The sequence below is a fragment of the Emys orbicularis genome, chromosome 23 (genome assembly GCF_028017835.1).
Source record: "Emys orbicularis isolate rEmyOrb1 chromosome 23, rEmyOrb1.hap1, whole genome shotgun sequence".
NCBI classification, from domain to species: Eukaryota; Metazoa; Chordata; order Testudines; family Emydidae; genus Emys; species Emys orbicularis.
Window position 1 is genome coordinate 2921244 of NC_088705.1, and position 64816 is coordinate 2986059.

A 64816-nucleotide genomic window follows, 5' to 3' on the forward strand; every position below is an offset into this window, starting at 1 on the left:
TAATAGAATCTAGTTGCAATATATACGTGCATTAATCTTACACACAGAGTGTCTTTCCCATGCTGAAGGTGGAGCGCAGGGAGAGGATCCAGCATGTAATCAGACAGCGACCTTTAGCTGTGTAATTTCCACACTGCTTTAACAGGAGTCGATGCATTTATGCGATGCAGCCGCAGAGGCACCTCCGTGTGCTTTCTGTGCTAATAGCGTAGCACCGGAAACACGATCTTGAGTTCAGATAGGAAGGGAGCTTAAACCTCAGAGCTGTGTCTCCCCACACACACGCCCCGCCCCATCTGCAGAGACAGAGCTTCAGCCCTGACCCTTGCGCAAGAACCAGGAGGCCCAGGGATGAGCTGGGATGGGCCATTTTTAAATAACAGGAGTATTTGTTAGTCTCTAAGGTGCCACAAGTACTCCTGTTATTTTTGCGGATACAGACTAACACGGCTGCTACTCTGAAACCTACCATTTTTAAATGGCACTCACAGGGGAACGAGGCGGGAGGGAGGGGAAGGGAAGCACTTTGGCTCCAGCTGCAGAGCACGTTGGGGCAGCAAAGGGTAGATGCTGCAGCTCGGATCCTCAGAGACCCTGCTGAAGCCACTTCCCTGGAATCCACCTCATCGGTTCTTCAGAGGGGACGGGAGAGAAGCTCCTCTCCCAAAGAGTCCCCACTCTCCTGCTCCCTTGAGGCCAATGCTGCTGGAGGAAGGCTGGAACCCTGCAGGGCTACAGCTTCCCTCCCCCGCGGAGAGGACCTCCAAACCCTCGCCACTTCCTCACCTCTGCCCCAGCTGGGTGTTGCCTCTCGTCCCAGCCCTGGGGAGATCCCAGCTTTATCCCTAGTGGCCCCAAATTGTTCTGCCTTCCTCCAGCAGCGAGTGCTAGTCCCTGACAGAGGCAGGGTCCTAGACTAGCTGGACCAGAAGTCAGATGCCTTCAGGAGGCTGGATGGTCACACTGTGCTGATCGCCAGCCCTCAAAACCAGGCCCCTGGGAGGTGGGTCAAGCTGGGGACCCAAAATGACTAGCCATGGCGGACACACACGGCCGCAGTACTGCCAGGACAGCTTTGAGGCAGGGTGGCTGGGCAGACGCTCTCCGTACATCCTACAGCCGCGGCCATCTCTCTTCACATCCCCACATCACTGCCGGTCCTCACCCTTTGCCACATGCAGCCAGATTTAGGCTCTTGGGAGGCGTGAATCTTGGCCCCAGTTCAGATCCATGACAAAACTCCCATTGACTTCGGTGGGGCCAGGGTCGCTCCCTTGGGATTTAAGACAAATGCCCCAGGGTTTGTTTTTTTTTGGGGGGGGGGGGGAGATGTTTGCCTTACATTGGTGGCTCACCATCTCCCATGCACCCAAATGTCCTTGAGCAGGAACTTCTCTGAGGAATCCCAGCCTCTCTGTCGGTTGTGAGGCAAACAGAATTCATAGGCAGGAAAACACTCCTGAGACTCTGCCATGGGATGGAAACGGCTCTTCCAACCACCGACCAGTTTAAGCGTAAACAATCCAGGTAGCTCTGGCAGTCAGTTGGCTGCAGCCACCTCCTTTGTGCGGTGGAAGAGGAAGAAATTGGATTCAGGGAAACCGAATACAGTTCCCTTGAGAAGATGTACATTTCCATTATACTTAGGTGCTGAGTAATTGGTGGTAATACAAGAGATATGGGCAGTATCATTATACTCCAGACTGTGCTGAAGATGTATTATCATCATCTGTCATTATCTGGGCTTCCTTGTGGCTGCTAAATTGTAGAACATGATTTTAATAACCCTGGCAGGCAAAAATCATTTTTCTTTTGTCACTTAACAACTCGTCCTCATTCAACAGTTCCTTTAAATAATAAGAGAGAGAGAGAGAGAGAGAGAATTAATTTCTGGTGGTATACGCACAGCCACAGTTTGCCTTTCTCTGCATTTGCAAAAATGCCCCAGTGCAGCCAGACAGCATTCAAGGACATTGCAGATAATGACGGGTGAACTTGAGAAAGGTCGGGAACTTGTACAAGCATCCAGATGTCTGGACAAGGATGATAATGACAGCAACAACACACTCGACAGGGCCGTGCTCCCCAAACTGTTTTGCAAATGAATGTCCACATTATATACACTAGGGAATCGCTACCTCTGCCGCTGAAATGCAGCCACCTCTAGTGTAGGATGGTAGCAGCTGTTGGGAAGGGCATATTGACGCCACACAAGCGTTTGGGGAAGTTTTCTGGAGTTTTAGCCAAAGATCCTCAGATCTGCTTGGCCTGGAAGTCTAGTGGCCAAGGGATGGCTAGACTCATTCCAGCAAAGGTGGCCCCATGTAGCTATGGGAAAGGCTAACCTGACAGCCCAGGAGTTGCTTCTGGATCAGACACAGACACCACCCTGCCCTTACAAACGCAGTGCTTCATAAAGCACCTTGGGTTACTCTGGGCTCAAAGACTGGCCCAGGGCAGGAAATCTGGCTGCAGGCCTCCAACACCACATTCAAGATGTAGGGTGTGTGGCTGTGACAGGGGCAGCAGAAAAACCAACCCCTTTGCAAAGCTGCAGAGAAGTTCTCCCACACCGTAGCCAGAAGACTGGTCTTGCCATGACCTGCAGCACTTCTCACCTACAGTGCTGAAATCGAGCCGCCTGGTGAAATTCCAGTTTGTTTGAATCACTTCAGATCAAATGACCTCAGAGGAGACAGGCTGGGGAAACTGATAAAAGGAAACAGGTTGGTGGGGAGACTGAGCGGAGATTGGCCCAGCATTGACTCTGACACCTTCAGCAGCAAACTCACAGAAGAGACTAGATTGAAGAGGAGAGTCCTTAATCTGTCTTGTCAGAAAAGCCTGGTGAAATTAATTGGAATTTGCAGACAACAAACCAGCCCAGGCATGTAACAATGGTAGCAGTGATAAGTGTTCTAAGCATTCTGTTACTGGGATAAGGCCTGCCACAGCTGTGTCTACAAAATGGATTAGGTGTCACTTTGGCTGATTTATAGCTTTCAGCTCTTTAAAGGAGCAGACTTGCCACCTGACACAACCCAGGGACTTTCACTCGGATACCAAGGTGGATGTGGGTTGGGAGGGGGGGTGTTCTTTTCCTTTTTAATTGTATTGCGGAATGGAAGGTCTGGCGATATTAAATGCATGGGCCTGTCTGGCTCCATACCTGTGAGGAGCAGGAAGGAGATTGGAAAGAGGCACTAACTTTTACCCTCCGGTGCATTCAGTCCTTTGATACAGGACACTCAAAGGAGCCTAGAGCTGTTAGGTGCCCAATTCCCACTGGAAATCAATGAGCCCCTAGCTCCCCTGAGCCCCTCTGAAGACCCTAGCCTCACGTTTCAGACCTCTCTGTTCTGAAGATCCATCCTGTCCAATGACTCCCACGGAGTGAAACTCACCCAGAACCAGGCAAGGCCCATGCGCTATTTAGGCTATCCCCACTGGACCCAGGGGAGGCTGAAATCCTTCCTCTGCCTCCTCGGTGCTGGGGTGAATCTCCTCCGGAGAGATCAGCCTGCAGGTGCTCTCCTTACCCTAATCAGTGTTGTGACGCTGCGCTCCATATTCTTCATAAAAATATGGTTATGACATGAATATGGCCTAACTAAGATATATTGTATGCAAGAGGGGTCACGTAAGGTATCATTGGAAAGGTTATGATTTACTGAATGTTATTATCCAATTTGTAAACATATATCATTTCTGTATCTGAAGTAAGGAATATTAACTATGTAACAATTACAACTGTGTGTACACTTGGGGGGACGCCCACCAGACAGTAGGCAACCAGCCAGAATGGGGCCATTTAAGAAGGACAATAGAACTTTGAAGATACTAATCTCCCACCTTCCTGAGCAGCTTCCTGGGATGTTGCTTTGACACTGCAGGGGCATCTGATGATGTCACCTGGTACAAAGTACCACCTTGGACATTGCTGGTATTTTTCCACTGGAAACAAAGGATTCCAGCTTTATGTAAATCCTGCTTAAGACTGGGAAGTGAGTCAATCAGGGCTCTTCTCCATTGCCTCCCTGCCTGAAAGCACCTGGAGAGACAAAGAAACTAAGTTGGGGAAAGTCAAGGGCTGAGTCCAGGCTAAGACAGGGGTCTAGTCTGTAAAGAGAAATAACTGGAACTTTAAGCTCCACATTGAGGGAGGGGAGATTTTTATGAGCTCACACTGTGCAGATCTCTCTATACAGCGCAAGACACGATAATTTGGGGTTTACACCCCAAAGGAGGTGTGCACGTGAGTGCTGGGTAAAGTCCCGAGCTGAACCCTCCCACACAGAGGTGATTTCAGTCAGTGTCTGCAGCTGGGTGTGGCCTTGCCTGGGTGTGTGTCAGAGGAGGCTTGAGGGCCGGGCACAGCAAGAACAGGGTGAGGAACCCCAGGCTGGTGGAACGGGCGGGCTCAGTGGAACCCCAGCACACCAAGTGCCATCCCGGATGGGGGGTCCAACCCATCACAAGTGTAATTCTGAGCTGCCGCGAATGAGCCACGCAGACCTCCCGCAGCTCCTGAGGGTCACTTTGGATTCTAATTCAAGCAGGGCTTCTCTTGAGATGTCTAGGACTGAGGTGGGATGACCACCCTAGACTCAGAGAAGTGTAGGCCCGGAAGGGACCACAGTAGGTGATCTCGTCCAGTCCCCTGCACTCAAGGCAGGACTAAGTAATAACTTTTACTAGACCATTCCTGGACAGGGGGTTGTCTAACCTGTTCTTAAAAACCTCCAATGGCTGAGATGCCACAACCTCCCTAAGCTTAACTACTCTGACAGGAAGTTTTTCCTAATGTCCAACCTAAACCGCTCTTGCTGCGATTTAAGCCCATTGCTTCTTGTCCTGTCCTCAGAGGTTAACGAGAACAATTTTTCACCCTCCACCTTGTAACAACCTTTTATGTACTTGAAAACTGTTATCATGTCCCCTCTCTGTCTTCTCTAAACAAACCCAGTTTTTTCAATCTTCCCTCACAGGTCATGTTTTCTAGACCTTGAATCAGTTTTGTTGCTCCCCTCTGGACCTTCTCCAATTTGTCCACATCTTTCCTGAAATGTGGTGCCCAGAACTGGACACAATACTTCAGCTGAGGCCTTATCAGTGTGGAGCAGAGCAGCAGAATTACTTCTTGTGTCTTGCTTACAACGCTTCTGCTAATACATCCCAGAATAATGTTTGGTTGTTTTGCAACAGTGTTACACAGTTGACTCACATTTAGCTTGTCATTCACTATGACCCCCAGCTCCTTTTCCGCAGTACTCCTTCCTAGGCAGTCATTTCCCATTCTGTGTGTGTGCAACTGATTATTCCTTCCTAAGTGGAGTACTTTGCATTTGTCCTTATTGAATTTCATCCTATTGACTTCAGACCATTTCTGCAGTTTGTCCAGATCATTTTGAATTTTCATCCTATCCTCCAAAGCACTTGCAACCCCTCCCAGCTTAGTATCGTCCGCAAACTTTATAAGTGTGCTCTCTATGCCATTATCTAAATCATTGATGAAGCTATGGAACAGAACCAGACCCAGAACTGATCCCTGCGGGACCCCACTCGTTAGGCCCTGACAGCACGACTGTGAACCACTGATAACGACTCTCTGGGAACGGTTTTCCAGGTAGCTCCACCTAGGACAACAGCTCATACCAGTTTGGGAGCTGGCCTGGCAGATGCAGCACCAAGCTCTGGAACAAGTGAACCCAGCTAGTCTGAACCGCAGAATGGGCCCAGATTCAATTCCCTGAGCTTGGGGGGAAGGTCCATGGCTCCTATTTTTCTAAACCCTTTTGCCCATCTCTAATGGCAGCTACTGCAGTTGCGGTGGCTGCACGGCTCTGTCATATTCCAGAGAAAAGACTGAAATATTAGGCTGTGCCCAGCGCTTCGGCAGACCCAGCTCGTGTGTTCTGCATGGGACTCCCTGCAGTGTCTCAGGAGCCTTCTACCTGGATGTTCCTGTCAAGGACAGCAGCACAGCCTTCTACCTGGACACACCCAGCCAGGCAGCAGCATGTTCTTAGGGCACTCGGCCCCAAACCAGGTGTGTTCTGTGACGTTCATCAGCACAGCTGGCGCTGTCCTCCGGAACACGTCCAGTCATTCGGCAGCACGGCTGGGGCCTTCGCTTGGCACGGACACTAGGATGTTCCAGCAACACAGCTGATGCATTTGACCGTAATGTGCCCCATATTGGTCCGTCCATGCTGCAGGGCTAGCATACATCACAGAGAAATGGGGCATTCAGAAGCACAGCAGATGTGTCCATCCACCCTGACGTGCCCCGAACAGGTGACAGGACAGTGCACGCCTTGTAGCTGACGGCACCTGCAGTGCTGGCAGGGGCCACAGGGTTAACAGCCTCGTGTTATTCTGCAAAGCAGTTGTGTGTTTTGCATTCTCATTATCCACTCCCTCCTGCGCAGCACGCCCTGTGCCACGATCTCTGCCTGACGTCTACCCACCAGCGAAAGCCCACGCGTTCCAGCAGAACAATATGGGCACCTGCGGTTACTGAGACGGGGAGGGGGAATGCACTCTGATTTACTCTCCCCACTCTCCGAGGCAGACGGAGCACTTATTAAAAGGGCCGCCCAGTGACACCCAGAGACGCTTGTACTTTTAAGAAATATGCCTCTTTCTTTTTTAAGCGGTTGCTTAGCCCTTTCTGCAGTTGCTACAGGCAACAATCTGCCCAGGCCCCGAAGAAGAGCCATATACAAGAAACACTTAACAGGTCAGATACCATCGGGTCAGTCAATCTGCGGAGCTCACACTCCCCTGACAGGAAATCAGTAACACCACAAGTGATAAGGGGTATTTATGTGGCAACAGCTTATGTGCCAGCGATGGCACCTCACCCTGGGATGCTGCTTTCCATAATCGACTGTCATAACCCAGCCTCATCTCTTCGCCGTCTCCGTCGCTCCTTCCTCCTGGGCTGGATGACTTTCATTCTACCCCAGCACGTTCATTGGGGTCAATTATAGACCATTTTATTATTATCTGAATTATTTCTGGGCAACGTCTTAAACAGAAAATTCATATCTGCCATTTAATGGCCCAGGTGTCGCCGCTGGAGTTCGCATGACAGCTCTGTTGGCAATGAACCTCTCCCCGGTGTCATCTTTTTTTGCCAGTCACAGTGGGAACGGTGTGAGGACAGTAACACTCGCTGCTGTGTGCCGCACTTCAGATCTTCACAGCACTTTGAAAGCATCGCCCCATCTTCCTGGGCAGAGCATCGGTGTTATCCCCGTGCTGCCGATGGGGAAACAGAGCCACAGAGGTTCAGTGACTTGCCCAAGGTCAGGGAGCGAGTCCGTGTCAGAGCTGGGATTAGAACACAGGGCTTGCTGTCTCCCTGGCCTGTGCTCAGAGCCCAGGCCTACGGGCGCTAGAGGAAGGTAAACCCTGCATGCTGTTAACGCAGCTCCTCCCCTTACAGAAAATGAGGCAAGGGAGGATTGCTGATGGGCATCGGAGCCTGTCGCCTCTAAGCCACCAATTCAGCTCTGCAGCCAGGTGGGGAGCGGGAGCTCCTGGGATCCCAGGAATAACAGTATTGTCAGACTAAGAAAAGGGTCGGCTGGGCAGGTCCTGCGGTGAAACCCTCCCGCCACGGAAGCTGCGCTGTGTCCCGTGTACAGAGAAGGGCACCAGCAGCTTCTTATCCGAGCTGCGTGTGGCAGACGCCTTCCAGGAAACAGGAACGTGCCTGTTGTGCCGGTCTGGACCCAGCAACCCCTCCCCCCAATGGGACCCTTCCAAGATGCTCTGCTGATGCAGTGGGCTGGGTCTCTCGTCGCCTTCAGCTGACGCAGCACCTGGTTAGAAAGCTCTGTGTTCGTGCAGCACGACAGGTGAACTCCCTCTTGTCTCCACAGGGCTCCGGGACCCCAATATAATGTCACCTCGTTGGGTTTTGTTTCCAGGGAGGATGCCTCACGCCATGTGCTGGCCGTGCACTGAAACGGGTCCTGTGGTCAGCGCCAGCCCACGGCCCTGCTCAGTGCACAGGAGGGACAGTGGGGCGGGCGGGCTGCGTGCTGCCAGCCCTCAGCTGAACTCTGGAGGGTTCTTACAGAAGCATTTCAGTTTCCTTTACCAGAGACACGTCCCTGCAGTGTTCCCGAGCATTATTGTCCGGCTCTGCCTTCTGGATTAGCTGTTGTATCTGCCCAGCTCTTTGCTTCTCACATCCCATGGCTCTTCAGTGAAACGATCCCCTTGAAAGCTGCTGGGTTTCACTCCTCAGATGCTAGAAGGAGTTTAAGGGATCATCCCAGACAGCAGCAGCAATTCACTGAGGACTCTGGGAACCTCCTGCTGCTTTGCAAGTCACCGTTTGCATAGGGTTTTTTTCTCCTCTCTCTGAAAAAACCCGTAAGAGCGTCAAGGCCGAGTCAAGCTCTGCCTCCAGCAGGGTTAGGCCAAGCAAGGGGTAGCTGGAGAAAGAGGTGTGAGAGTCCATCGCAAAGTCGCAAGTGCACCACACAAACACTCACATACATGTACACTAGCACAAATGCAGACACACACTCACCTAAACACGTGTGATCACACAAAGACACACTATGTCGTGTCAGGCACACACAGGTCTACACTCATACAAGCATACGGACACCTACTTGTAGGTACATACACACACACAATCACACACACACCTGCTCAGATCTATATCATCCAGTTGCTTGCTGCATCACTTTCCTTAATCCAAGTAGTTTTTCTGCTGATTGGCAATACGAATTCCCCCAATGTCCTGTATGGCACAGGCAGGGTCGCTGACGGGGACAGTTTTGAAGGGCAATAGGTGCCAGGTGCCCGCGCCGGCTGCTAGCTCTCTAGTTGAGACAAGTTATTGTTACAGAGCAATTGTGTCTCTGACACTAACCAAGCTGCCGGTCAGTTTCCAGCCCCCGTTCAATGCTTGTTCTGTGAGCAAAGACAGCACCAAGGAATCGAAAAGCAGCACTGAAGCCCACATACAGCTCCTGGAAACTGTTCTGCTCTCAGCGTGTGCGTGCGTGTGTGTGCGTGCGTGTGTGTGCGTACATGCACTTAGGCCTAGGCGAGTGTGCAGCACACACAGCATAATTCAGAGTCCTTCCCACAAAGTGCGGCTCGGTGCTGTGCAAAGGTGCAGATGCTGACACCGTGGCCTGACATGACCGTTCTCTGCCCTTGATGGAGGGGATGGACTAACCCTTCACTCAGCCAGACCGCTCTCATGGCAGACAGGCCACATCTTCTCCTGCACGCTCTAGCCCACGCCTCCCTGCAGGGCCGGCCGCCCAAACTGCCCCACATCCCTCCTGGCATTCACCGTTGGTGTTGTGCCACAGCCCATTACAGAGCTCTGTCGTCATGGGGGCAGGTCTGCAAACCCCCGGATGTGAACGGAACAGAGACAAGTACAAAGCCCTCCACTCGGGCACCTCGGCCCCCTGACTGAATGGAGAGAACCCCGGAAAATGCTCCAGGTAGCAGAGGCATAGCGAGCGCCCTCCGTACCCTCCGACCGGAGGGGGGCCCGCAAGGAAGGGGGCCCCTAAAAGTGGCAAAATAAATACCGCATTCCAGTTTCTGCATTGTAAGGGGCCCCGCCCGGACATACGTTCGGAGGGGGCCACCGTTCGGAGGGGGCCACGTTCTTTGTTGCTACGGCCCTGCCAGGTGGCAACACTGGATTCCCTGCAAACATCCCGCTCCCATGTGCCATCCTGTTCCCCCGGCACAATCCCCTTCTCACCGCACCCCAGGCTCTGTGGACATCCCTTGTGATGGTCTCTGCCCTGGGGACACAGCTAGAAAGAAAACAGCATGATCTGGAGGAGTGAGTGTAGGCCAGGGAGTCAGGACTCCTGGGTCCTATCCCAGCTCTGCCTTGAGTTCCCTCTGTGCAAAAGGGAGGGCAGGATCTGGCCCCAGAGGTTCATGGCAGGGCCCTGGCGTCATCCATAAACCCCTCAGTCTTTGCTGATGTCGTTCCCGTTGTCACCTGCACCCCTCGCTCTGCACCGCCGCAAGGGGCCGTTTATTCAGTCCCCTGCAGGTTCCCTTCCATTGTAAGGATCGCTGCCTGTGCTGTACTCCCTGCTGCGTTGCTTTCTCCCAGGAGAAATAGCACCAGGAATTCAATAAGCAGCATGAATTCTCCAGCTCCCCGCAGCTGGGGCTCTCTCTGCTACTGGGCATGTGGAGGAGAGATAAGGCCGGATCTTGGCTGGGATTCCTCCGCACTAGCTCTTAGCCCTGTGCAATCCCACCGCTGGCTGCTGGGCTGTGCAGGTCACCCTGGACACGGGGCAGCCCCAGCTCCCCGCTGCTCACAGCACAGCCCAGGACATGGCAGAGAAATGGCCCAGCTCGGTTGCTCACTGCCTAGGAACACAGGCCGCCCGGGATCCTTCCCTCACCTGGGCACAAACCAGAGGCTGATTGTAAACTCGGATCTGGCTGGCTGTTTGGGCAGCACGGAATGCGACTTTCCAGGGCAGCTGCGTGGGCCTGGAGGGGCCAGGTGGGCGCGGGCAGCTGGGGCGTGGGCAGAGGGGGGTGGGCTTTGCTCTGACATCCCGAATCCCTGGGCCTATTTAGCAGAAGATAATGCAGCTCACAGAGCACTAGAGAGGGAGTGGGGGGCAGGACACGCATTCCAGCTGGAAAGTGGCCGCAGGGACCGGCCTGCTTCCAAGGGAGAGAATCGCCACAAATAAATCCCCCACCTCGCACGCAGCCTTGGCCACTAGCAGCTGCTTTGACCGAGGAAGGGGATGTTGGCCAGGACGCCTGAGGGATCATTGGCAGAAGTGAGGCAAGGCGGAAGGAGCCTCACTTGAACGTCTCCTCTGAAAACCAGCAGCCTGGAAGGCCCCTTGCACGGCTCAGCCTGCAGGATCAGTATTAATTCTGAGCCCAAGGGCTGGGGTGAGCTTTGCCCCAACCTTGAGAGTTTACAGCTGGGCTGGGACAGTCACCAGCTGCTGCTGGAAGGGGCTAGACCAGAGCTGGTGTAATTTGGATAGAGACCTGCCGTTTCCTCTTTGCTGAAGGAAGACTGCCCCCTACAAGGGCAAGAAATCTGGGAACTCAACCCATTTGCACTATGCATGTGCCAGAAATTAGAGTCGCTCTGAGGTTCCGGCCCCAGCCTTGCCACTGGCCTGGGACAAGTCTCTGCCTTTCTCTCTGCCTCAGTTTACCCAGTTGTAGGGCTGTCAGGATGCACTGGGGCTCACCAAGCCTCATACTGAGAGACAAAGAAGCTAAATCCTGCCCCATCGCCTTTCGTGGCTGCCGAGAAATGGGGCACCCCCATTGACGCTTTCCCTTGGCCTCACCGTTCGGAAGGTCCAGCCGGGGCCAGTGCAGGCCCTGCTGCTTGCTCCGGCCCCAGCAGCGCTGATGCAGAATGGGGACAGATCACGACAAAGGAAAGACATGAACGCCTCCCCCCACCCTGTTCCCTCGCCCTCTCCGGCTCTAGGGGTACGACCCCATTGCACGGTGAAGCCACACTGCCCCCTGGGGGCCATGTGTGCGAGAACAAGCCCAGGCGAGGAAGCTAGAACATGCGAGGCAGGCACAGAGGTGGCCTCAAGACCGCAAGGGAGGAGCAGGGCTTTGGGTACGTTACTGGGGTGTCGGTACCCGAGGGGGGGCACCATTCCCTCCCTACCACCAGGATCCACGTAACTCCCCTGGGGAGACCAGAGCCCAGGGACCTGTCAGTTCCTGAGACATGCAGGTAGCAAGTGAGGGGATCTGTTAGCTTAAACCATCCCAGCAACTGGCCCCCTGGCCAAGCCAGGGCCTCCATCCTGGAACCCAGTGGAGGAAAGAGGCTGCCGGTTTCCTCCCAAGCAAAGGGCTTTTCAATCCCATTCGCTCCCTCCTCTCTCCCACGGCTGGTTTTAAAGCCGGCTCCTCTCCTTTGTCGAGCTGCAGTCGCCCTGTTTAGACAGAACCGTCTGCGGGAAAGCGCTGCGAAGGGACGACCATCCCCTTCCCTGGCTGGCCCCATCCCCCAGTGTCCGACGTGACTAAAAGCCCCCCAGAGCCAGCCAGCCGGCAATCTCTCCCTTCATTCCAAGGGTTTCTACAGCAGCCTGGAAATGTAACGGTGTGAATCAGTCCCCACTGTGAAAATCACAGCCGGGCCGCCCGCCCCGCTGTCAGGTGCAGCCACTGGTTTTGGTTTCGCCCCACTTCCATCAGAAACTCCCCCCCCCCTTCAGTCCTGGCTCATGACTATATTCACCCTGCCCTGGTCCTCTCCTGCACAGCACTCGGGATCATTCACAGCAGTCTATAATAACCTTTTCTTAGGCTCTGATCGAAGGCCCTTGAGCGGCTTTCCATTGGCTTCACTGGGCTTTGGCTTGCATGCCTGTGTGTGCAGCGGGAGCAAGCCCTCCAGCTGGGCAGACAGACTCACGCTAGCTCAGCTCAAGGTAGTGCACTAAAAATAGCCGTGCACGTTGCGGTTCGGGCTTGCCCATGTATCCTTGTACTTCCATGGGGAAAATCTAGCTCCGTTTTTCATTCACTCCTGCACCGGAATCCTAGTGCACGGAGAGGCCAGGGTCTCACCGCTTAGCATGGTATTCCGGACGGCTGGAGTCTCTCTACCCCCCTTGCGATGCTGTCTCCATGCGTCAGATGCTCTGGCACTACAGCGGATGCAGTTTGTTGGTTATATTGTAGCTTTGCAGGTCACGATCTCCCGGCTCCCAAAGCCAGTGTAATAAGTGTGGCTGCTTTTCACAACCGTCAGAAGGAATTGGGGGATCTGAGTCGTTTTGACCCACGTTGACATTTTCTGGTTTGTTAACCTGAGAATATCTCATTTGTCCCTCCCCTCCCCTTAGCACATGTCGGCATCAGGCAATGGACAAATCAAGTTACAGGGAGGCTAATAAAAATGATGGGGAATAATGTACTTTGGGAGGATACCAGGCTGCTGCGATGGGTTTCTAGCTCTATGTAGCATTTGATTTAAATCACTGACTCTTGAAACCACCAAATACCCATCATTTAATTGTCTTTTGTGATTATTTTCAACTCCATTGACTGAACGTGTTCATACATTTATGGCTCTGGACATTTCGCCAATAAAAGATGGCAGATCTGCCCAAGCTGCTTATTAGCAGAACAGTCTTGTGGCAGCATCAACCCCGTAAGCAACTGCAGGTATCTCCTTCCACATACAATATGCACTGACGCCAGGAAGTGAGGGATAACATGCAGTGAATCCAAGTTAAGCTGTGCGGAGGCAGCATGGTGGTGGCTTGGGCTAGTAGTCTGAGTGGTACCCAGGGATTCTGGACTAGCCGCCTGAGTCGTACCCAGGGCTCTGGGCAGCTCGTCTGAGTGGTACCCAGGGGCTCTGGGCAGCCCACCTGAGTGCGTACCCTGGGCCCTGACTCAGCAACACACCAGGAGAACAAGCAGCCAGCTGATGTGTGGAGGTCCCACAGGCTGTGTTACCTGCTGTCAGTCACAATGGGCAGGGTTTGATCCAAACCTCTCGAGAGGGATGGAAGTTCCCCAGGCACCTAACTGATTCCCAGCTCCTCCTAATCCTGTGCCAGTGCTTGTTAAACACAAGTCTCATAGCATGAAGGAGCTGTCAAAATATGGCAAGTCTCCTTCTGAACAAAAGGAAAAACCAGTGTTTGGTTGTTAGAGCAAAGTATTTTGACAAGAAACAGAAAGTGAACTTCACAGGGTGAATAGCATTAGATCCAATGTATCCAACGTCTAATTGGCGCTTGGCTCAGGCATGTTTTATTCATCCCCTTCTAAATGGTTTCCAGTGTTTTGTCAGGAGCGACTCTCCTGCTACACGTTACCCTGACTATTGATTACAGGGCCTTTGGGGCTTTCCGGCTAGTACTGTCGCCGTGAAATATTTCTAAAGATGTTTTAACCAAGGGGAGGAGCCACTGAGGTCAGGCAAAGGGTCTCTGCAGTTAATCCTGGATAGCATACAAGTCTCAGGAGAGCTAGGGTGCATTTTAACTCAGGCCGTTGGATGGGCTTGTGATTATGGCCCTGGCCTGGGGTGCAGGTAGGGTGACCAGACAGCAAGTGTGAAAAATCAGGACGGGGGATGGGGGGTAATAGGCGTCTGTATAAGAAAAAGACCCAAATATCGGGTCTGTCCCTATAAAATCGGGACATCTGGTCACCCCAGGTGCAGGAGACCTGAGCTCAAGCCACAGACTCTGTGAGCCTTGGAAAGGGCCCTGGTTTCCGATCTGCAAAATCAGGACAGTAGATGTGCTTTGACTCACAGAAGTGCCAGGAGGATAAATACATGAAGGGTTGTGAGGCCATCTAAGTCCTAGCACAGACGAGGTGCTGAGCGCCTGCAATGCACAGAGAAGCCAATGAGACTACCTGCCTGCTGAAAGTTAAGAAAGGGCTTTGCTAAATGAGTTTGGAGTGAGTCTGAGCCATTGGGGGTTTAATTAATGGCGGTGGCCCGCTCTGCTAGTTGGGCTAATGCAGAACCTGCGCTTGAAAGCTCCAGCGGCTGATTCTAGGGCCTATTCATCAGGAGCTTCCAGCAGCCAGTTTACAAAGTGAAGTATTCTCCACAGGATGGAAATATTGATAGCCCTGTGCAGAGAGCAATAGTGATTGTGTATATATAGCCCCGCTATTGTGAGATTTGTAAAGCGTTTCTACGAAATGGTTCTGTTCCTTCAAAAGAGAACCCCCGTCAGGCATTCGCTGGGGCTAACAACCTCGTTCGGCAGCTATTGACTAAGAGTAAATAATCTTCGGATACATTTTCCCCCCGATAAAAGCAGAATTTCTCTATGATGGTTGGGGGTGTTTATTAGAGCAGAAAAATAATAGCACTGCACTTTCAGCGTGATTGCCTGGAAATGTCAGAAATCAGACAAGCACCGACTGGCACTTTGGCATGAAATGTGCCTTTTTGTGCCTTAGTCAAAAGGGAAAAGGTTGGGGGGTGGGGATGGGGGAATTAGTCCAAAAATCGGTCTCCTCCAGTAGCTTCAAAGAGGTCAGACGGGACTGCGCTGACCTCCTGGGTGGAGGGAAAATCTGGCAGGTGGATTTTTCGAGCACACAGAATGCAAGGGGGAGGGGGACTTGCATGGAGCGGAAGTTTGTCTTGCTTGGCTATGGTGCTGCTGCAGCAGAGGGGAGCCCACTCCTTGAAGTCACTGTCAGCAGCCGAAAGGGGGGCATCCCAGCTCTTCCGGGGTCCGTGAGCACTAGCAATGGGACTGCTGCAAGGAACAAACCCCTAAAGGCCAGCCGGATTCTGCCAGACTCGCTTTGTCCCCGCAGAGGCTCAACAGCTGCGGGACCTTCCAACTGACTCGATTTTGAGCAGGGAGGGAAGCGTGAGGAAGGGTCTGAATGCCCCCGGATCTCCCTGCCCTGCTCCAGGGAGAGCTGCTCCCTCTGTCCCAGGCTCTGCCCAGCTCTGCTCCAGAGGCCTCCCTCAGGAACTGGGAGTTTTGCTTTAATCCTCGTGAGGCCGGCACTGCCCGTGTCATCCCAGATCCCGGCTCCGGGGAGTTAACAGCGCGGCACAAGTTGGAGCTGGACGACTGATCTCCTGCCTCCCACTGTACACTAGATGCAATTTCTCATTGGAGAGAACATCATAGAAGCAGCTAGCTCAGAAGCCTGCCCGCTTTCATGACCTGGCTAATAGCAGGTAGGAAAGATGGCCGGGGCATTTCTCTTTATACTGATGTCATAGAAATTCCTGTCCGTTCCAGCTGAGGAATAAGGAGAGACGGACACAGTTAATCAAGCAAGGAGCCCCGGGAGAGGCGATTCACTGATAACGGGAACACACCAGACATATTGTTACCTTTCCCCCAGTCTACACCAAGGGTAAGCCGTCGCTTGCACTGTCTAACGACGTGCTGTACTGGTCGACTGCTGCTGAAATGTCTCATGCTCAGTACCCTGCTTTTGAGGCAGTAGCGATGTGTCCACGAATATTCCTTCCAACTAAAAAGGGAATTTATATTTGACCCCATGAAAGGAAAGACTTTTTCCACACACTCATCCAGTGGAACTCACTGCCACAAGATGAGGCAATGAACTGGTAGCCATCCATAGAAACTTTCTGCGGCCTGGCAGCCCCTCCTTCTTCCCCCAAGGCTGGAGCAGCGGCCTGGGGCAGGGCACTGCTCCCTGCCATGGAAAAGGGGTCTCTGGTTGTGTCTGGGGGTTGGACTGCACTCAGCTTTCGCTCTGCTGAGGCTGGGGCACGGGGGAGGCAGATTCCCCACCCTCGTCACCTCTGAGGAAACAACCTACCCCTGCAATTCTCAGCAGAGGCTGGCAGCAGGGGCAAGGCAGAGGGCACCGTTCCCATAACAAGCTGCTGTTCCATTGTGTCCCTTTCACTGCTCAGGTTAGAGAAGAACAGTCCAACCCCAGGCAGCAACCAGCCCGCTGGCTCCCAGGAGGGATTCCCTGGATCCCAGTAACAAGGAAAATTAATATTCCTTCCTGGTTAATTACAGTACCGTGTCGGGAGCCTTGTTCAAGGTCAGCCTCTTCGACCCGTGTAATCAATTCATGGCTAATTTACATCTGCGTCGTTGGCCAGGCCTTTGGCAAGGGGAGTCTTGCTGCAGCTTGGAGGTGATTAACTCCTGTAACGTGGGGGGGCTGGGAAGAGTCCGGTGCCGCTAGCACACGGCACCTGTCAGGTCCGTGTTATTTGCATGGCAGTAGCACGCAGAGGCCTGGGTGAGACACTCCCTGCCCCCAACAAACTCACCGTCTCAATAGGCCAGACAGACAAAGGGGGAAGTGCCTTGCCCGAGGTGAGTCACTCAGCCAGTCAGGGCAGAGCTGGGAACAGCAGCCAGGTCCCCAGGCCACTACTGCCGGGCCCTACCCAGAGGGCCATGCTGCCAGGATTCGTACGTCCTCCTGAGAGCTGCTCCCTGCTCTAGCTGTTGGCTCCTATATTTTGTCCATTGGTTAGGCAGGGCCTTTTTCAAAGCCTCCCTCCAGGGGGGGGCCGGCACCTTCACCACGATACTAAAATCCAAACCCAGCAAGACAGGGGAGAATCAGCGCAGCAGGCTCCAGGCACGGCCAATGCAGCTGTTTCGCATCAGTCACTAATGTTCTGCTGGCGCCTGGGCTGAGGGCACGAGGTCTGGCCGTGGATATGCCGGAACCACCTTGTGACCAGGAGCCGCGAGGGCTGCAGGGCGGCTGACAGTGATGTATGGCTGCAGAAGCACCTTGGGTTTGAGGAGAAGGCAAATGTGTGTGTAAAAAGCTGTGGCAGGATAAATCGCTGTCGCGTGGCAGGCTCCAGGGCAGAGGCAGAGAGAGGAAGGGGGCAGGACACACTGGCAGGGTAGGCCCTTGGTACCCCCCTCACCCAGCAGAGTGAGCAGGAGAGGCCCACACCAGCACCAGGGACGCTGTACACCGAGAGAGAGAAAAATCCCAGCAGCAAACAGCCCTCCTGTGTACCCCACCAAGAGGAGTCCAGCTCTCAGCATTGCCCGAAGACACTTCTCTTGGCAGGTGGAGTTTCTGGAACTAGTGTCTTCTCCGGATCCTCGCTTGAGGCACTGAATTGCTCTTTCCGAACAACACATCTCTTACCCGCTTCCAGACTCCTTACGCCAGTAACAAAATTGGCCCTTAAAGAGAAAAGGGAAAACTAAAGGGAGGGCACCATACTATACAGAGTCATGGCCCTTGTGAAACAGGAGGTGTTATTTAAGGAAAATAGCTACAACCACAGACACAAATAAAAACGTTTCTGCACAGCTTGAGCCCCAGCTTTGTTTCCGTTGTTCACCAGGGATTACATCATGCCTGGAACTCTGTCCTGCAAACAGGGACATCTAGTGGCTGAATAGTAAACTGCAAAGGAACATATCACATTCCTGAAGGTGATGCAAAGGGCAGCCTGACCTTTCACTCTGGGGCTGGAGTTTAGGGCTTGCTTGAGAGCCTCCCCATTCAGCGCTCTTGGTGTGCTCTGTAGTCCCCTGAAATTACTCCGCCTTTCAGAGAGACACACCAGGGTGTTTGATGTCCTCTGAGCCTCGGGGGACAGGGTTAGGGTCAGAGGTCGGGCTTCCTGCTACTCACCATCAGTGTCTGCTTGCGTCCCCGAGCTAAAGACCTCCTACTTGCCAGTGTCATGCCCAGGAGCTCTGCTGCTGGGGAAGTGCTGTGACACATACTGCAGCCACATGCAGTATCTTGGCGGGACCGTATTGTATGAAGGTTATGAATGGTTTATGTGTCACTGTGCGCTAGGGAGTGTATGCAGCTCCTGGGGCAATGGGCCACAACTGCACCTCCAGGAACTAAAACCAGTGGGGGGTGATTGAGATAAACACTTCCAAGGAGGGACGACCCCTGGAGAGGCATGCCTGGCCGGGCCCAAACTGGGTTTTCCACAGACCAACAGAAAAAGAAAGGGCTTTTGATATAAAAAGGTTTAAACTGACTCAGGGCCTCCTTTCTGACCCAGCAAGCAGACAGGACCTTCTGTCCAAGGGTCCCAACCCTTGAGGAAGGGTTGGAAAGACTTTGGCCTTCCGGGGCCCCATAAGACTGATGGGCAACATCTGGTGAGCTTTTAGCATGCGGCTAGGAACGTTTCTTGTTTGGATGTGTTTTCTCTGTAATGTACGAATGAAGGCGCTTGCTTAGCAAGGGCTGGGTGGTGACTTGTGACGACAGTGGCCATGGCCCTCGGGGAGAAAGCACAGTGCAGGCGCTGGCCATTGGGCAGTCTGGCTTGCAGGGGATATCACAGTGTAAGGCCGAGAGCTGAGCAGCTTTAAGCCCCCCCCCCCCCCGCCCCAGTCAGAAAGGAGGGGGATAAAGTCCCTGCCCAGAGACAGGTGATGGCTGGAGACCTGGGACCTGGAGTGGACCACGGGGTAGGGGAACAAGCGCAGTTATCCTGAAACTGTGACAGGCATTAACAGTCTCCGGCTGGAGACACTCAGACACTTCCCCTTGCCCTCCCCTCCACACACACCCTCCCCCCCTACGCACACACCCTCCCCCGTGCCTACGCTCCCTCCTGACAACACTTTCCCCGCAGCCTCCTCTCTTTGAAGCCCTGCTCCCTCTGACCCCTCATTCCGGTTCTGAGGGGGACACGCAGAGCCGGTTTTGATGGAATCAAGCTCGGAGTCTCCTTTTAACTCTTGTGATATCGGCGCTCCCGGGTACCCCGCCGCGGTGGATTAACACTGCTCCACAGAGCCTTGTTAGCTGGAGCCCCCGGTGCTTCAGAGGAGCTCGCAGCTGTTTGTTGATTCCATTCGAAGCCTCCTGCTCAGGCGGGGCATGGCCCCTTTCAGGCAGTTCCCTCCCGACTCACAGGCTCCCAGTCTCCCCTCCTCCCTCTTGAGCCAGGCTCAGCCACTGGAGCTCTCTGCCCTGGCTCCTCGGGCAGTGCCAATGGGCGCAGCATCCGGCCATTCAGGGCTCTGGAGGTCACGACCAACGCCTGGAACTGCCCCCAAAACAAGGGGTTCTGGCGCACAGGGGCCAGGTGACCGGGCTAAACACTGCGCCCTGGGCCCCAGCACGAAGCAAAGCCTAAGCCTTCGGGGAGTGGTTCCCCCTGCACTGCTGGTTCGGCCACAATCCACCATTCATGCTGCATTTTCCAACCCAGACAGACTGGCAGGGGTGTGGGGGGAGAGACACCTTTCCAGCCGGCTCACCCCCCATTTACAGACCACCGCGCTGTGGATAAGCTCACATTAAGTTTGCACCATCTGAGCTGAATCTAAAGACCACAAAAAGCAAAGCGAAGCCCAGGAGCAGCCTGGCCTTGGGGGCTGTGAGGCCCAGGGCGTCGCTAGCAGCCCGAATCCCAGCCATGCTGCTGGGGCAGATGCTCCCCGTACGGCGTGCCCAGTGGATGGACCTGCGCCGTGACTTCCCGGGCCGGGATGAGGGGGTTTCTGCAGAGGGCAGGTACTTGCTGGCAGCCTGCGCGCTCGGAGGCAGGTGCAGGATATAAATTGTGAGCACTTTGTCCCGGTGCTTGTTCGCAAAGGCTGAGGCCATTGGTTTGGGGGCATCTCTGAGCAGATGTTCTGGGCCCTTTTGGTTGTCGTGGGCCACACATGGTTTCCCTGCAGCCTCCTCGGGGGCAGCTTAAGCTTCCAGATGCTGGCGTGCCCCCCATCTCCCCAGCCTAGCACTGCACTGGGCGGTCAGACCCAGCCACCATCCTGTCTCGCCGGCGAGAGGTGCAGGGAGAGTTTGCTCCACATCAGTGGCTTGCTGCCAGCAGTTCTCCAGCATTCATTGCTGCCATATGGAAATCAATTTAATAGAGCAATAAACTCTTCTTAATGAGATTGCTAACCGACTGCAACATCAGCTCTGGGCACAACATTCCGTGTAACTGAAAACGGTCCTAATTTCTAGGCTTCCGTCATGAGTCAGAGGCTTAATGGATGGACGCGACGGAGCCGAGACTGGGCGTTCTGGAGCAGTGCAGACCAGAGACTGGCTCTCAAGCTCTGCCTGTGTAACCCACACACCTCCTGGGTGTGGTGTTCTGTCCCATGTAGTGGCACCGAGACCACTGAGAGTGAGACAGAGAGATTCATGAGTCTGCTACAGTCTTAGCTAACAGCCAGGTGGCTTCTAGCTCAGGCACTAAGCTCCAGAGGCCCCACTTCGATCCCACCCGCTGACGACCGGTGTACATTTTGCACCACTCCCTGGCAATGGATGCAGCTGCCCCCATCGATCCTCAGAGGAGAGTGAGTACGAGGACCAGGACGAGGCTCCGGGGGGTGGGAAGCTTTGGGGGCACAGTGCAGGGAGGCAGTGGGAGAAATCTCACTGTCTGTGAGCAAACAGATGGCACTTGGTTGCAGGGATGTCACGCCAGCACCTTAGCCACAGCTAAATTCACTCTTAAAATACCTGTCACCGTAAACAAATGCCCCGAGTTTGTAACAACTTGTAGTGTTCAAAATCAGTCGCTCTCGGGGGCGTTGCAGGCAGCAGTGCCAGCCTCCTGCTCATCGGGCGATTGCCAGGAAGGAAATCCCTCTCCTTCCAGGGGTGGCTCAAAACGCCAGCTCTCTGCTCTCAGGGGGTCCTCCCCAGGGGCCAGCAGGCACTTGGCCAAAGTGGTGGCCCAGGCACCCCAGGAACGAGTCTGACTATGTGACTAATTCCTCCATGGCGCCCTCCTACCGCTGCTTCCTCACGCACCCTGCAGGCGCTCCGGCACGCGCTAACCGGGACTCTGCAATGTGACCTCCTCAGGTCCTGAAGCTCCCGCAGCCAAACTCCAGGCGAGAGAAGAAAACAGGACAGAATAACCCAGAGCAATCGGGGCAGGACAAGAGGGGCAGCTTTTCCTGGGTCTGCCCGCAGCCTTCAGAACTCGGCTCCTGCAGGGGAAGATGCCCTAGGTAATGGTAGGGGAGAATGAACTGAGCCAAATCAGTGACGCAGGCTCAGCCCCAGACACCTGACTGCATTTCCCAGCCGTGGGGCCCTTGGGGGAGCCCAGGGGCTCGGCTGTAAGCGAGTTGCCATTACTACCGCATCACACTGAGAACGGGACTAGAGATGGGCAGGAAGTGAATTTTTTCCTGCGAAAAACGTTGGTGAAAACTACCGTTTTTCTTCTGAATCGTTCAGGTTTTCATAGAACCCTTCTACTCCACATTTTTCCATTTTAACCCCCAAAAATTGTCATTTTTACAAAACCTGGACATTTGCTATAAAAATGGAATTTTTTCAGAAAAATTTCCATTTAAACGAAAAGCCACTTCCTGGCCAAAAAAAGGGCAGCAGAAAATTTTCGACCAACTCTAGAGGTAATGGATAAAATTCTGTTCTATGTAGGTTTTTATCTCGCGCCATCGCCGTAGGGTCTGAGCGCGTTCCAATTGTGCATGAAGCAGCGTGACTCACATCTGTCCTGTGTTGTTTGTTCTCCCTTCCTCTCCTGGGGGAAGAAGCGTGTGCAGTGGAGAGTCTTGTTTTGAGAGGGTTAAATATCCCTGTTGCTCTGTGTTTCTATTAGAGAAGAGACATCAAAGAAATGCGCCTTGCACTTGAAGCAGAAAGTGGTGAGGTTTGTGAGCCGTTGCACCATCTCGGACCATCCTGGGGAAGGTTCTGTCTCCTGCACAGACGAGCATCACTCTTATTGTGGAGACCGCCACTGTGCCAAAAACTGGCCCAGAAACTGGAGTGCGTTTCTCTGGCGGACTCCCTACCAGCTCCCCCGCCCCACTTGCATCTGCTCTTCCTGCTCCATACGGGTGATGCCCACAAGATGGCGCTGGGTCCCCTCCCTGCAAGGGGCTGGGGCTGGCGTTCTCCTGAGGACAGGTTTGCTCACCCCACGGTGTTACCCACGGTTCTTTCAACCCAAAGCTCTTGGCAAGGTTATTCTATGCGAGGGGGTGTCAGGAAATAACTCAGTGGAGACACGGCTGCCCAACTGAGAGGGCACTGGCCCAAACACAAGGGCGCTCTCACTTAAAGCTAGGTGTTACTTAGTCTCAAGCACTTACAGGTTAGTAAAACACCCCCAACCCTCAATACTGACCAAAGTTTGGTACCGCGGCAGCCATCTGATTGGCCCATCTTCCTTGGGGAACTCAAACTGTGTCCAGGAACAGATCCCACTAGTCCAAACCTATCCCCCCCCCACCCCCACCCCCACTATTTATCCTTGGTAGACAATAACACAACAAGAAAAACACTTGCTAGGCAAGCAGTTTCAAAAGCTAAGCCCAAGGTCTCCTCAGGTTCCTCATTAGCCAGCTGTATTCCTGCCGGGTCTGCATGCCTTGAGGCCCCTACAGAACAGCCCTGAAGGCAAATATAAATAAGCCTCTGGCTTTTCTCCTCAAACACAGACCCCAGCATGTCCAACAGAAACTTCATCCGGGAGGGGCGCAAGGTCAGGCATAGGTTGAGCAGAGGTTCCCTTCCCTCCTGGCTTAGTCATGCTAAGGCACTCGCAGAGGCCTGCTAAGACCTGCTGAATTTGGCTGCTGTTAGCGACAAGTGTGATAACCAATGTTACGCTCTGGGGAGTGGTCCCTGGCCTTTTTACTGCTCCAGCAAAATCTCCCCGTACCCCGGGACTGGCCTGGCAGCAACGTGAGGAGATTGGCTGTTTCTCCTGGGCGGCTGGGTATTTCAGATTCTGGGCCCCGCTGGAAGGAGTCAGGAGACGCTGAGGGAGCCATGGACAGTTTAAAGTAAAACCAATGAAATGGCCTGAACTTTATTTAAACTCCCAGAAGATTCAGCCTGAGGTTGGGCGAAGGTCCAGCCTGGTTCTGGTTCCATTTACACTGATGGGCCAGTTCCTGTTCCCCTTATTCATCAATGCCAAAGGGAATTTTGCCGGAGTGAGGAGTGAGCCGGGAAGGCAGGGACCCCTGGAGCACTACCTCCCTTATGAGCATTGTTACCCAGGTCCCCTGGCTGATGCTCCCACTGCCAGGCAAGGTTTGCCTTTGCACCTCCGTCAGCAGCAGGCCCAGCAAGTCAGGCCCGGCCAAGAGGACGACAGTTTGCATTTAGCAGCGCAGCGTCCAGCCCACCGGGCTCCCATTCAAGCGCTCACTCTCTCCTGCCTGCCTATGTGGCTGGCTCCGCTCGCTCAGTGCCTGGGCACCCTGCGGCTGAAACACAAGCAAGTGGTGCCAGCACCCCCTTTGCTTCTGGGGATCAGCTGCTCTAGCCCTGGAGCTCAGCACGAATTCCACCCAGCACAAGCCCGGGGAACCAGGAGGCTCACGCCTTGAGACCCTGGGGGAGTCTGGCAAGGAGCAGCTACTGAGCCAGGGCCCCCAGCCTGAGCTGGTTTCCAGCTCCTGGGGGTCTTTAGAGGCCAGTGATGGGGCCCATGCTGTCCCAGGAGTCATGCAAAAACCTGGCAATGGAAAGGTCTTTTAAGTGCTGGTGTCACTCCAACCTGCAGCAAGAAATGGCAATGCAGCAATCATCAGCCCTAGCTTCACGTCGGACTCAGTTTTGGTCTCTGTCAGTCAGTGGCTAAGCTCGCTTCGTTCAGTCATTATTCCCAGCCACGCCCTGAGAGCCTTACTTGGATTTTACTGAGCCCTGGTCCACACGTAAAACATGCATCGACTTAGCGACATTACTCCTGAGTGCCATAGTCAGGCCGACCTAACCCCCAGGGTGGACACCTCGAGTTTGACCAAAGAAATCTTCTGTGAACCTGGTACCACCTCTTGGGGAGCTGGATAAAGCCCTTCGAGCGACACGGGAAGCACCTACACACGAAACTGTAGCTGCGGCGCTTGCAGCGCGGACGTGCCCTTCGTCCTGACTCCGGTAAAGCTCCCCTTGGCTTCACGGAGAGTTTTGCCTGAGTGAGGGTGTCAGAATTTGGCCGTCTGTCTGTCTGTCTGTCTGGCATCCAGCTCCCCATCTCTCCTGACTGGGGGTGAGTGGCTCTCCTCCTCCGCCACCCTCCCGGCAGGTTTCACTGATTGCACCAGGCACCACAGTGCAGGAGCAGAGACACGACCAAGCCACTTTGTCCCTTGCAGTGCCGGGCACTGTTACCCAGGCAGCCTCTCGATGGCATTTGACAGGCGAGGCCCAGGAGCACGTAAACACTCATTGATCACAGCCCAGCCCCCAGCCCACCCAGCGACCCTCCAGCACAGAGCAGGGGGGTCGGCACGCGGAGGCCAGGACCGCCAGGCGTTGCATCCAGTTGCTGGCCATGGAGCCTGCTCTGCTGGAGCTGGAGTGACTCGAGGGGGAGCTCGGCCAAGGAGCCACAACACACAAGTTCATCCTCCAGGGGGACAGCGCGCGGGTGGCAACGGTGGGGGAACAGTGCCATCTAGTGGGCAATGGCAGGAGGATCCGTGAAATCCGCAGCAGGATTTCAGCTCCCTTTGCCCAGCGCTGTCGCATTCCCCCAGTATGTGGGCGTCACTGGCAAATAGAGCAACAGCAAAGCATGGCGGCTAGGCCCTGAGCTCCCGGCTGCGCTGCATGTGGCCCTTCGTTTGCTGAGACGCTTCGCTCTGCCGTATTTTCTGTGGGGCACCGTCAGGCACTTCGAACCGGGGGAGCCAGGGGCCCTGTGTGAGCAGCAGACAATAAATCAGATGTAGCCAAGGTGGTGAATGGCTGAATGGCCACACACACACACACACACACACGCACACACACACACACTCTCTCTCTCTCTCTCTCTCTCTCTTAAACCCAGCAGGAGGCGGATTGGGCGGGATGTGCCAGCCATGCTGTCTGCCCGTGTGTCTCCCTCCTCCAGGACTAGAAGCCCATAGAGAAGCTGGGAAATTAGAGACAGAAAACCAGTCCCCGCTCTGCAGGTCTAGTGCAGAATCGATCCCTCCGGCAGTTTAAAAGCCCCAGTCAATTGGCCTCCGGTCTGGCAAACCAGCCTTTAACTGGGGTCAGAGTAAAGTTGCAATGGGGCAAACACTGTCCTGTTGGCCCTCAAAGGCAGCTGCTCCCACCCCTCTCTGCTCTCGCAGCACGTAACTGGGGCCGGTCAAGGCCACAGAGCTCCCATGAGCCAGGGCCAAATACCCGAAGTGCAGATGCCCCCAGTGTACCCTGAGGCCGCTCAGTGCCCAGCAGAGGGGGACGCTGGCAGGGATGCTGCCCCATGGTGGGAAGAGAGACACAACCCTGCCCTGGCCACACCACGTCTCTCGTCCAGCTCGGCCCAGTACAAAAGTTGTAAGGTGCTGGGAGGAGCGGGACAGCGCTCCATGAAGGGTGTTTTTAGGGCAGGGGGTGAGGGGGACGGGATTAAGAGTGTGTGTGTGTGTGTGTGTGTGTGTGTTTCACACCACAGCTACTCCCCAAGAATCCCTAAAGATACAACCAAAGTCTCTTTAACTGGAGCCGTAGCTAAAGCCTCAGCCCTTCTCTTCAGCCTGGAACAGCCTCTGGCCACCTACAGCTCCCTGAGCACTGTCCCTCTCCTGCAAAAATCTCCTTTAGATCCGCCTGTTGTTTTCCTTTTCCCCTTTGCAGCTGGACTGTTTGTCTCTGCGGAGCACAGTGCAATGCAGTGGGAATGAAAGCTGCCACCCAGGCTGGAGCTGTATGCTGTGTGATCACAAGTAGCTATGGCTGCACAAGGAAATTAGCAGCTGTCAGCCTCGGACAAAAGCAGCTTAGCAAAGCCTCTGCTGCTCAGTGTCTCTTTGACTTGGTCTGTGATTTTCATCTTTAAAGGGCCTGGATAAAATTTTCATATTTTGCAAATAGCTCTGGATGTTAAGAAACAAACCCATTGCCTGCCTAGAGAAGTTGAAACTGCTCGGTGATTGGAACAGACAAAGATCTTCCCTTCTGCAGAGAACATAATTATCTCTTTGCAAATCAAAGGCCATTTCAAATCTGTCATGTTTTGTATAGATCACAATAGGAGCTAAAGTAATTGAGGCCTGGAAAAGCAACATCAAAATAAAGCACAAGCAAGACTGCATCTTCCCTCCCACATTAACTAGTGAGTGTCATTTATTATTGCAGGAGCCTCAACTGAGATTGGGGCTCCTTGCACTAGGTGTGAGACACTCTCCCTGTTAGGGTGACCAGATGTCCCGATTTTATTGGGACAGTCCCGATATTTGGGGCTTTTTCTTATATAGGTGCCTATTACCCCCCATCCCCTGCCCCGATTTTTCACTCTTGCTATCTGGTCACGCTACTCCCTGTCCCAAAGGGCTTACAGCTTAAAGAGACAAGACAAACAGAGAATTGGTGAAAGGAAGAATCATTATCCCTGCTTTATAAATGGGGAAACTGAGGCACAGAGAGATTTAACGGGTCTGGTTTCCAGTGATGCTGGGAAACCCACCACTCCAGTTGGAGTCAAGGGGCATTGCAGGGGCTCAGCACCCCTGGAGATCAGACCCTGGGTCCAGATTTTCCAAGTACTCAGCCCCCATGTAGATACCAAACTCAGTAGCTTTGACTTTCCCCGGAGCCCAGCACGTCGGGGGCACGTTGGGTGCTGAGTTGGTATAGGAGGACGAGGTGCGCAGCAAGAGGCTCATCAAGCAACACAGCTCCATTCTAGTGAGTGGAAGATCTCTGGGCCACGCCGACACGCCGACCACCCCGGGGAGGCAACGGCTTCTCCTGGAGCTGCTCTGAGCCACCTCAGCCTCGGGACTTTTATCCTCCTCTCTGTGGTTTTCCATAGAGAGAGGGGGAGGTCACCCTGTCTGGCAACACACTGGGGAGCCACAAAAAGCCTTCCAGCCTCAGGAGGAGGGGCCCTGGCATGCTCTCCTCCGTTCAGCGCATCTTTCCAGGAGCTCTCCGGTGTGAGCTGATCCCAGTGATCAGGGCATGTCTGCCATGCCGGGGCTGCCAGCAACTGAGCAAGACTCTGCCATCCTGGCGGGCACCCTTGCCGAGTAGGATAATGATACTGGAGTAGACAAGGGAGCCAGACACAGAGGGGTGAGGACAAAAAGGAGGGGGCTGCAAAGTGTCCCTGCCCCCAAGTGCTGGCCGGATACTTGCCAAGGGGGGCTCTGGGGCATCTTCATTCAAGACCAGATTTTCAAGCATAATAAGATTCGATAGATAGATAGATAGATAGATAGATAGATAGATAGATAGATAGATAGATAGATAGATAGATAGATAGATAGAGGGGGTGGATGGGGATAGATAGATAGATAGATAGATAGATAGATAGATAGATAGATAGATAGATAGATAGATAGATAGATAGATAGATAGATAGATAGATAGATAGATAGATAGAGGGGGTGGATGGGGATAGATAGATAGATAGATAGATAGAGGGGGTGGATGGGGATAGATAGATAGATAGATAGATAGATAGATAGATAGATAGATAGATAGATAGATAGATAGATAGATAGATAGATAGATAGATAGATAGATGGGGTGTATGAGGATAGATAGATAGATACTGTTCCCTTCAGTTGGATATAGTAACCTGCTTCATTTTCTGTCCTCAACTCACGTGCAGCGTTGCTATGTTGTTCTCAGTGCAGAGTGAAGTGGCCTCTGTTTTTCATTACTACCGTCATTTAGGAGCGTTTCTAAAGACCCCTGTGAGCCATCCGGATGAGAGTTGCTGTATAAACGTACAATTATTATCGCTGTCACTGCTGCACAGAACCCCTGAGTAACCGAGGCAATTTGTGCCTGGAAAGTGCGCAGCATAAATACATACCGAGGTCTATTTATCTCCTACTTCTCCGCAGCTGATGAAGAATTACCAAGTGTCTGTCAGCGAGGTACACAGAGGTCACCCTGGTTGTGGCTGCTGAGGCTGAGGGCTGGAAGCGAGGGCCTGCTTCTCTTATGGCCTTATTGCTGTCTCTAAATGCAGTGGAGTTTTTCTTTAGCAGTTCCTAGCAGAGAATTTTATTTTTATCTCCCTCCCTAATTGGGCCTCTTTCTCTCCCATCCATGGCGCTGGCGAGTCCCCTCCAGTGAGAATAGCAAATTGCATTGCTTTGTAACACCACTTGTTTTGCCTGCCCTTTCTAGAGGCCCATTCATATCAATTGTCCTTCTGCTGGGTTTGATTTATGGACTGTGCTTTGCTGCACTCCTGCATGGTGCTGGAAGTTGCCAATACGTTTGCAGAGAGGAACTGGCTACAGGGTGGACCCTGTTGTCTGCGATGACAGAGTGCGCACACTCTCTTTTGCTGAAGGGCTGGAACAATATGGTTTGTTTGAATAAATCATGTCGGGTGGCAATTAAACATGTCTCCCAATACATTAGAGAGCCTGTACTAGGAGAGGCACCAGGTTTTTACACTTAGATCTTCCATGTTAAGTGACTGGCAATATTTTAATTTTTTATGGAATTAAAAAAACCCTCTTTGGGGAGTCAGATTCTTGCAGGCAGCTGAGCTGATATGAGCAGGCAAATGTACTTTATACGGCTTAATAGCAACGAGCCACCCGAGGGGCTGAGGAGCGTGCCTGAGGAAGGAAGAGATTGAGGAACATTTTGAGGGATTTTCTGTGCAGCTCTTTCCCTGGCTGCTGACCCATGAGTAGGGCCCCACCAAATTCACGGTCCATTTTGATCAATTTCATGGTCATAGGATTTTTTAAATCATAAATTTCATGATTTCAGCTCTTTAAATCTGAAATGTCACGGTGTTGTAATTGCAGGGTCCTGACCCAAAAAGGAGCTATCGTGGGGGGGTTGCGGTACTGCTACCCTTACTTCTGCACATGGGTGGCAGGTCGCATAGGCAGGGGAAGGCATTGCCTCCCCAAACAGTCAGGCGTGACCCCACCCCCTGCTGTGATGCTCCCTACATGCAGCTGTGGCACGCTTTTGGGGCTGGGGGCTAGCCGCAGGACTGTGCCAGTGGCCGCAGTGGGGTGGGGGGGTCTCTGGGCTCCGGCGGGGCCTCGGGAGGAAGGGGCGGGGCTGAGGGCTAGCCTCCCCCAGCCAGTGGTTCACGCGCTGTCCACGCTTCTGCGCTGCTGCTGGCCGGGTCCTGCCTTCAGAGCTGGGTGCCCGGCCAACAACCGCCGCTCTCCAGCCGCCCAGCTCTGAAGGCAGCGCAGAAATAAGGGTGGCAATACCGTGACCCCCCCCAAAATAACCTTGCGACCTCCCCCCCCCCCCCCCCGCATCTCCCTTTTGGGTCAGAATCCCCAATTTGAGAAACGCTGGTCTCCCCGTGAAACCTGTGTAGTATAGGGTAAAAGCACGCAAAAGCCCAGATTTCACAGGAGGAGCCCAGATTTCACGGTCCATGCCGTGTTGTTCATGGCCATGAATTTGGTAGGGCCGTACTCATGAGGAAAGCTGTAGTCGGCAGGGCCAGAGGCTCACAGGATAGCTGTGCTGAGCCCTCTCGATCGGGCCGGAGTCTACAGAGCTCAGTTCCTGTTCAGGGCAGCCACTTCAAGGCCAGATTCTCAGAGGTGCCCGGTGTGAGCCTGGTGGACAGGCTTGGCAAAGAACTCAGCACCCAAACCCTTTTGGGAAGCTGATTGGGCCGATTTAAGCCTGCAGTGAACCCGGCGTAGTGCAGCCCCAGAAAGGAGGGCTGTGGATAACGGAGAGGCTGGCTCCAGGGGGCCAAAGGAGGCTGTGTTTGGGAAAGGACTAGATCACCAAGACCCCGCAAAGGGGGAGTTTTGTTTTAAGAATTCTGGCCCCTTACTCGTTGCAAGGAACCAAGAGGGAACTGGGGGCAGGGCTAGCTCAGGCCATGAGGGGGCGCTCTGGGAAGACCCCCAAGCCGCACAAGACAATTGCAGCTCAGGGTTTGTGCTGGGTTCTGCGGCAGAGGAGGGCCGATGTTGCAGTGATGCCCAGTCCTCACCTTGGTCCTGACTCATCCCTGGCCCTCTCGGGACTCTGACGGGGGACACAGCCAACCCCCTTGGCTGGGGGAAAGCTCGCGGGGGACACAGCCAGCCCCCTTAGCTGAGGGAAAGCTCGCGGGGGACACAGCCAGCCCCCTTGGCTGAGGGAAAGCTCGCTGCTACGTGGGGCCTTTGGGGTCGGAGCAGCCAGTCTCCCCTCAATGCTGGTAGCTCCTAAGGAGGCTCCTAGAATCCCAGCCAGGCCGGGGCTCCGGGGGTCTGGCTCAATTGGGTCAACACATTGGCCCCCCCCTGGCCTCCCAACCCCCCGGCTCTTTCTTCTCTTTCCATCACTTGTCATTTCCCTGCTGCAGTGAGGGCACTTGGGGAGAAGATCCTGTTCCCGGAGCCATTGGTGGGCCCGCAGCTGGGCGGCCTCATGCCACTGGGCATCTTGAGCGGTCAGGCCGCGCCTCTGGGCCCTCTCTGCACAGCCTGTGGCTTCTCAGCAAGCTGCCTGGCTGGCAGCTGGGAGTCCAGGCTCCAGCGGCTGACCGTGGAGACGTTATTAATGGTGCTGTTCTGCGGGGCGGTCTTGATGTCAATACACTAGATCAGAGTCTGTCAGCTCCACGCTAGCGGCAAGGGCGTCAGGGGAGCAGGGCAGAGATGGTGGGGATTTAATTACCTGCTTAGCACTGAGCGATGTGGCTGGGGGGAGCATGTTTACAGTCTCTGCCCTGGCCAGCAGCCCCGCCGGCTCCTAGCCCACATGGCCCCTTCCACACGTCACCCCTCACGCCTGCCCTCTGCAGCAACAAGTTCCCGTCCCTGTGCATCCCAGAGACACCAGCTACCATATCCAGGGTGCCAGCCCTGCCCTGTTTCTTGCTCTCCCTGGGTCATCGCCAACCCTCTGAGGGGATACATGCTTCTTCTGCAGCCGGGGTCTCAGCTCAGCAGCTCCCACTCCTCCTCCCTCAGCTCAGTGTTCCTGCGCCATGCGGGGGCACTTCGCGGCTCTGCATGGGGCTGGCATGGCGACCCCGACAACGCTGGGTCTGTGCCCTGCACCTCAGCACAGTAGCTTCCCCTGCTGAGGGGGTGAAGCTGCCAGGGGACGCAGGGCTGTAAGGCACGGCCCAGGCTCCCTCCCAACCCTGCCACTCCGGGAAAGTGTCCTGGGGGCTATGTGCTCCCCTGGCATGGCTGTGGGCAGAAAGGCTGCAGAGCGGCTGCCTAGCCGTCCCGGCACAAATTTACAGGTGGAGGCCCAGGCAGAAGAGGTTCTGGCTGTTTGCGGGGAAGGGGAAGCCCAGCCTGGTGTTCACAACCCAGACACCTCCTGGCTCTCTAGGGATCTGGGCGGGGAAAGGGGCCGCAGCAGGGTGGAGACGTGGGGCCTGGGGCCCTGGGGATGGAGGGGCAGCCCGGAGCAGGACAGTTACGCTCTCTGCAGGCGTGGCCGAAGCTGTGGGGTCTCTGAGGATCCCCGGGGACACTGGGATCAGGAAGGCGGGGCGAGCGGGACGGGGTGATGGTGCTGCCCCTCCAGACAGCTCCGCCTTCCGCAGGAGCCTGTGCTCTGAGCAGTGCCGGGGTGGGCCCAGCTGCCTTTCACTCGAAGCTTTCAGGCTCGGTTACCAGACAGCACCCACACATGGTAACTCTGGAAAAGCCCTGAGGAACAGCCGTGGCCACTTCCCCTTTTGGGGTTCCCGCTCTCGCTGTGTCACGGGGTGGGGAGCCAGGGCATTGTTGTGTCATTGACTAGGAGCCTGCCGTTCCCACCAGCTCTCACCTTCACTTCTCCAATTCCACTGGGCGGCCCTGAGCACCCCACTCTGCGCTAGGCTGGTGGGGCCCAGCACCCACCACTGGGTGCCAGCCGGCCCCAGCCACCAGGGCTCACCTTGCCCTCTCAGAGCCAGCTCCATCCTTCCCCTTTGTGCCAGGCGCCCAGCGAGGGCCCCAGTCGGAGCCAGCCACACACGGGGCTGCTGGTTCCGAAAGGGCCCTTGTCTGCTAGAAGCCAGCCTGATGCCCGGGCCGCGTCACAGAGCACCGTGCACTGTCACTCAGCGCTCACTCCTAGCCCCTGCTCCGCCGGCACCTGGGATGTGAGCTCTAGTCTTCGCCCTGCCACACCCCACACTGCAGGGAGCTGAACCGGGCCTGAGGCAGGGTCCCACACTGCCCGCTGGGAGGGAGCAGGGGGAGATTCTCAGGAGCAGACTGTCCCGGCCCCAATCCCATCCCTGGAGCAGCTAGTAACTGTGCCATTCAGCCCTCATCTGTACCCACCCCTCAGTAACTGGAGCTGCCAGGGGTATTACTGGGGACGTGGAAATGCCTGTGCCAGCTGAACCCCACTCACTGGGGCCTTGGGTTTTCCCCACACCCCTGTTAACTCCAGCCTCTGGACTCTCTCTCTAGGGAAAACCACTGTGCCAGGCACAGAGCCCCGTTGTGCCAGGCACGGACCAAGCAAGAGACAGGCCTGCCCAAAGAGCTCCCAGTCTGAACAGCCCAGGAAAAGGAAGTAGGGTGACCAGACGTCCTGATTTTATAGGGACAGTCCCGATTTTGGGGTCTTTTTCTTATATATCTATGGACATAGATACATATGAATCTATGAATCTATGTCCTGATTTTATAGGGACAGTCCCGATTTTGGGGTCTTTTTCTTATATAGGCTCCTATTATCCCCCATCCCCTGTCCCGATTTTTCACACTTGCTGTCTGGTCACCCTAAAAGGAAGAATTATTGTCCATTTTACAGACGGGGATCTCAGGTGCAGAGAGATATGGGGACATGCCCAAGAACCCACAGGGAGTCAGTGGCAGAGCTGGGAAAGCTCATGTGTGCTGGCACCAAGACCCATCTCAATGGCTGGACCACAGACCAAAGAGGCAGAAACCAGCACCCCAGAGCATGCAATGTTTGAGCAGGGCAGCACCCGGGACCCCATCAGACCCACTGCCAGAGCTGGGGGACATCCAAGACCATGGGGGGGCGGGGGGGCCACAGGAATTAGCAGGGCTGGGAGAAAGGGAGAGAGGAGGGCGTCAGGGACCTATTGGCAGCTCAAGGAATGAGTCACGTATTGGCACGTTGCCCCCGAGGGCGGGGGGAGGGAGCAGAGCACCGCTGGCTTCAGGCAAGAGGAGTGGGGCTGAGGGGCTCCAGTATGGTGTAAGATCCAGAACCCAACCAAATCCGAAGCTCGGGTGCAGTTCACTTGCCCCCTGCTAAGACAGGACCCCATTTCCACCCTTTGCTGGGGATCCAAACCTCCATCAGCTCCCCAAGGCCAGCCCCTGAACATGTTGAACGGGTGTTGGCTTCCCAGCACCCATTGGAGCAGCCAGGCTGTCGGGGTTGGGCTCTCGGTGTACCCAGAATGCTCAGCACTTCTCTGGCTGCAGTTCTCCCTCGCGCCGAGGGTTTCGGTGACGCCTTCGGCCTGCACACCACGGGGTGACCTCCAGGGTGTCCCAGCACCTGGGCATGGCCAGGCTCAGTTCCCCCCTCTTGGCCCTGGGGCAGGAGGGGAGCGGCAGCTACATTTGTTCTTAATCCCATTTTTTTGTTTGTTGCTTTCAAGCGGCCCCCCTCCCAGGTTCCCACGGGGACACGCGTGTCACCATAGTTACAAGAAAAGGAGCTCCCACTCTCTGCAGTAAACAGGCTGCAAGAAGTCAGGTTTCCGTGGTAAGATGCTTGGGTTGCTACACTCAGGGAAGATGTTGCAACCGCAGCCTCTCCTCCCCATCCCCCATCTGCTCCTGCCTCTGCGCCCATCACTTGTCTGCGGGAAATCGCCGCTGGACAGGCATGGGGTGAGATGGGCATCAATCAGGGAGGCCGGAAGGGCACCCAAAACACGAGGAGAAGAAAGAGGATTTCTGATTTTTTATCAGACCTGCCAAGGCCGAAGTACCCTGGTTCTCCCCCAAACAGACATCACAGGGTGCCCCTCTCCCATGCGTCTAACCCTGGGCAGCATGCCCACACTCCCCACAGCTATACACGGCCGTCGAGATTCCAGCCGATGGCTCTCATTGCACTTGAACTGGGGTTGGGACCGACTTTTTGTTATGTACCGCACCTAGCACAATGGGGCTCAAGCTTCTAGGTGCTACCTCAAAGTAAATACTATCACCAGTCAAAACTACTAACAATGACATCTGTCCGTCAGGTAAATTCTTGCCAAGCAGTACGTCACGTTGATCAGTGTTGTGTGAATCCTCCCGTATAACAAGAGACTACACTGATGATCCTAGAACACGCCAGTTTACAGCAGATTACTGGATCTTTGCTGTACAATGCTGTCTGTGTGTTTTTCAATTTTTAGCAAGGCATGTAATGAAAGACTTTATTAGAATGCATGCGCTCAAGAGGCCAGAGTCCGCAGTGACAGACGCTATAAGGACTAAAAGCTGACAGAAATGAACCTTCTGATGCTCATTATAATACTTAGTTCTGCCTTGAGTGCAGGGGATGGGACTAGATGACCTCTCGAGGTCCCTTCCAGCCCTACAATTCTATGATTCCAACATTACATTTGAAAACTTTAACCCCTACAAGCTGAGATTTGTGCATTGGGCTTGACTCACGGATGGACAATCAGCATGCAGAGCAGGTGCTGAGGGGAGCTTGGCATTTCCCATCTTGGAGCAGTTACATTTGCCATGGTATTGCCTATTCTAAACCCAGAGAATTCCACCAGGACCATGGCATGCATCTATATCACGGTGCAGTAAAGATCGTGATTTGAATGGTGCCCGTTCTGGAATGGCTCTGCATTTTTTAAGCTGGCCCCTAACAAAGTGACAGCAAACAGCTCCCAAAAGACAGGAAGCCAGAGCAGTTACCATTTAAATATGGCTACAAATGTGAGCCGGTGTCCATGAAAGGGACTACTCAGGCAGGGGATGACCTGTGGAAACCAGACGGAGCAGACACCATCTCTGCAGACCTGGCTTCTCAAGATGCACCATGCACTAGCTGATTGGTGTTCAGGGATTGGGACCAACTGCTGAAGTCTGGGAGGAGGGTTTTATTTTGGAAATGCTTTTCATTCAGGAGCCTTGGGGACAGCTCCAGGCCAGTCCCGCAGCTGATGGGAGGCTCAGCTCCACTGCTGTTAGCTAGCACACGGTTTTTGCGGCAGGGTCCAGCAGCAGCTGCTAGGGCAATCCCTTCCTATAGGCACGGAACCTGCTCGGCCCTACCAAAATAAAGCCACCACTGTGAGAGGCAGCAGCAAAGCCGGGCTGGGGAGGGGTTATTTACTGGAAGGTTTATTTATAATCCCATCCCTGAACTCCATCTGCCAGTCTAGCACCTGGGCTAAGCTGATAATGGCAGGGAATGGATTTTTGGTGGGCTGGGCGGGAGAGGGAGCTCAGGTTTATTGAAGCCCCAGCGTAGGCTGTGATGTTCCCCCGCTAATGGGTGGGACGCAAAGCAAATCAACAAGGAGGAAACAAGTGAGGCGAGTGAATGTAGGGCAGGATTGCTGGTGCACAGACCGGGACTTCCTCTGGCAGGAGATAAGCATCTGATAGCTCCAGCCTTATCTCCCGGCCTCAGCCCCACGGAGCCCCCCGCCTGCCCTGGGTAACAGTTCCATAAACACTCAGCCCTAGAGAGTGGAAGCCGGCAGGAGCTGAGCAAGATAGCATGGAGCCATCGCTCTGCTTACTGGTCCAGCAGGGCCCGGAGCTCTCGCTCTTGAAATACAAGAGACAGATCAGTGCAGCACAAAGGGGACTCAGCCTCTCTCCCCGGGAGCCCCCCACCAGAGCGGACAACGCTCCCTGCTCCCTCACGGTGAGGAGAGTGGAAAAGGCTCTCACTCAGCGAGCCACCACTTAAGTCCCACTTCAGCCCACAGGGCTAGGGCCTTGTGCTGCCCCACCCCCTCCCCGGGGTAGGTTCCACCCCCCCAATGGGGTTTGCCAAACCCCACTAGTGTTTATCTTTAGTCCACCAAGTCCCTCTGGACAGGGCACGTTCACTGTTAACGTTTACCGTGAGGGGAAACGGGGTGCAGTGACCATGGCTACACACTGGCACAGGACTAGCCGAGGGGTTTGCTTTGGCCTCCTGCTCCCTTTAACTCAAACTCTACCGTTGTGATGACGTGCCAGTGTCTCTTCAGTGAAATCCGCCAGGCCAGCGAGAGCTCTCCGTGTGTGGGAAGCGAGCAATACACGCAGAAAGGGGGCATTGTCTGGTGCATTTCCTAGTGAGCCACTTGGAGGCAAGTGTTGCAGGCTTCATGCTGTCCAGAGCAACAGCGGCTTCATGCTCGCAAAGCAATGCAACCCCTTCTGGAGGAGAGGAGAGGAGAGGAGAGGAGAAGAGAGGAGAGGAGAGGAGAGGAGAGGAGAGGAGAGGAGAGGAGAGGAGAGGAGAGGAGAGGAGAGGGAGGGTTTCAGAAATAAGCATAACCCAAGCTAGAGACTGTCGTGATCACTGTATCAACCAACACACTGGACGCTGGCCCATGTATCAGTCAGCAGGCTGGTCACTCTGCACCTGAACCAAAGCCCAGTGAAGTCAGTGGGACTCTTTCCAGCCTATACAGTCCCTGGTCTTTGTGCCAGTTGGCACACTGGTGCTCACATGTTCTCCAGCTAGAGAAGACCCCATATGATTTGAGCTGGGCATTATTTCTCTTGCAACTGCCTGCCCTCCCCCCCCCCCCCCCCCCCGCCCAGACCGCAGAGAGAAGGGAAGCTGATGTGAGGTTATGGAGGAGATCGAGGCATCGGCTCCCCCTGCACACAGGGCCCAGGGAGCAGAGGTGTGCAGGCATCAGCCTGATGGGTTTGGTGGATAGAAAGCTGGCTAGATCGTCGGGCTCAACGGGTAGTGATCAATGGCTCCATGTCTAGTTGGCAGCCGGTATCAAGTGGAGTGCCCCAGGGATCGGTCCTGGCGCTGGTTTTGTTCAATATCTTTATTAATGATCTGGAGGATGGTGTGGACTGCACCCTCAGCAAGTTTGCAGATGACACTAAGCTGGGGGGGAGGGGTAGACATACTGGAGGGTAGGGATAGGGTCCAGAGTGACCTAGACAAATTGGAGGATTGGGCCGAAAGAAATCTGATGAGGTTCAACAAGGACAAGTGCAGAGTCTAGGATGGAAGAATCCCATGCACCGCTACAGGATGGGGACCGATTGGCTAAGCGGCAGTTCTGCAGAAAAGGACCTGGGGGTTACAGTGGATGAGAAGCTGGATATGAGTCAACAGTGTGCCCTTGTTGCCAAGAAGGCCAATAGCATATTGGGCTGTATTAGTAGGAGCATTGCCAGCAGATCGATGGAAGTGATTATTCCCCTTTATTTGGCACTGGTGAGGCCACACCTGGAGTACTGTGTCCAGTTTTGGTCCCCCCACTAAAGAAGGGATGTGGACAAATTGGAGAGAGTCCAGTGGAGGGCAACAAAAATGATTAGGGGGCTGGGGCACATGATTTACAAGGAGAGGCTGAGGGAACTGGGATTGTTTAGTTTGCAGAAGAGAAGAATGAGGGGGGATTTGATAGCAGCCTTCAACTACCTGAAGGGGGGTTCCAAAGAGGATGGAGCTCGGCTGTTCTCAGTGGTGGCAGATGACAGAACAAGGAGTAATGGTCTCAAGTTGCAATGGGGGAGGTCTAGGTTGGATATTAGGAAACACTATTTCACTAGGAGGATGGTGAAGCACTGGAATGGGTTACCTAGGGAGGTGGTGGAATCTCCATCCTTAGAGGTTCTTAAGGCCCGGCTTGACAAAGCCCTGGCTGGGATGATTTAGTTGGTGTTGGTCCTGCTTTGAGCATGGATTGGACTAGATGACCTCCTGAGGTCTCTTCCAACCCTGATATTCTATGATCCTATGAGAGGCAGACACAGCAGTTGTTTGCGGCGGGTGATGCATGAGTAATGTGCCGCTAACGCATATCAAGTAAACAAATACATTACAAATCCCATAGTAAACAGCTGTTTGCACAATAAATGCTACCACTGGAAAGGTCACCAGTGCATCATGGGATTGGGCAATACTCTGTTTACACAATCGCTCCCATACTCCAGCTCAACAAATGCAATGTGTTTGTAACACGGTCTAAGGGATGTGATGCTGCCCTAGGACGTGTGGGTGAAACAACAGAGAGGTTTAAAGCGGAAATTTTAAGGTCTAGGAGCCAATGCCCTGTCTCGAGCATGGCTGTTCCCAAGAGGCAGTTAGCACCCAAAGTAGGTCACAGACCTCTACAAGTAAAGGATTTGTTTCTAGCATGTTTCTAGCACAAAAGCCACCACAAACTAGCACCTTCACTGGTACAGAACATAGCACCGCCTACACACAGAGAAGTTAGAGAAAAACATCAAATCCTGTTACCAGAAAGTTGCAACATAACATGAGTTAATTTCCTAGAATTCAGAACAATAACAGACAAGAACCCAAACCAGGAAGAGACAAAGCAGGCTGCTCCCTAAAATAGCGAGGCCCAACTCATTCCACTTTACAGTAGGCTGGTTCTTTCCAGACCAACTCCAATTGCACACTTCCTTACAGAGCCCCCTAGCCTGCAAGCAGGACCAAGAAAAAAATCTGAAATTTAAAGTGACAACCTACAATTTTAATACAATTTTCAATAACCACAGTTGGCTATCTCAGCAAAAAAGGCAAAACTATGAAAGGGCCCAGAAGATAACCCCCCTCTGAGCGCTAGAGGGGCCCTGCTAAGGCAGAGTTAAGGGTTATCGTGTTTCTGTCTCGTCACTGCAGTAACTGAGCACCTCAGAAACATTGCAAGTGTAGCCTGTGTGGGGAATCAGTGTTATTCCCATTTCACACCAGGGGCAAGTGAGGTTCACATGAGGAAAACCACTGAGCAGAGAATCCTCCCACAGTGCCAGGGAAACTGGTTGAAACTGTAATTAAACGGAATTCTGAAAGGCCTAGATGAACGCGATCCCACAGGGACAAACCAGCCCTGCTCCGTAAAGGAAAAACTGCACCTCTTCAATCTACTAGAGTTCTTGGAGAGGGAGAACCAGCTAATGTAGTTGATTTGGACTTTAAATAGCTATTGACAAAGCCCCTCGCAAGCGGCTGTTAAGGAAACAAAATCAACCCGGGGCGCGAGGCAGAGTATTGTCATGGGTCAGACACTGGCGAAGAGGCGGGACACAAAGGATTAGATGGCCAGTTCTCACCATGGCCAAAGGGAGCCCCGAAGAACTGTGCTAGGACTTGGAGAGGTGAATTCTGGAGTGAATCCCAGCAGTGCCATAGTCAAGGCTGTGTCTTGATTTCCACTTCAATGGCACCTGAACTGCACCCCACATCGTCCCGGGGTGAGTCAAAGTCAGCAGCGTGCTCTCCTGAGCCCCTGGGGCGTTTGGAACGGAGTTGGCTGAGCACATGCTGTGCTGGGGGGAGATATGTCCTCAAACCCACGGGGACTTTGCTGAGGTGGGTCTCCCCTTTTCTCGGCAGCCTTTGCAAGGGCCCACCCGCTCGTCACCTTGGTGCAGGAAACGCTGGGTGTTTAGAAAACACCAGCTGAGCTTAGCGGGCAGGTGCTGGGTGGGCTTGGTGGCCTCTGATACACAGGAGGTGAGACCAGATGATCAGACCAGATCCCCTTCTGCCCTTAAACTCTATGGCTCTGCAACTTGGAAGACCCTGTGTCCCAGCACACGGCCACTCCACCAGCTGTTACTGGAGAATCCTGGATTTAGGCCTTCCCCATTCAGTCTCTGCTGGGAAGGACCCAGGAGCAGACCCCAGGGAGGATCAGGAGTGTCACCCAGGGAGGGCCAGGGCAGCACTCACAGTAGGGACCCTGGAGGGTTATTCTCCGGTGTGGGGTGAGGGGACAGCTGGCACCAAGAGCTGTGGAAGGGCCTGCCCATGGGAACAAAGGTGGAGACTGGGGGATGGCGGGGCTCTCCCCGACGTGCCACTGGCTGGGCAAAGCCCTGGAGAACATGCAGCAGATGAACAAGGTGGATGTGAGCTCTCAGCGTGTGATGCTGCCTTGAACGGTGCACTGGGCTGTACAAACAAGGGCACTTAAAGTGCACGTCCAGCCCCTCCCAAAGGCTGCGCTCTGCTCCAGGGCCCCTTCAAGGCTGTATTCCCCCTGCCAGCCTCTCAGAGGCCGAGCCGGCCCAGCTGGCTCCACCAGGTCACAGCAAACCAACCCATTATTGCCCCATCCCGGCCGCTCATGGACTCCCTTCGAAGCTTGGTGGGCAGGGGAGGAGGATGAGCCGGGAGCCCTTTCCCCAGCCGCTCGCTGCGTGTGATGTGCTCCTTCCTTCCTGCCAGAAAGCCAGGCAGATACAGCCTGCGGGGAAGCATTTTGCAATCACCTTTTCTGAAAGTCAGAGCAATTAACGGCACTGGTTGGTGGGTTGTTGGTTTTTTTTCTTTTTCTTTTTTGAGGAACTAACGGTGAAAGCAACATGTTAGAGAAGAGCTGGAACACTCTGCTCTCCTGGGAGCCAGGGGCCGGTCCTGCGAGGGAGCAGCGAGCCGGAGCGTGCCGCACGAGGCGCTGAGATGAGGTAAGGGATGGAGCTCGTGCTGGCTGGGTGCTGACTCAAACGTGGGTTGTACAGAACCTTTGATGGGATCCCGCTGCTCTGGCTTGGCTCCATCCTTGGCCAAAGCGGCTCGGGGTGGATCGTCCCCCTTTTACCGGGCAGCAAATGATGCATTCTTGTGAATCTGGGGGTCCCGGCGTTCAGCACCGTCCTGCTGCTGCGGCTCAGAACCATTCCGCAGCTGTTTAAAGTTTGCTTTGGAGCTGTGAAGTGTTATCCCCGAAACTGAGGCTGTTTGCGGCTCGTTTCCCTGCAGCGGGGTGGAGAGACGGAATAACCCGTTCTCACACACCACCGAGCACCATGAGCCACCGATCCAGGCTCCCACACCAGTGACCCCCTGCCCAGGGGCTCCTTTCGTGGGACTCAGTGGGGCAGCCGGATCTCCAGCCCCAATCCTGGTGGGAACTGGCAGCAAGGAGCAGGTGAGGGAGTCAGAACCTAGGACCCAGCAGTCTGGGGCTCAGGAGCAGAGGGAGGGGTGAGGATGGGGGAGTAGGGAGGTGCTGGGAAGAAGAAACTGAAAATAGTTTAGAGGATGAACGGACTGCAGAGGAGGGGGAGGCAAGCTCCCAGTGGCCTGCAGTTGTGGCCTGTCAAGTAGGGAGGCATTTCCTCATTCATTCCTTTCGTAAGACTATAAACAGCCCCAGCCGTGAGCCACCTTTCACGTTTCTTTAAACCCACTCACTGGATGGCCTGGGAGGTGAAACCATCCCGGCACCGCGAAGTGCCACATCTGGACACGAATGCGGCCGTCCCTTCTCTGCAGGAGCCGGGGGACCTGGCTGCCTTGAGTGAGGCTGAGCGGAGCTCTGAGTTGGCGGCTGGGGTTGGGCTGGAGGCCGAAGCTTCTCCCCACGCATGGGGCTGGTTTACTCCCATGGTGCTTTCCCATTCTCTGTGCTCTTTGCCAGCTCAGGCAGCACCAGGCTCGGGGGGGGGGGGTTGTTCCATGCAGTCTGGCAGCGCAAAGGTTTGGTTGTACAGGCTGCAAGTTCCTTGGAGCAGCAGGGACAGGCTCTTACTGCAGGGGTACCTACACAGGAGCGAGTTCCCGGCCTGGATGGAGACTTGCGCTTGCGGGGCCAAGCAAGCGTGTTACAAACAGCACCGTGGGCGTTGTGGCTCTGGCACGGAGCAGGGCTAGTCTGAGCTCAGACCTGGGGGCGGCAAGTCTCTGCCTGAGCCAAGGAGCAATCACTCACCCTGGGCATCACCACACCCACAGCCACTCCAGTTACTGTATTTCCCAGGCTGGAGGGGACTGGAGGGGCTGCGTGAATGTGTTTATGACACAGAGAGGTGGCCTGAAAATGGGCAGTGACAGGCCGCAGGCACCACAGGCCTTGTGTCCTATGAGCCTCTTCGTCCCAAACATACTCGATGGGAACAGCTGGAGGGGAGTGGAACACCCTCATGTCCCACGTCTGTATGTACCACGGGCGAGCACTGAGAGGACCCATCACATGCCACCTCCATCTGTAACATGGGTAGCACCAAGAGCATTTGTGCTTGGCTCTGCTCTCCCACGATGTGAACTGTGTGGAAACGCTTTGATGCAATTAACCAAATGACTCAGGCCAAGGGAGAAATTCACAGCCTCAGGGGGTTGGTGCAAAATGAAATTTGCTTTGTGAAATACAAATGTAGTGTATGTGTCAGATTTATCCCTGTTAGCATGTGTGTCCATGTTAGATAGATAGACGGGGGGTTGGGGGGTGGAATGGTATAGATAGATAGATAGATAGATAGATAGATAGATAGATAGATAGATAGATAGATAGATAGATAGATAGATAGATAGATAGATAGATAGATAGATAGATAGATGGGGTGCATGGGGATAGATAGATGGATGGATGGATGAACCCAGTACATTTTGCCTGCTATGTAACTCAGAAAGTCTCTCATGTAGGGTTGTACCAGGCCAGGTTAATCTGAGCACACTCCCATCTCCACAGCCATCATCCCAGGCCTGTAAAGGAGACTCAGTCTGTGAATGCAGATCATGGCCACGCACTGGAACTCTGAGATGCTGCTGGGATGCTCCACACTCTTCCTTCTGCTCCTGGGAGGTGAGTTTCAAAGGGACGTGGTTCCCAGCAAGGAGCTGGGAAATCCCTGACTCCGTACAGATGCACTTGAGATCAATTCTGTGGCCAACATGGAATGAGTTTTGCTAGTGTCCATCCCAGAAACGGTGCTGCCTGGCAGTGGAGACAGGGGGCCAGGCAGTGACGGTGTTGGGGACTAGCCTGTCGGAGAGGTGGCTAATCCAGGTCAGGCTGGAGAAGAGTGGTGGGACGTTCCCCCTGCCCTGGCGGTACCGGACCCTGGATCTGTAGATAAGTGGAGAATTTCCCATCCCAGGGCCTTTCACCAGCCACAAGTGAAAATAATAGATCGATGTCTCAGGGCTTTGAAACTGAAGAGCCCCACTGAAGTGACCGTGGCCTGAGCACGACTCAGCCGTGCTCCATGGGCGACGCTCCAACAAGAGCCCAAAAGCAAACAAGGGTCCCACTCCTAACATGTGATCCTCTAGTACAGACCCCAGAGCCCGGGCCGCATCCCAGTCCCACAGCCCATGTGGCGTCGTCCCAGTCCCCCGAGCCAATGCTGGAGCTGCTGACGTCTCTGCGCTGGTACCCTTCACATTCTAACAAAGGGCACTGTCCGCATGTCTAGCCCTTTGATTGTTCCTTTGCCATTTCAGACTCTAACATGGCCCCTTGCTGTGCAATGTGACTGCTCCTTAAAATCTCCATCTGGGGAAGAAAAATTCAACCTTAATGGCAGCAAATTTAAAGCTGACAAAACCAAATACTGTTTTGCACCATTAGGCTGTGGAACTCACTGCCACAAGGTCTCCTTGAGACTGAGGGTTTATCGGGATTCAAAACAAGGCTTGGACATTTATCTAGCTAAAACGACCATCCAGATTTGCTATCGAAAGGGTTAAAATTCCTATAACTTTGGAAGGGGTATAAAGTCTCCTCCTCCAGGGCATCAGCCAACCAGCAGGGGCTGGGGGAAACCTCTTCCTGGGGCAGGTTATCCCATAACTGCAGGGTTTTGGCACCACTCCCCCGTGTTGGAGATGAGATGCTGGGCGAGATGGAGCCCAAGTTTCTAAACACTGGGCTGGCTTTCAGGAAAAAAGAGTAACACGCTCAGGCTGCAAGGAGGAGTCCCTGGCCTGCCAATGAAGGAGCAGGCCAGAGGGGCAGTCCCTTCTGTGCAGGCCCAGGGCCCTGTCACCCTGATGTGCTGTTCTCTTTCCCTCTGCAGGGGCCCGAGCCTGTGGCTGGGTAGCAGTGGACTCACCCACCATTCTCTTGGGATCTACAGTCACGGCCTCTTGCACCATCCAAAGCAACCGCTGCGGTGGCTTGGACGGTGAGGAAATCCAGATCACGTGGAGACTCGACAGCGAGTCCATGTCAGGGAGCCAGCACAAGAGCCTTGAAGGAGCAGAAGTTTCCAATCTCACCATCAGCCATTTCAACCGAACCAGGGCCAAGCTGTGGTGCTATGTGGTGTGGAACGGCACCCCGCAGCGGATAGGCATGGCGGAGATCCACGCAGGCTGTAAGTCTCACCCTCCTCTGGCCTCGACTCAAAGGGCCATGTTTTCCTGCATGTGCAAATAGCACACCCCCTTCCTCCTGATATTTGCACCTGCATCCCTTCCTTGCACCAGAACCCCTGCGTTTGCACATGCAAATTGGGTTAAACTGAACTCCCAGTGGGGGCAGGTAATTAGGGGCTACCACCTCCTTTGCAGGCACGGTCACTTGGGCTGCTCCCTCGGCCATGTCTCCAAGAGGCTGGCTGGATCTGGCGCTGAATACCATCTCACTTCTCTCTTGCTTTGGCCAGGGAGAGATGGGGTGGGGGTTACTATTTCCTGGTGCGTGGGGGAGGGGAGGGCCGTTTGAGGTCATGTGCAGGTTGGCAAGATATGGCAGCGGGGGGAGGGAGAAGCTTGTGCCATTGCTGCCTGGCTCGGGGCTCCAGGGCGTCAGGCAGGTGTTTCCTCTCTACATGTTCCAGGAGAGTTCTACAACTGTAGGTAGGTAAATAGTTAACAGACACAGGACCAGTCGATGGTGCTCAAGGACATGCAGCTGAACTGCCCAGACCTGGGAGGTCCGCTCAGCGCATCTCAGATCCTTTCTCCCCATTGTTTTCTGCCTAGATCCACCATCGAAGCCTGAGAATCTAACCTGTATGATGAACCTCAGTAAGAACAGCCTGACGTGCCGCTGGGACCCCGGGCTGGACGGACACCTCCCAGCCAGAGTGACTCTGAAAAGCTCCAAGTAAGTGATAAGCCTCAGCCCCATGCATGGCCTCCTATTCATCTGCGGGGCCATGGTCAGGGCTCTTTGCCCATTGCACACCGCGCATGGAGAGCCCTAGGAATTAGAGGTGGAAAGGGGCCCGTTTTGGTCCCCTCCTCCCCTTTGCACCCAGCAGCAGCCAGGAAAGCATGTTCCCCACAAGTATCTAGGGCTGTGTCCCGTCTGCTTTTAAAAGCCCCAAGCAATGAGGCCTCCAGCGCGCCCTCTGCAGACTGTTTGGAGGCATCTGTGCTCCGGGGGATACCACGTCTTGCAGGCTGCTCGGTACAAGCCCCTTGTTGCTTTCCCTCGCTGTGTCCTTTGGCCATACAGTCCCAGGGCTCAGCGTCACCCGCTGGTACCTTGTGCAGCAGTAATTGTTCAGAGTTGTGTGCCGAAACTGGCTCCCAGAGCCCCGAGCGGGACCAGATTACCACACCCACTATGGGCCAGTTTGAGAGCTCCTGACACCACATGGCAAAGTGGATTATAGGCACCCACCATAGAGCAAACTTAGAGCCACTGAGACTTGATCCCAGCCTCCCCTTGACACCGGCCTCTGGGATTGCACCTCAGAGAGTCGCTGCCGGCAGGAGCCCATCTTCTCGATGAGGCCAGCCTTGACCCCATGCCAGCAGTCCGGCTCAACCTGCTCAGCTTAGCTCTCCCTTCAAGAACTGTATTTCCCCTGCCTCTGGCCTAGCTTTGGGTGTTACTCAGAGGGTCCCTCTGCACCTGCACAGAACCTGGATTTCCGTGTCCCTGGGTGTGCCCACTGGGCGCACATTGAGAGGAAGGTGAGGATGGTACCTCGGGCTGATGGGTCTCCAGTGAGAACACACAGAATATTAGTGGGGACCTACAGACTGACCCTGTCTCGTTCCACTGCAGGAGCAGAAGCCAGTGTGAAGTTTCCCAGGAGGCAATCCCAGACTGTATCCCACAAGGCGGCCAGAACTACTGCACCATTCCTCGCAGGTCTCTCCAGCTGTACCAGAAAATGGACATCTGGGTGTCAGTCCAGAATGCCCTGGGCACAGCTGAGTCTGAGCATCTGTGCATCGACCCCATGGATGTAGGTGTGTAACGGAGCTGGGGGCTTCCTTTGTAGCCACCTAAATCAGAGTCTGGACAAAAGAACTTAGAGAGAGAGAGAGAGAGAGAGAAGGAGAGTTAGTTCTGTTAAACCAAGTCCCATTAAAACGCTTTAGATTATTAGGTCACACTTTATTTTAAGGTTCCATTTATAAATGGTTTCCAAAGGGTTAATAGAGGATTACTAGCTGTTCTAAGCCAGTTACAGATGTTAGTAGAATGTGTCATAGGTGGTTACAAGCATCTCAGCACAAAATGTTATAGATGGTTCTAAGCAACCTGTTGACTGACTGGTCCCTCTAACAGGTGGTTAACCATTTATTGAGCTGTGTGTTGCTCGAACGTTTGTCCCTTTCACCATCAGCAGTTGATCCAGTCAAAGATATTACCTCCCCCGCCTTGTCTCTTTCATCAGCGAGTCGTTTATTAACCCTTTGGAAACTACTGATCAATGGAACCTTCCTATCAAATACAATGGATCATTATTACTATTATTTTGCTGTTTAAGGGCCTGATTCGAAGCCCATCAAAGTCAGGGCGAGTCCTTCCATTGACTGAGCAGGCCCTAAATGCCCAATTCTGCAGGTGAAATCCTCACCCTGTTGAAGCCACTGGCAAAACTCGGATATGCTGTATCAGTACCTGGGATTTCTGTTACCAGAGCCCCTGGGTGTTGGGCGGAGGTGACTAAGTAGGAGTTAACCCCCAACATCCTGGCCAAATTACCATGCAGTCATTATAATTGTTCACTGCATCCCCCCTTCGCCCTGTTCTGAGCTGCTGCACAGAGCCACGCTGCTAAACAGCTGCTGCATTTCAGCCCAGCATCACAGCACCAGTGGGGTAATTCCTCTCCAGAGGGGAGAGGGGAATAAAGTGCGTTGTGAGGATTCAGGGGGAAAGACACACTAGGAAGGTCAAATAAATGATTAATTAATGAGTTATTGTCAATTATGAATAATAATACATTTCCCTCAATCTCTGATTGGCCCCTTTTCCCCTACTGTAATTATGGATCAATCTCCCTGTAATGCCATGAGGCTCATGCATGGGAGACTATTTCATTTCATTTGCATATTGAATCCAACTCCTTGTCAGATTATGTCTATTTCCCTAGGTCTTTTCATGCTGCATTTTTTTAACCATTTATTTTTCTTACTCACCTCGCTGGGGCTTAAAGCCAGAGCCAGGATTAAGACTAACACTAAGTCTGATCAGACAGATGGCTGGGATCCCCCGTGTCTGGGACTCCCACTGACTGCAGGAGAAGGTGTGCAGGCAAACAGCGAGTGGGGTCAAGCCCTGGCTGTGTGCTTTGCCTGAGCCCCGTCTATCTCTCTCTCTCTCTCTTCCTTGTAGCCAAACTGGATCCCCCTGTCCTAAAGAGCATCCAGTCAGTCCCTTTCCAGACTGACTGCGTCTCCGTGGCCTGGGAAGTGGCTCCCACCAGCTCCCACATAGAGCAGCAGTGTGAGCTCCGCTACAGGACCCATGAGGACCCTGGATGGACTCTGGTGAGTGACTGGCTCCGGGAGAGGGGGGCTGGTGGGGTATTGCTCCATAGGGCTGTGTTCTTTTGGAGGAAGTATGGTCTAGTGGCCTGGGATCTGTTCCTGCCTCTGTTTCCATGGGGGGACTGAGAGCCCCTCATTTTCCCCATCTGTAAACTGGGAGATTCCAGCTGCTCTTCCAGCCGGCTCCTGAGGGGAGAGGAGTGAGTCATTGGCTTCTTTCTCCTGTTTGGAAGGAGGGAAGGAAACCTCTCCTGTCCCCCTCAAGTCCCCACTCCTAAAATGCGCCGTCTGCTCCTCGATTGTAACCATTCAGCATCCTTCCACTCAGGAGCTGCATGGATAGTCCAGAGATTTACTCTGCACTTCCAGTACCTCCGTTTGACCCCCCCCATCCCCTCGTCACCAGGTTCGCCACACACCCTGGTGCCCACTGCTGATGGGACACAGAAGAGGGGCAGCCTGCTGGCACTGACGGCTAGATTTCCCAAGAGCTCAGGGCTGGATCTCCAAGTGCGCGGCGCCCCCCATCAGAGCCAAATTTCCCACCCTCAGCAGCTCCCATTGTGACCCTGATCAGATTTCCCAGAGCTCACACCCAGCACTCTGGGCTCTTTGGACAACCGGGCCACTTGCTTAGATGCCACAAAGGGAGTTGAGCACTTGGAAATCTGGGGTGACAAGGCCTCCTGAACACTCCAGCCTACAGCATGTCGGGGGGGGGGGGGGCAGACACCGGCCACAGGGGCCAAGATTCTCCAAAAGTAGCTCGTGATTTTGGGGCCTGGATTTTCAGAAAGTGCTGAGCAGCCACCCTCTGAGACTCAGGCCCCTTTAAGGCATCTCAGGTTGGTGACTCCAAATCACCAGCCACTTTTGCACCAGTTGGGGATCTGGCCCATGGACCCCAGTGGAGCGAGGCTGAGAGCCTGCCCCACCAAGCAGAGGCCAGAGCAGAGAGATCCAGGCCACACAGCATGGAACCCCACCCTCTCAGAGCCACTAACAATCACACCTTAGTCTCTGCCACTCCAGCCCCATCAATACATCTCCCGCCGCCAGCTCGTTTCCAGAGCCACTCCCTGGCAACCTGCGACACAGATTGCCTTTGGAGATGTCCCTCTAGTTTGAAGCAGCCCAGTTCCCTTGGTTAGATCACAAGTTTCCTGGGCTGATTCTCCCCTCCCTTCGGTGTAACACCCCCCACCCCGCCTGAAAGGCCTGGGGTTCCCTTGGGGAGTGTGCGGCGCCAGGCCCCTGGAGCCTGGCCCTGGCCTTTAGGAGCAGGGCTCTCTGGGAGCAGTTTCAGGCACTGATTCCCCCTGGGTCTGGAGGCTGCGTTACTGGGCCAAACCCATCTGCTGGCCGCAGTGGACTTTGCCCATCAGATCCCACACTCTGCATGTGACTCTTCTTTTCGGACCCGTCTCGAGTGGGCTGGGCAGCTTTGTCCACAGAGGGGTGAAAAAGCTTTTCTGGGAAGGAGCTAGAGAGAAGCGGGGCCGGCTTCCCCCAGGCCTGGCCCCTCGCGCCCTCAGTTACATCCACAAAAGGCTGCCACAGCAGAACGGGTTGTCAGGGGCTACCCCAGGGAGCTGTTCACACCCACTTCGGCACGCTTTGCCCTGGTGTGAATGGCACACAGGGTGCAAGCCGGACGAGGATCGGTGCCTCGACCCGGCCACATCTAAGCAAGAGTCCGCATGGGGTTGCCTCTGAGAGCTGCCAAACGATGTTGCTTTGCTTTGCAACCAGGTCCCCAACATTGTCAGCCCCAACCTGAAGACCCATCACTGCGGCTTCCTGTTTGGGACGGATTATCGCTTCCAGATGCGCTGCAGGCGGGTCACAGCGATGGGCTACTGGAGCGAGTGGAGCCCAGGGTGGAATTTCATCACCCACGAGAAAGGTGGGTCCTGATAGGGGGACCAGCCACACCATGGTACCACCGCACCGGCAGGGTCTGACTGGCTCAGGCTCAGGGACCCTGGGCCTGGCTGAGAGTCCTTCCCATGCCAGGGCTGTTGGGAGGCCCCTGCGTGAAACCACTCTCACTGCTGCCCTATAAACCCACCCCAGCAGCCTCAGCAGAGAGACCACGGACCGAGCCCTAGGGCTGGGACCCCACAGCGTCCCTAGTGCTGGTGCATTGTGATCCCACAGCAAACCTGGGTCTGTGGCTTTGCTGAGTGACCGGGCAGGATGGAAGGACAAAGTGACACACACAGCGCTTGGTGATGCGGCACTGGGGAGGGCAGAGGAAAAGGCCCAGAGCTGCCTGGGGGTGTGGGGTCCGACCCCTGCTTATTGGCGTTTGCAGTGGGTCTCTAAGGCTCCCCGTGCTGGGAGCAGTGCCCATTTACAGCCCTTGGCGTGTGGGTCAGGCCCGCTTCGCTCTCCCACGCGGCCTGGCTTCCACCTTGGGGCAGGTGTTGTTACGGGTGTTTATTTGCTGGGCAATGGGCCAGCTCGGTGCACAACGAGGAGACAAGGGCTCTGCCCAAAGGTGCCCATGATCTAAGGGCTGCTCTGCACACAGGTTTGGTCCCAGTAAAGCAGTGTCCCTTGGGGTGTGATCTTTTATCCATCTGTTTATACTGGGCTAAGGGGGCCTTGTCCTGGTACAGCTATTCCTCTTCTCCTATACGGAGAAACTAACCTGGCGTCGGGCACCTTTATACCAAGAGACCCACCCACACGGGGGCTGTCCCGATGTAACTGCCCCAGCAGAGTTCCAGTGGTACAACTTGTGACTGGAGACCAGGCCTAGGAACGGGGCTTGCAGCTGAAGAAGGTGCAAGACTGAATTTTAATGACGTTCTGATCCACTGAGACCAGCACATCTGTGTTGGGTCTGTCACATCTGTACCAGTAAAGGGCAGCTGTGAAGAACGGGTGAAAGACACCCCTCCTCTTGTATGCTCTAGCTCCTGCAGGGAAGCTGGACGTGTGGTGGACGATGACGCCCGTGGACTCTGGGAAGAGAGCGGAGGTTCAGCTGCTGTGGAAGGTAATGCTGGACATGACCCTAACAGCAGAAGGCACATGTGGCTCCTTGTAAGACAGCCCCTGTTATTACACACGGCTTGTCTGTGGGGGAAGAGGCACGTGAGCACTTAATCATGGGGCTCGCTGAGACTGTCACAGCCCTGTATCTGAACTCCCTGTCGGTGTCCTGGGCTCCCCATTGCTAGGACAGTCTGCCTCATCCTTTTCTCCCCTACCCCAGGTGTTTCTATGGGACCTGTCCCCCTACAAGCCAAGCACTGAACACCGTAAATCACCCCTGCCTGGTGCCCCACAATGGGCTCTGGTCCCCGGCCGGGGTCCCCGCGCTAACCCAACCACTGTTCTCCCCGCTCTGTGCAGGCTCTGAAGCGGAACGAGAGGAATGGCAGGATCCTGGGGTACTGGGTCTCCCTGAATCCTAGACGGAGAAATGTGGAGCTCACAGCTGTCTGCAACACGACAGAGAGGCAGTGCCGTTTCTCTGTGCTGGCTGGGGTCAGGAGAGTTTATCTCGCAGCCTATAACTCAGCAGGCGAGTCTGCAGCAACAGAAGTTATCTTCCTTGAGAAGAAAGGTAGGGGCTCGCTAGACATCCTCGCAGTCTGTTCAAAGCAGCATGTCTCTGGAACCCTGAAAGCCCCTTCAGGTGGGCTCCGCTCTGCAGAAACCCTTTGATTTCTCAGCTCGGCTGCACGTGGGCTAGGAGCCCTCTCTGTCGCGCCTTTGTCTGGCTCCAGGAAGTTGGACTGTCTCTATTTGGTCACTGCCCCAGTAATAAGTAGAGTGTGATCTCTGGGCTCCTCAGTGATCCCGCAGACACGCAGCGACCCCGAGATGGGCTCCCCGGTGCGTTTCCTGGGCTGCAGAACATTTCAGGGGAGCAGGGGGTGAAGCCCGGCAGACACCACGCTGGCCCAGGAGCATGTTTTGGCTATCGAGAGTGATTAGCTGGAGGGCCAGCTCCTCAGCTGGTGTGACTCAGAGTGGTTCCACTGGCGCCAATGGAGTGACACCAGTTTACACCAGCAGAGGAGCTGGCCTGTAATCTCTGAACCATCCTTTTGAATGCAGGGGCGGCTCTATGTATTTTGCCACCCCAAGCACGGCAGTCAGGCAGCCTTCGGCGGCATGCCCGCGGGAGGTCCGCCGGTCCCGTGGATTTGGCGTACCCGCCACCAAATTGCTGCCGAAACCACGGGACCGGCAGACCTCCCGCAGGCATGCCGCCGAAGACAGCCTGACTGCCGCCCTCACGGCGAGCGGCAGGCCGCCCCCCGTGGCTTGCCGCCCCAGGCACGCACTTGCTGCGCTGGTGCCTGGAGCCACCCCTGTTTGAATGACAAGAGAGCGACTAATGGCCAGGCCTGTGCAATGAGCAAGGGGAGAGTGTGAGACCCCAGACCAGGCATTGAATCCTGACATTCCCATGGCTGCTTGGCAAGAGAAGATGCTTCTTCTGCTCACAGATTCACAGGCCCCACTCCCTTTCCACTAGCCGAGGTGGCTGCAGAGGGTCCATGGCCTCCTCTGGTTTTACTGACTCCGCGGTGAGCTCAAAGTGCAGCAGCACCAGTTCTGCTGCCCTTCCCCCGCTGCCCCTCGGCTTCCCCCATATCCCACACACAGCTTCTCTCACCCCTCCTGCCTGCTGGGGCTGCGGCCATGACTGTCTGTGCCTGATTGCATTGTCCCATGCTGTTCGCAGGTCAGCCCCTGGCCAGGATCCACACTTCCCCCTGTGATGAGCACAGCCTCTGGGTGCACTGGGAGGCGCCCAGAGCCGCAGCCACTGGGTACATACTTGAGTGGCACCAAACATCCTTGCCGGGGCCAGCCAGCCGCAGCGGGAGCTGGCAGGTGGAGCGGAACAGGAGTGCCACCAAGGCACTAATCCGAGGTAGGGCGCTAAGGGGCAGGCTTTGGGCAGCAGCCTGGGGCGTGGGGGGGCAGCAAAGGTGGGTGCCTGGCTTTTCGCCCCTTCAATTCACTGGTCCAAGGTCTGTCCACAGCACACGGAACCTTGGAGGCTGGACACCTGCCAGGAGGGGATGGCAGCACTCTGCCAGCCCGGGCTTACGGGGGGCAGCCTGGGTTGTGTCTTCTAACCCCCCATGTTTCTGAGCTGCCCCTCAATTTTACAGGTCTCTGCTCTGTATCCATCCTGCAACACCCCCCATCTCTGTGCTGTATCCATCCATCCATCGACCCCCCCATCTCTGCTCTGTATCCATCCACCGACCCCCTTGTCTCTGCTCTGTATCCATCCACCAACCCCCCCGTGTCTGCTCTGTATCCATCCTGCAACACTCCCCCATCTCTGTGCTGTATCCATCCACCGACCCCCCCCCGTCTCTGCTCTGTATCCATCCTGCAACACCCCCCATCTCTGTGCTGTATCCATCCATCCATTGACCCCCTCCATCTCTGTGCTGTATCCATCCACCGACCCCCCCATCTCTGCTCTGTATCCATCCACCAACCCCCCGTCTCTGCTCTGTATCCATCCACCAACCCCCCGTGTCTGCTCTGTATCCATCCACCGACCCCCCATCTCTGCTCTGTATCCATCCACCGACCCCCCGTCTCTGCTCTGTATCGATCCACCGACCCCCCCATCTCTGCTCTGTATCCATCCACCAACCCCCCCGTGTCTGCTCTGTATCCATCCTGCAACACCCCCCATCTCTGCTCTGTATCCATCCACCGACCCCCCCCCCGTCTCTGCTCTGTATCCATCCTGCAACACCCCCCATCTCTGTGCTGTATCCATCCATCCATTGACACCCCCCCACATCTCTGTGCTGTATCCATCCACCGACCCCCCCCATCTCTGCTCTGTATCCATCCACCAACCCCCTGCCTCTGCTCTGTATCCATCCACCGACCCCCCCATCTCTGCTCTGTATCCATCCTGCAACACCCCCCCATCTCTGTGCTGTATCCATCCACCGACCCCCCCCCCCGTCTCTGCTCTGTATCCATCCTGCAACACCCCCCATCTCTGTGCTGTATCCATCCATCCATTGACCCCCCCCACATCTCTGTGCTGTATCCATCCACCGACCCCCCCCCATCTCTGCTCTGTATCCATCCACCAACCCCCTGTCTCTGCTCTGTATCCATCCACCGACCCCCCCATCTCTGCTCTGTATCCATCCTGCAACACCCCCCCATCTCTGTGCTGTATCCATCCACCGACCCCCCCCGTCTCTGCTCTGTATCCATCCTGCAACACCCCCCATCTCTGTGCTGTATCCATCCATCCATTGACCCCCCCATCTCTGTGCTGTATCCATCCACCGACCCCCCCGTCTCTGCTCTGTATCCATCCACCAACCCCCCTGTCTCTGCTCTGTATACATCCACAGACCCCCCCATTTCTGCTCTGTATCCATCCACCAACCCCGCCCGTCTCTGCTCTGTATCCATCCTGCAACACCCCCCATCTCTGTGCTGTATCCATCCATCCATTGACCCCCCCATCTCTATGCTGTATCCATCCACCTACCCCCCCATCTCTGGTCTGTATCCATCCACCAACCCCCCGTCTCTGCTCTGTATCCATCCACCGACCCCCCCATCTCTGCTCTGTATCCATCCACCAACCCCCCCGTCTCTGCTCTGTATCCATCCACCGACCCCCCTGTGTCTGCTCTGTATCCATCCACCGACCCCCCCATCTCTGCCTGCCTGTATCCATCCTACAACCCCCCCTTCCAGTTACCCTGTACATACCAAGGTTTGTTTTCATGCCTCTAATGTCAATGCTGTGCCATTAAACCCCTTGGATGCTGCTTCATGTACCAGGTACATGATGGGAAGTAGACATTTGATGTGTCAGCTGACCCGCTGTGCCTGATTGACTGGAGATGCAAGGTATGCTGGCAGTGCAGAGGGCGCCCTCCCTGCTTCAGATGATTGAGTAAAGGGCTCTCAGTGCTTGTAGCCCTGCTGGTTTAATCACCTCCTCTCGTTTTCTCTTCCAGAAAATATTGAGCCTTTCCAGCTGTACAATATCTCCGTGTACCCCTTGTATGCGGACACGGTGGGGCTGCCCCTGCACACAGCAGCCTATTCAAAAGAGAAGGGTATGTGTTTCTATAGCAGCTCCCATCCTGAATGACCCCAAACTGCTTCACAAACTAGGTCCAGGCAGCATGACTGAAATGCAGCCACCTCTGGGGTGGAGGGTGGCAGCCCAACAGCACACATGAATGGGGGCGCTGAAAGTCCAGCCCAGGGCAGTGGGCCAAGCCCCTGCTCTTATGAAAAGTGTCTCCTGGCTCTGTGGAATTTGGCAGAACAGAGGGTTAACTGCAGAATGATCTTCTGCAAGAGATCACCATGCAAGAACCACAAGACAACCAGAGTCCTTGGGTGAGGTGCTCAGCTGGGGCAAATCAGTGTAACCCCACTGACATACTGCACGAGCATACACCGGCTGAGGATCTGGCCCACTGCTCACAGGGCATTCAGTGGCAGAGGTGTGCGGGTCCTGGGCTCCCCAGCCTCTAAGCAGTCAGATTTGTCACAAATACCTGCTCTTATCCAGGACTCTTTGCTCTCCGGCCCATATTGGGGAGCCTATAGGAATCTGCACTGCAGTGCCCTTGGCTGCTTTTTGTACCTTTCGTGTTCTTCTCCCACTTCAGCTCCATCACGTGCCCCTAAATTCCGCCTCAAGAGCGTTAGCAAGTCCCACGCCGAGCTCAGCTGGGACCCAGTCCCCATTGAGATGCAGAACGGCTTCATCACGAACTACACCATCTTCTGGGCCAGCACCGCCGGCGATGAGCTCCGTAAGTCTTGCCTGCGTCACTGCAACCCTTGCACTGCACCTAAGACCTCGTCGATCTGCCCAGTGCTTTGCAGCACCGTTTTCCCATGGGCTGGATGGATAGTAATCCAAGCGTGATCCCCCACACAACAACAAGGGTCGAGAGGGTTCAGAGAAGAGCCAGAAGAATGACTAAAGGATTAGAAAACCTGCTTCTAGTGACAGACTCAAGGAGCTCCATCTATTTAGTTTAACAAAAAGAAGGCTATGGGGAACTTGATTGCAGTTTATAAATATCTACATGGAAACAAGTATTTAATAATGGGCTCTTCAATCTAGCAGAGAAAGGTCTAACAGAATCCAATGGCTGGAAGTTGAAGCTAGACAAATTCAGACATGGAAATAAGGTGCACATTTTTAATAGTGAGTGTAATTAGCCATTAGAACAATTTACCAAGGGTCCTGGTGGATTCTCCATCACTGGCAATTTTTAAATCAAGATGGGCTGTTTTTCTAACAGATCTGCCCTAGGAATTATTGTGGGACAGGTCTCTGGCCTGTCTTGTACAGGGGGTCAGACTAGATGATCACAATGGTCCCTCTGGCCTTGGAATCTATGAATCTGTGAACATCCCACTAGGTTCCTACCTGCATCCTATGGTGCTCAAATCCCTTTGCAAATCTGGCCGGAGAGGCTAAATGACCTACGCGTGGTCACACAAGCCATCGGTGGCAGAGCAGTGAATTGATCCCAACTCTCCTGAGTCCCAGGCTAGTGCCCATCCTTCCTCTAGGTGTGTGTATGTCGGGGGCTGTACTATAGGTCTGGGAAGTGTGTGTGGGGGGGGAGTTTAAGGGGGTCACATTGTTGTGGGGTCAGCGTTTTATTTTCTCTTCTCCCTCATCACCATCCCCTCCCCCCTTCCCTGTTGTTGTCCTGTCTTTTGTTGAGGAGGTGGGCGCTCGATTCCAGTCAGATCCACTCATGCCGGTGACCACTGCCCCAGCGCAGGCTCTAGATTTAGCTCCTGGAGGTGATGCCAGGACTAGGAACGGGTCCATAAGCGGTGTGAGTGCGCGGCGGGATTGGGAGCTCAGGGTCACTAATAGCCGTACCTGCTTCCTAGGTGCCGTTGTGAACACCTCCTTCACCACCTTCACCATCAGGGGCCTGCTGCCGTCGACGATGTACAAAGTGCACATAATGGCGTCCACAGCAGCCGGCAGCACCAACAGCACAACCCTGACGCTGGTGACCCCGGCGCTGGGTAAGGCCGTGGGCTTGGTCTGCTTGGGAACCCCACGGCGCTTGAGATGGGCCCAAAGCGGGGATCAGAGGCGCTATGTGGCCCAGGTGGCAGGTGGGGGAGGAGATAGCCCTGGACGCCACACCCCTCATACGTGCACACACACACACGTGCACACAGACAGGCATGTGCACACACACGCACACACACATGTACACACACATGTACACATGAACTCTAGGGACAGCTGGATCCCAAGCTGCATGTGAACTTGGCCCCTCCCTAGGTGGCAGGGGAGCACATGGGGGTTGCTGAGGCACTGGGACTAATTCCTGGGACCACTCCAGCTGCTTAGCACAAAGCACCCCAGGATCATAAGAACATGAGAACAACCAGACTGGGTCAGACCAAAGGCCCATCGAGCCCAGTGTCCTGTCTTCCGACAGGGGCCAATGCCAGGTGCCCCAGAGGGAATGAACAGAGCAGGAAATCATCCTGTTATCCATCCCCTGTCGCCCATTCCCAGCATCTGGCAAACAGAGGCTACGGACACCATCCCTGCCCATCCTGGCTAATAGGCATTGATGGACCGATCCTCCATGAACTTATCTAGTACTTTTTTGAACCTTGTTATAGTCTTGGCCTTCACCACATCCTCTGGCAAGGAGTTCCACTGGTTGACTGTGCGTTGTGTGAAAAAATACTTCCTTTTGTTTGTTTTAAACCTGCTGCCTATTTTCATTTGGTGACCCCTAGTTCTTCTGTTCTGAGAAGGAGTAAATAATACTTCCTGATTTACTTTCTCCACACCAGTCATGATTTTATAGACCTCTATCCTAACCCCCCTTAGTTGTCTCTTTTCCTAGCTGAAAAGTCCCCGTCTTATTCATCGCTCCTCATATGGCAGCCTTTCCATACCCCTAATTATTTTTGTTGCCCAACCCCCACCTACCTCGGGGGAATGCTCAGGTCACGCCATGCCACCTACCTCACTCCCTCATGCAAAGGGCTGAGCTTTTGGAATAACCCAGTTCCTATCTCTTTTCCAGATGGGAAAGAAATCCAGTATCTCCTCCTGTTCTTTGGCTTCTTGTGTGTCTTGCTCGTCGTATTCATCGTCTGCTTCCTGAAGAATCGGAGGTGAGTGCCCGGGGATCAGCAGCTCTCCATGGGCTTGGCAGCGCGTTATTAGCCACTTAGCCTCCCGTGATGCAGCTGTGACCTGTGCTTCCCTTCTGTGCGACGCGCGGGCACCGATCTCTGTCCAGACAACGGAGGGGGCTGGAGTCAAAGGGCTGGGCAGACATTTCCTCCCCCTTAGGCTCAGGGACACTCACATCTCACAAGTATGGGAGCTTTGTGCTTTTCACACCAGGCCAGATCCCCCGCTGGGGCGAATCAGTGGGTGTCTGAACAGAGGCAGGACCAGCAGGCTCAGACAGGTGCAGCAAAGGGCACTGAGCCAAACACACCCCTGGGGCAATTGCACTGCCTCCAGTTATTATTTAGATTGTGATATGACAGCCCCCAGAGGTCTCTGCCAGGGATCAGGGCCCCCTGCTGCTGGGTGCTGCACAAACACAGCCCCAAGCCCTGGATTTCACCCTGCCAGCTGCGTCTCTGCCAATCCCCCCAAGAACCCAAGCCCGGACGGAGCGATCGGCCAGCAGCCCTGTCATTAAGCATCCCCCTGGCCTCTCCTTGAGCTTCTGTTATGTGACCAACAGGGTGAAGAATCAGTTCTGGCCCAGCGTCCCGGACCCAGCTAACAGCAGCCTGGGCAAGTGGGTGCCAGCCGACCTACAGCAGGTAAGAAAGGGTCTGGCAGGTGCCAGTCCTCCCCCATCACTGCTGACTCCACAGCACAATATTGAGTCACCCCTCACCAGTTGAGCACCTGGCTGGGAGATGGTACCATGCCCTGGTGAGAAGGCCAGACACCACAGTGATGGGCAGGGATTAAGCACCAGAGTGGAATAGAAGAGAAACTACCCTTGCCCTCCTAGCAGCTGGGTCAGCAGCAGCCAGCCTAGCAAAGCTCCTTCATATCCGCCAGGAGGGCCTGGTAGCAGGCTCGGCCCTGCTGGGCCGTCAGAGCTAGCGAACAGCTCAACTGGCAAAGCATGGGGCCTGATCCTGCAAAATGCCCAACACTGACTTACTCAGCGCCCTGCAGGATTAGGCCCCGCTTAGCGCCGCTTCTGGGCCCTGCAGTGGGGCTGAGAACACAGAGCCTGGCAGGAGAGGGGCAGGACGAGGGTGGGGGGGTGCGGAGGGGCTTGCACAGCAGTTGGGCTGGGCAAGGCTGGGGTGAGCAGGTGCTGCTGAGGGTGTCCCCCCTCCGTGGGGCTGAGAAGGGGCGATAGGGGAGAGGGTAGCCATCAGGAGAGGGCTGTGCCCTGCAGTGGGGCTGGTGGGGCCGAAGCTACGCACCTCACCACTATCAGTCCGGCCTTCCTTGAGCAAACGCCTGTTTCCTAGGAGACTCTCCAGACAGCCGGTGCGAGGGAGCCTGGCCTGGTGACCATTTCTGACATCACAGTGCTCGAAAAAGGAGCCGAGAAGAAAGCACCGCTCTGGGGGAAGAAGGACCCTGTCCCAGCAACTGCTGGCAGCTTCCCGACCCTCCCCAAATCCTACATCCACCCCAGCAGCTCCGGCCTGCCGAGTGGCAGCAGAGCTCCGGGAGAGGGGAGGCCGGGCTCCTACGTCAACGGTGCTGGGGGCGTCCAGTACGCCAAGGTAGTTGCAGAAGGCTACAGGGGCCAGCAGCAGCACGTCCCATCTCCCCTCTACATCCGGTCCGACTCCACTCAGCCCCTGTTGAGCGAGTCGACGCCCAGCCCCAAGCCTTATGAGAACCTGTGGTTCCACGGGGCCCCACAGGCGGGGCTGCACTGCCAGAGTTCCCAGGAGGATGAGGCCTTCCTGGAGGAGCCGCTGATCGACTTCCCCCTGCTGCAGGGTCTGAAAATTGAGGGGGCCGAGGACCTGCATGACTTCCAGAGATTCTAGCGCCTTGCGGAGGCCAGGAGAATGGGCGGCTCAAACAGACATGCATCTCTCCTGGCCAGCCTCACCCCCCCCCCATACCCAAACCTCCATGGAATAGGCACCAAGCTGCTGTTTGCATTTGCATCACATACTCTCAAAGCATTGGCGTGACTTGAGCCTTGGGGAGGCGGAGGGCTGGCCGGCCGCCCTGGGATGGTGCATCCCACCGCCCTGCAGGAATACGGAGTCTGGCTCCCTGGCTGGCAGGGGCTGGAAGCTCACGACCAGATCCTGCTCAGGGCAGTGAGGAGCTGGGGGCTGTCTGCTCTGGACTTCAGTGAGGGCAGTGTGCTCTGCAGCCCCCAGAATCAGGCCCTGAGTGCCTTCCCCGAAAGCTCCTCTAGTCTCTTTCTCCCCAGGCCGGTGGGGCTGGGAATGCTGCAGAGAGCCCTATGGAGGGAGAGAGCATCCCAGGCAGCCCCGCTGGCCAGCGCTCAAGGCAGTGCTGACTTCCTAAAGGAGCTGCACCCATCTGCAGCTGAGGGAAGGTGGCTATGATGCAGAGAGGAAGGACGAGGGGATCCCTGAAAACAGAACATCAGCTGCGTGCAGGGCCCATGCAGAGGCTGCAGGCTCTGGAGTCCAGATTTGCTCTGCAGCTGTCTCCTTTCTGCAGCTACTATCCCCAGTGCTGCTCTGGTAGGGAGGGAGTCCCGCAGACTTGGCTAAAGACTTTATAGAGCTCCCTATCTTCTAAGGAAATGTCAATGAACAGTCTTCTAAGCTCATTATCCTGCTCCCTGGGGTTCTCTGGCAAGGACCAAGCCACGGCTCTACATGGCCCTCACAGAGATGGGTAGCTGAGAAACTTCACTGCACTTTCTAAACCCCAAGTTAATGTTATGCTATTTATTTGCTTCTCTACATGCTCACTCGTTCCCCTGAGTCAGCGCAGCAAGAGATATCTGAGGCCAGGGGACGGGTCCTAAGCTGCTGAGCTGTTTACTGCTAGGCCACCAGTTCAAACCTAACCTAGGTCCATAGTGACCAAAAGTCGGGCCCTTTGATGGGTCTCTAGGGGTTGGCGTGTGAAATGAACTGGGTGTCCAAGTGGGACCGTGTTACCAAAAGGGATAACGAACTCCCCGGTCAGCCTGCGAGGTGGGACCTCCAGCCAAGGGCTTGGGGTGCTGTGAGAAACGTGTGCCCGGCTGCTGCTCAGGCTGGGGGGCAGGATGATCCCATGTTTAGAGGGCTAGCCTAGGATGGGGTAGACCTGGGCTAGGTTCCCGTCCTCATTCCTATGTGACCTAGGGCATGTCACAAAGGGTCTGTTTACCCTGCAGTGTAAACCCAGGGCTGTGGGACCTGGGCTTGTGGATTCGTTGGTTCCAAGCCTTCACTTGAGCATCTACACTTCATTGCAAACCTGGGTTTACAATTGCCGGCCCCAGGCCATGCTAATGGGTCCATACCGCATCTCACAGCCATGCTAATGGGTCCATATCGCACGGCGCAGCCCTTCTGACTCGGATCTGGGGCTTGGCCTGCATCCATGCTGCAAAATGACAGGGCTTGGACCCGACTCTCAGCGGGACTTGGACTCTGCCCCGCCCCCAGCAGGACCCAGGTCCTGAGTGCTGGCTGACCCCCAAGTCAGACTGATTTGTGTGTGGATAGAAGGGGGACTTGGGCTCAAACCTGAGTCAGACCCCATGCTGCGTGTGCAATGTAGACATACCCTTCGTCTCGCTAGGCCTTGGCTCCTCATCTGAAAGCACCATCCGGCCTCCCGGTGTGTCATTGGGATAAATGCCTACAGGATTGTGAGGTGCTCAAATACCACAGCATTACAGCATTACAGGGAGGCAGTACCGTAGATGGCAGGTAAATTAAGGCTTTGAGTCTCCTGGCCTACCAGCCCAGCACTGGAACCGCCACTAGCCTGTTTCCCTTTTGAATCGATTGGGCTGGCGTCGGAGCTGGAGCGCAGCGACTTTCCGTAGCTTCAGAAGGAGTCGGGTGGGCACTGGATGCTGCGGGGTAAGCTGCACTGCAGCAAACCCACCCCCAGCTCACCCTGAGAAGCCCAGAGGATGAAATGCAGCTTCTTAAGGCTTGTTCCAAACTCCCCCAGTGTCGGGGTTTGGGCAGCGAGTAGAGTCAATCCTTCTTTATGCTGAGCCATTTTGCTCACCCTGACTGTCAGCTCAGGAAGTTATTGGTCTGCTCGCCTCACGGCAGCATTAGCAGCTGTCAAGCATTAATATAGCCAGTAGTGATCCCTGCTCACCCTGCGAGGCAATGGTTTCTCAAGCTGCACCTGACCTCCGCTCATTAGCAGTAGGGTTATTTCCTTTAAGGATTTTGAATTGAGACATTTGCTGGGCGTGCTGTGCCTCGGCGTGTGGCCAGTTCTCTCGGTTGCTGTGAACATTGCACTGGATGGGACTGTTGGGTGGTGGACCGGGCTACCAATAACACTGTTGTTATGTGGCGGTGGGGACTGGAGATACTTCACAGGTAAAGTGTTGTACAGCCATGTAACCATTCCAAACCTGTACGTGTTGCCCCAGCAGCCGCCCCGACTCCGGCTCTGTTTGTAGTATACCATTCAGAGGGAAGGTTTCCCTTTATGGGGTTGTTTTTTATGTTACCTTGGTTTGTTTCCTTTGAACACGTCGTTGTAACGTTCTGAAATTCAGTGTTTGCCAGGTGTGTGTATTTGTTTCTGTGATGCTGCAATGGTTCTGTCACCTCTTGCTCTCCTCTCACGGGCAGATTGGCAGCGGGTCGGGGGGTTCTGTTCCCTCCAGTGCTACTGCAGGAGTGACATATCGGCCCGTCCTATCATTGGTGTTATTCGTCTCCAAGCCAGGCCTGATCTAGCTGCTGGAAAGGGCAGGGGGGGCACACAGTATGGACCTGATCTCCTGAGAGCCCCCAAACCCAGCTGAAGTCAGTGAGAGCTGAGGGTGCTCAGCACTTCTGGAAATCAGGCCCTAGGTGACGTTCAAAGTCCAGCGCTCCTGCAAAAGGCTGGTTTTCTGGAAGGGACACGAGAGGCAAGCCAGGCCCCGGCATGTTCACACTGTGCAGGCCAGCAGCAGTTCTGTGCTGGAGCGGGCAGATCACAGCTCAAAGTTCAAAGCACTTTATGTCATCTCTAAGAGTCTGAGAAGTGACATGACACCAAGGGTGAACGGGGCCTGTTAGCCACAGACGCCTGACTTTAAAAATCATTATTATTAAGACACTTGCAAAGCAAGGGGAGAAAAGAGATTTGCTGGCTGGGCTCTCTGTTCCTCTGCTCCATGTGCCATCAGTTACCCTGTGCAATGTGAGTGTGAAACACCATCAAATCAATTCACTCCCACTGTGCACTGGGGTAAATGGCTGTACAAGACACAGGGCAACAGGAAATCAACCTTGTCTTTGCTTCTGTGAAACTCACATTAGGAAACCTGAACCCACCCCGAACCCACCTGGCTCAGCTTCCATTATAGACTCCACTCTCCCAGCTTTGCATAACGCTGGGGCGTTTAAAACGTTTGGTGTTGAAACCAAGTGACACTCGCATTTCAGTGTGAACTTTGGCTGCTCTTCTCTAAGTTTTACTTTGAGAGTTTGGCGTTGTTCAGACCATAAGCCTCGAAGCAAAGCTGACAAGGGTGACACAGGGAGGGTGCGTGGAGCACCCAGGAGGACATGCAAGTGGTTGCCAGCCATGCTGAGGAGGTCTTCGTCCTGCAAGAACAGGTGTAGTAATTGTCTGATAACGCCACTGCAGCTCAGAACCCTGAATTCTTGCCTGCTGCAAAGGCCACCACTTCGCCACGATGCAATCCTTATTTGACTGCCGAGGTTTACATGCCATCCTATTCAAAGGCTTCCCCAGCTCACAGGCCCTGGGATGGGCCAGTTCCAATTCAAGCCAGCTCCACGCAGGAGTGCCGCCAGCTTTTCTGCCGCCCTAGGCGGCGGAAGGTCCCGCCCCGAAATGCCGCCCCCCACAGAGGCAGCAGAAGGTCCCGCCGCCAAAATACCGCCGCGGTCGCCGCCCCCCAAATGGTAGCGCCCTAGGCAACGGCCTAGGGCGCCTAATGGGTGCACCGGCCCTGGCTCCATGGCGACCGAGCGTCAGTACAATCTGGCGGCTCTTCGGCAGCCCCCTGGGGAAATGAATGGGGGGAGGGTCTCACTTCCGTTCCCAGTGGCATTTCCCTCTTGTTGGCAGTCACAGTAGCAAGGCTGAGGACTGAATGGGGCAAGGAACCTGAACCTCCTGCTCGTCCTCAGAGGTGAACCCATCAGTGCACTGATGGAGGCTGAAAACACACTATGGAGGAATCTGCTGCTGCCCATCCCATCCCCGTTTGGGCACCTCTCCTGCCAGGGGCTCTGCACAGCGTCTCCCATGGGCACCCCTCCCCTGCACATGTAACCCTGTTCATGCCCCTCATTCCTTTGGGGCCCCTCCTGCCTCGCTGTCAGGATGGCCTTTGAATGCAGCAGCCATGCCTGGCTGGCACCTTCACTGAACTCCCACAAACTACATGTGATGGAGGAAAACAAACCCTTGTAACTAGAAGGCAAGAGGGAGTGACGTGCACTATTCTTTATAAATCCCACGTGTAGCTCAGTTTTCCTGCATGACGTTATCCTGCCTGACCGCACAGAGTTAAATTGAAGGGGAAACTGACAGGAAACAGAACAATGGCAAAGAACAGGTAGTCTCACAGAGAAGGCCCAGAGTCCTGGGGGAAGACCCCGGCCTGGCTCTAACTAGTCTACTCATTCCCAGGCTTTGCCATGCACCAAAGGGGGTACTAAACCATATAGATGT

At 54.8% G+C, this 64816-nt stretch overlaps 1 protein-coding gene across 1 annotated transcript; it reads left to right on the plus strand.

The window, feature by feature from the left end:
• The first annotated feature begins 40888 nt into the window (after positions 1–40888).
• On the plus strand, positions 40889–59991 carry CSF3R (colony stimulating factor 3 receptor). Its single transcript, XM_065421818.1, has 16 exons — positions 40889–40949; positions 42953–43066; positions 44283–44582; positions 45193–45316; positions 46229–46416; positions 47792–47946; positions 49699–49852; positions 50871–50953; positions 51313–51526; positions 52658–52849; positions 54939–55040; positions 55605–55751; positions 56857–56997; positions 58026–58116; positions 58704–58785; positions 59458–59991. Exons 2-16 carry the CDS (start codon positions 42991–42993, stop codon positions 59989–59991), a joined length of 2583 nt encoding a protein of 860 aa, XP_065277890.1. The 5' UTR covers positions 40889–40949; positions 42953–42990.
• The last annotated feature ends 4825 nt before the right edge of the window (positions 59992–64816 follow it).

Coding starts and splice junctions, on each gene's coding strand:
- CSF3R (XM_065421818.1), top strand. CDS start 42,991: ATGCAGATCATGGCCACGCACTGGAACTCTGAGATGCTGCTGGGATGC. Junction 50,954..51,312: donor AGGTTCAGCTGCTGTGGAAG/GTAATGCTGGAC, acceptor CGCTCTGTGCAG/GCTCTGAAGCGGAACGAGAG. Junction 52,850..54,938: donor CACCAAGGCACTAATCCGAG/GTAGGGCGCTAA, acceptor TTTCTCTTCCAG/AAAATATTGAGCCTTTCCAG.